This window comes from Lissotriton helveticus, chromosome 11 (genome assembly GCF_964261635.1).
Source record: "Lissotriton helveticus chromosome 11, aLisHel1.1, whole genome shotgun sequence".
NCBI lineage: Eukaryota > Metazoa > Chordata > Amphibia > Caudata > Salamandridae > Lissotriton > Lissotriton helveticus.
In genome coordinates, this window is record NC_136072.1 from 511,120,707 (window position 1) to 511,192,795 (window position 72,089).

Genomic DNA, 72,089 nt, shown 5'->3' on the forward strand with positions numbered 1-72,089 from the left:
GTACACAGGAGGTTTAGATGGATCAGTTCGTTTCAGGATGGGTAACACAGGACTATTACACACATTTCCCCAAGTTTCTTCAATGACATCCTTTTCGATCAGGTCATAAACGATCGCTAATAGCGCTCGCTCACCATCAAGAGAAATACGATACTGAGGTATACGCGGTAATCGCACATTTGATTTCAACTGGACCACATAAGGTGGAATGTCCAACAGACCCACATCATTGGGGCCCGTGGCCCATAGTGACGCAGGAAGGGAACTCAGTTCCGGTGTGAACTTATCGATCGATAAGTACATAGGGGAGATTATTTTTTTACCTAATGTAAGCTCCACTCCCGCAGGAGAGCAATACAAAGTCGCATATAACCGTTTTAACAAATCCAAACCCAAAAGATTCTCGCCACAACCAGTGGATAGAATCAATGGAGCCTCCAGCTCACGAGGACCAATTGTAAGGGACAAAGGGCTGGAGACAGGATTGCTAACAGGGGCGCCAGAGAATCCAATGGAAACATTCGTTAAGCCAGACAAAGGTGCGCCAGGGAGTTTTGAATGCATGATGGAACTTTTTGCTGCACCAGTGTCCAACAGAAAAGGCTCAACTACGCCAGATGTAGCAACTGCGACGTAAGGCCCTCTCTGATCAACCGGAACTGACACTACTCCCTCTCTTTGTCGGTGGCTGTCCTAGTAACGATCACCTGCTTCAATCTCATGGTCAACGTAATAATCGTCCACATGGTACTGTGCCGATCTATCGGACCTCACATTCCGCTGGTCAAAACAATTATTCGCAACCAACGAAGTAGGAGAGCGCTCATTCTGACTTTGAGAGTTACCACGACCTCTACCTCGAAATGCCTGTTGGGGACCACCACGTCCCCCTCGAGCCAAAACATGATTATAGCGATCACGCAAAGCGGGACAATTAAATTTGATATGTCCCTCTCCTCTACAATATGCACACTGATTATATCCAAGCATAGATCTAAAGTCAGAGGAGTCAGAGCGTGACTGCATCCTGGAAGACTGTGCCTGTGGCCGATACTGTTGTTGCAAATCATTTTGATTCGAACGCGGAGGATACGCTTGTTGCAACAAAACCTTCGTTTTAAGCTCCTTCGTTTTCTTATCTGAACGATCACTTTCTTCTTTTTCCCTATTTTCGTAGTATTGAGCCGTCGCTAGTATTTGAGCAGTGGTTGAAACGGCCCATGCACTTTCTGAATTTTTCAATTTGTTACATAGTTCAGGCAACAAATTTAACACAAACTTATCAACAAATAGCCGCTGGCCTCCCTCCGTACTCATGTCCTGACCACTATGATCAATGAATGCTTCCTCAAATCTAGTAAAGAAATCGGAGACACTCTCGTCTTTCTTTTGCTTACAAGCCGACAATTTGTCCCAATTCACCCTCATCGCTGGCATAAGCGTTTTCATGAGCGTAATGATTCTTTGGGGCAAATCCGTAATTAACTGCTCGGGCTTAGCCCCACCAATTTGTCTACCATCAGCCGCTAATAGCGTAGCCCAATCACCACCCAACTCGGCTAAATGATTCTCTTGGCGGGTTTTTGCCCAAATCGGTTGCGGTACAATATTACCAAACAACATGTCGATGTCAGCAAGGTTCATAATAGAAGCATCCACCAGTTGGGATAACTCCTTATAATAACCTGCCGGATTTTTACGTGGATCAGGCAAGGATTGCTTCACCTGTAAGACTTCTGATCGCTTCCATGGGAGGTGTATCCAAACCCTTTGGAAATACGGCAGAATCACAGGATTAGCATTTGCATCCCCTGGCATCCAAACTGGCGGAACCTCTCTCATGGGATATTGACCGGAGTTCGCTTTTGGAGTATCGGAATCGTCATCAAACGACACTCGAGAAGGCACTGTGGACCTAAAGGCTAATAATCGCTCTAATGCACGTCGTACATCTGCACCTACGATCATACCATTAAAAAAACGACTCTGAAGTTCGGTCATCTCGGGCGGTACATCATCTAAGTCATCATTATCCCACTCTTCTCTCAAGGAGTTGCACATTTCTTCAAACACGAATCTCTGTGTTGGCTCATTAAACTGAGAAAATGTATCGAAAACTATACGTGGAGTGTATTTAGCAGGGTGTCTAATCCATCTACGCGCCATAGTTTCTAACGTTGCTCTCTCCCTTCCACCAGGGATTTGACTTCGTCTCTGGGGAGTTTCAGAGACATCGGATTGAAGTAACGATCCAGAAAGTGGGGAGTAGAGGGTAGCAACAGAGTTAGGGATACGATTACGAACAGAAGGAGAAGAGGAAAAAAGAACAGGAGCAACAACATTAGAAGTGGTTGTAGGAGCAGTGGGGGTAGCAGGAACAATGGACTGAGAAGGTACAGGCAAAGAAACAGTAGGAAGAGGAGCAGGTAGAGGAGCAAGAACAGGACCAACAACAGGCTGTCCAGCAGCCGCCAAAACAACAGGAGGGGGAACAGGAGGAACTACAGGAGCTGTAGCACCCTGTGCATAAGGAGGTGGTGATTTCATTAAATATGCTAACAAAGAATCCTCTTTCGAGTCTTCTTCCTTTTTATCAAGATTTGACGATAACACCGGATAACATTTATCCGCCCACATGTGATGCAGTCTAACTGAAACTTCAGTTTCTTTATCTGCTTTATCTTGATGGTGACGTTCTGCATCTTGCATTATCGTAATGATACTACTTTCTTTCTTATCTTTCTTAAGCTGTTTGATTTCTTTCTGCCTGGCCTCTTTGCGCCATAACCGAAAGGAATCGAACATAGCCGGCCTAGATTTTCTTTTAAACAATTTCGCTTCGAGATTATCTAAAATTTTAGTGTCGAAACTTCCATGTGGTGGCCAACTAAGGTCACCGTCATTTTTCGTATAACGAATCCAATGTTCATTATATATAATAGGGCCCACACCATGTCGACTATAGAGCTCATATATCGGAGTTCCAACTGGAGGTATCGGACACGAGTCCTCCAACCGGGAGTCCATACTGTAACATTTAAAGAAACCAAGGAAACCACTATGGCCAGGCATCTTGCACGCTAACCTAGTATCAAACTTCAAGGGTTACCGAAGTACAAAATCTTCGTGAAATACAAAACCCTCGGTTTTTGGCAATTGCAACTGTCAAATAACAACTAAGAACCAACAACTAAGAACCACAAATGCAATGGAACCATGCAAACCAACTAAGCACCAACAACAAACTGGGAGCGACCCACAAATACTTAACTGAGAGCTCAATGGCGTCACCAGGAAGGCCCGTCTATCATCTCGCCGTACAAAGGACTACGCCAGGCGCCAAAACAGGTCGACAGTCAGAGCATCGGTCCGTCGCAACCGTCAGGAGGCGGGGAGCTTCGCAGCAAAAGTCTTCGGACCACTTATTTCGACAACAGGATCGATGAAGCGGGGTGCACCTTTCCTCGGAGATTTCACACGAAGTTCCTCACGATCGTCAGGTTTTGGACCGGTACCGCTGATGTCGCCCCACGTTGGGCGCCAATTGAAGGACTGGGTTCGTTAAGGCCCAGCGGTGCCAGGGAACAACACCTAAAACCTTTGTGGGTTACCTGCTCTGGCGTACAAGTGACAGAGACACGGGACACTTCCTTCGGCGTCAAAGATCAGCATTTATTACTGCAGGGATACAGAAATCGCAAGAAGTACAACATAGTGTAGGTTCTGAGAGTCTGCTTCAAATTGCAAAAGGGAATCGCTCCTTTTATACACATTTTTGTCATTGCTCGACATAACGGACAAAAGGTTACAACTCAGTTCCCACAGTAAACTTCAAAAGGATTGCATTCATGTTTTCAGAAGCCCGGAACATGATTACAGTAACATTTGCCGGTTCCCAACTGTAAAAGCACATCATCTCGCCATAAGGTACATTCCACTCTAGTTGTAAAATAGGCGAAAGAAAGAGACAGGAACAGGTGCAAGAAAGACAGACAACCGTAACAGAAGAGTGTGGGGGCAATATCGGAAGCGTGATCACAGGATCAAAGGACTCAAACCTAACATGTGTAAAGCTGAAACAATAGACCAACACGGCAGAATAAGCCTCAAGCTGAGCCATCTGCCTTTGCCGTGTCATTCCCCCGGTCGTAAAGACGACCCCAAAGAATCTTCATCTTCCGCCAGAGCTTGGGAATCCCAGGGTCATGAAGCGGACATTGTCCCTTCGCTGGCTACGTGAGGGCAAGAAACAAAATGGATGCCGTATCTAAAATGGAACCCGAGGGTTCAGATGGAAAAACCCGTAAATGAGATGAACCCTTCTGGGTAGTGTAGCGAAAACGCGTACACCTACTAATCTCATCATTTACGGTTCATAGATACCAAACTCGTCCATATCCGAGCATGCCCAAAACGTCATAATGATTCTCACGGAACCTCACCAGGGGTGGTCCTCCATTGAGCACTAGCCCTTATACCTTAGTGACCTTCTCCTTCTTTCTTTCTCCCCCTAGGAACAGCCTAGTCATCTCTCTTGTTGTCTTGATATCTGGGGCTACGACTGCGGCCGGACCTTCCATTCTCTTTTCTCTGAATGGTAATCAAAGCCCTACTGGATCACAGTTGATCCTTGACCTCCCCTACCCTTTGTTACACATCTTTTTGTTTTCACTCATTGGCGCTGCTCTCAAAAGATGAGGATTATTTTACTGTAAAGCAACATTGTTTCTTTCTTATGTGTAATTTCTGAAATGATGCTTTAACACATAATCATGCAGTATACCCCAAATCACTCCACTCCAATCCACCCCGCCTCATGCCACACCAATCCATCCCACTCAATCCAATCCACCCCAGACCAATCCAATCCACCCCACTCCAATTGAAACCACTCACCCTAATCCAACCCACTCTAATCCACGTCACATCAATCCTCCCAACCCACCTCACTCCAACTTGCCCCACTCCAATCTAAAACAATCTGTCCAATCCAGTCCAAAACAATCTGCCCCACTCTAATCTTCCACACTCAAATCCAAAACAACCTGACCACTGCAAAACACACTGCCCCACTCCAGTCCAAAAAAACTTGCCCCACTCCTATCCAAAACAACCTGCCCCAGTCCAATCTACTGCACTCCAATCTAAAACAATCTGCCCCACCTCAATCTACCCCACTCCAATCTGTCCCATTCCAATCCAAAACAATCTGTTCCACTCCAATCCTCAAAAATGTGCCCCACTACAATCTGCCCCTCTCACGCCAAAACAATCTGCCCCACTCACTCCAAAACAATCTGCCCCTCTCCAATCCCCAAAAATCTACCCCACTCCAATTTGCCCCACTTCAATCCGCCCCACTCTGATTCGCCCCACTCCATTCCAATCCAACCCACCTAACCCCAATCCACCCACTCCATCCCAATTCACCCCACTCCAATCTACCACAATCCACCCCAATCCAATCCAATCCACTCACACAATCCAGTCCACCACAAATGCAATCCACCCCACTCCAATCCAATCCACACCACACCAATCGAATACAGTCCAATCGAGCCCAATCCAATCTTCCCCACTCCAATCCAATCCACCTCACCACAATCAATGTGACTTGAGGATAAGATCAATAAGGCAGATAATAAATCAACTGAGATCTTCAAGATTGTAAAAAAAATCCTCAGTCCTTTAGCATGTCATCATAGTGAAGGTCCCTCGACCAAATCATGTGAACCACTTGCTTCTTTTTTTAAGAATAAAATTACAGAAATCCAAAGATTCAAATGAATCTAATGATCTAATAAGGTTTAATAAAGGTCGCTGGTCCTTTGGAGTGAAAAGGGCCAAAAAAGGCCTTGGTTTCTTATTCCTGATGAAAGGAATTCTGGTAAAAATCATCAATACGAACGAGAATATGGCGCAACAGGAATACAAAGCCCAAAAATACTCAAAAGAAAATAGCATGAACTTGTCTAATTCCTTGAGCAACTTTTCTACATCCCACTTTTTCACTCCTAAGAGTCAAAAATTGACAAACCCGTCAAATCTATCAGAGTTTAAACTTATAACAGACCCAAGACCAGATTATGGTTGGTTATACTGGCATCATTATTAACACAGTTCCTATAGCACTAAGTTTATCTCTAGAGGGGACTCAAACTAACAAGTTACAGGTGACTAAATGTATTAAGGGGGTTGAGACAAAACTGGCGAATAGGAAACGTGGGACTAAAATAGCAAGTGTGATTAATAGTAATGCCAATATCAATGGCAATTTAAATGGCAAAGAAAGTGGCAGTGTGTTAAGAGAGTCCATATCTGGTGCTGTAGCGGGTTGTGGGCTACTTTCTCTACAACCTCAAATGCAACAAGTGCAATTGAGAAGCAACTATGATATCTTACCAATTGCTATGTTATGTGAAAGTGATGAAAATAATTATGAGATTGAAGGCAAAAAAACGAATAGATGCAGCTTGTTGAGTGGAGGGTCAAAGTGCGTGATGGATGTGATGATGATGATGATGTTGGCAGGGGTGTTTGGGTTGGGGGATATGATGTGGGAAGAGGGAATGTACAAGCACTTCATCCACCCTGGCTATCCTTCTCCCCAGAACAGAAAGGTGTCCTTTCCAGGGACTAGGCGCAACCCTAGATACTCCCACCCATAACATTTTGCCAGAAGGTCTAGGGAATGTTCCCCATTTGGACACCTCTGCTCAGAATTCCTTCGAAAATGCTGCAGAATTTTCTATCCTGAATCTGCTTATGCTAATGCACTCCAACTTCCATGTCATGTTGGAAGCCCTAGTTTTATCACAAACACAGCAGGCCAGGCGGATTCCACTTTTTGAGAGTAATAAAATAATTTGGATTTCAATTCAATGGACTTGGCAAAGAGCCTGGTAAATATCAGCCTGATTCATGTAGGTAAATTGCACTCGCAAAGGGCCAGATTCTGAGAATCTGGCCCTTTGCGAGTGCGATTTTTGCATTTGGTATTCATGATACCAAATGCAAAAATCGCTATGTAAGAATTCGCATATTTGCGTGGAATGGCATTTAAGGAATCTCTAATAGAGATTCCTCAAATGCTATTCATGACACAAAACAAAATAGCGATTTTGGACTTTTGGGGCCGCTATTTACCGACAGGTCAGACCTGTCGGTAAATAGCAAAAACTCAGAAAAATGCTTTTAAAAGCATTTTTCAAAGTTGCATGTAGCACACGCACATGTCCTTTGGACATGTGTGTGCGCAACACCTGCCCAAAAGTGCATTTTAGGGGTGCTACAGGGCGTCCTTTGGACACCCCTGGCACCCTTAAAATCGCTATCTTAGTTGCGAGTAGCAATTTGCTACTCGCAAATCCCCATTCATTCCTATGGGCCTCTTGGCCCATAGGAATGAATGGGGAGTATTTGCGAGTAGCAAATTGCTACTCGCAAATAAAGAACATGTAGGAATCGCTATTTAAGTAGCAATTCCTACATGAATGCCGTTTTGCGTGTCCTCAATAGCGAATCGCTATGATTCGCTATTAGGGACACGCAAAACGGCATGTACATGAATCAGGCTGTAAATTCCAAGTGGGTATTCAAGTGACCCTAAGTCGAAGTCTATGCCAATCAATTAGGCTCAATCTGAAAGGGTCTACATCTGCCTGGGGCCTGCCCTAATTTACCATTATGATGAGCTGAACAAGAGAAGAAGGGTCCCTTCACCTGTAAGCCTACTAATAGGTAGGAGGAGGACCAGAAGACCATAAATTGGGAAATCTCGAGGTAAAATCATAAAGGGCAGGAAATAAAATACTCTTTTATAGCAAATCACAAATTGGAAAGGGATAGTTGTTAGTCAGCCGAAACAAGAGATTACTGAGACAAAAAAGAAGACATTGTGGTTGACCACTTCCCTGGGTAACTATAGTACAGAAGATGTAGAGGAGATGCACTCTGGCCCAGCGTGTAAGTCAAGGGGAGGTGGAAGGGGTAGGAAGGCACAAAAGAAAAAAGGATCTAATCCACCAACCCTAATCTCTAAGGGTGGTTTAACCACATCCATGAATTTAAAATTAATAAAAAGGGGAAACAGAAAATCTAAGTCACCTCCTTCAAACCAATCCAAGCTGCTTGTAACGTTTATACTAGTAACAGCATTGTGCGAAATAACGTTTGAGGATTTGTTTTTGGTAGGGTTTCGCATGGTTAGTGAAGGTGAACTAACAAAAGTTTTTTTTTTTCAAAAGTAAAATTAGCTAAAATAATTAAAGCAAAAGTTGATTTAATAGAGCATGGTATGGTGTGATGATTTGTGATGATCCAGTGCATGGGAGAAATTCAAATGTAAATCCTGAATGTGTTAGAAGAAATACTGATAAAATTGTCACCTCGTCAATTACACCCCTGTTAAGAAATCATGGGAGATTGGTGCCCACACATATTGAACTACCGCATCTGCCAAGGTATTATATTGGTAAGGAGAATCAGAGGCGTCACCGAAAGGTGAGATGCTCAAATTGGATCATAACTGTAACATTCACCAATAATTACGTGGAGGAAAGAAGAGGTTTGCACAAGTGCAATTATGGCAAAAGGTACAATATTAGCAATAGAGGGACTGAGTGGTAATATGATTAGGTCCGTAGGCAACCCGCAGTGAGTTAAATCTTGGTTTGCAATATCCAGGGTAATAGTTCATTTGAGAACTCAGTCGGCCCAAAATGTATTCTAGAGGATTATTCCATATTAATGTTGCAAGAAACGTGGCTGCGGGGGTGCCTCTCAGTGAAAGGCATTGTTGTCATTAGTAGGGATGCTGTATCATCCTCCACGGTTGGTCTGGCTTTAGGAGGGCAATCAACACTGGTCTCAGTGCTTAGTGCAGAAAAAAGTCACCCTACTAGAGACATCTTGTACCTGTTTGCTAGCTTGCTTAATCCAACTTGCCAATACCCAAGGTTTTGATTAATTATTTTTAATTAATCAAATAAAAGTATATTTTGACTTGACTTAACTTGGTAATTATTAGTTTGTTTCACTGTGTATAATCCACTAAATTCTAAGGGGTTTGGGAATGAACTCTCTAAATTTAATCAGGATTTGCAAACCCTTTATTGCGATTCTACAGTCTCAGTTGGTTTTCGCTAAAGATTTCAACTTCAAAGTGCCACTGCCTCTTTTCAATGATTGTTTACAAGATGTCTTGTCATACTATGAGATTCAACTGGTGTAGTCTCTGAGTGTGAAATTCACTAAAAGAAGTTGGAATTAGTCCCAGTGCATCATGGTTTGATTAATTTAATTGTACATTTTGTAAATGGCAGTCCCTCCGCTGCTACATTTTAACATGGTAAGAATAAAGCACCAATTGTTAATATCTTTGGTTCAATAGAACATTTTGGTGTAGCAGCACATTTTTATGTTATTAATTTGGTTGGTGAGTGATCACTATCCTGTAAAATTGGCATTTATTCAATTGTTTGATTTTATCCAGGATCCTGTACTTGTCTTACGACTGTCTCCCAACATAGGATAAGGGTGTTGATTACAAGACCAAATTGCAGGAGCTTTTCAAAGATTGTTATCAATGACGATGTAGCAGCATTCAATGGGGACTGGCTTGAATGTTATGGACGATTTATACACAAAGTACAAGCTCTTTTGATAAAAGATCGCCCTAAAAAAGACCATTAGAGAAGCTGCGATGTGGGTGGTTTGATTTTGAGGGTAATAAATGAGAAGGGAAGAAAATAGATTGAGGTGGAAAACACTCATCATTAAAGAGGTGAATGCTGTGGAGATCTTCAGGCACTGTAGAAACGTATATCATGCAGTTCGTTCTAAAAATAAGATGATGTTTTATGAGAGAAATTGGAACACAATGCATGGTGCTATTCTTATGGGTGATATTAAACTCTTTTGGCATTTGGTAAATAAAGAACATGTAATGTTACCCTCTAGTTTAGAAGCACAGGTTTCAGAATCAAATTGCATCACATTTATCTCAGAGCGCTATAAAAAAAAAAGATTATCATGGTGAAATTGAACCTGTTAACTATAAAACAGTTCAGTCTAATCTGTTGCAGCTACAGGAGACAGGGTTAATCCCAGATATAATTTCAAATTTGAAATTCTCATGGGATGGAGGCCTAAATGGGTAACTAGCTGTTTTTTATAAGCCAAATCTGTTATGATGGGCAAATCTTTTAAGTACTTTTTTGGCTGGGTTACCAAGACTGGGTGGATCCCCTCTTATGACCAGGTACAATAAGTAAGCCAGTACATAAATAGGGTTCCCGGAGTAATCCAGGAAATTACTGTTTGATTTCCTTATTGGATGTTGCATCTAAAATTTACACTCAAACTCTTTGTAAACTTCTTGAGTCTTGGGCTCTTGGCAGTAGTAGAATTCCAAAAGAGAAGGGAGGCTTTCAATCAAAGTACTCCACAACTGATTACTGCTTTACGCTTTAGGCTGCCAGCAGGACAATAAGCACAGTGGATCGCAGGATCCAATAAGAAAATCTTTCCAGTTGAATATCCAAAAGGATTTGCTAACTTTGATTCGGAAACTCCATGAAAATTAATGGGTAAAAATGTACTTATACGGGCTGGGAAATCTGACAGAAAAAAATCCTGGGAACAATGAGTTATGACAAAGTTGTGTCAGCTCTCTTACTTTTTAGCCTTTTTATTCCTGATCTCTCAGACGTTTTAGGAGCAGTGAATTTGTTTTCTCTAAAGATTGGAAGGGTGCATACCCATTGTCTTATGCATGCAGACAAATTAGATGTAATGGATTTGACACCTATTGGCAGGAAAATGAAGGTACAAGCTTTAAATGCCTATTACGAGACTAATTATTTGGTTGTAAATGTTGATAAAACCAAAACTATGATGTACTCAAATAGGCCAAAGAGATATTCATGGTTCTTGAACTCTTCACCACAAGAACAGGTAGAACAATTTAAATATCTAGGAATTACCTTTTCTTGGAAATTGAAATGGGAAAATCACCTCATGAAGGTGAGAACTGTTCTACGTAGCACAAAAAATGCCTTGAAGAGTTTTGTCTAGAGGTATGGAGGTTTATCCATTGACCCACTTATGAAGGGCATAGCTTGGAAGTTGATTCCCCAGGCGCTTTACGGGGCACAATTACTGGCTTTAGATTATCAGATTGATTGGGATTCCTTGGAGATTCTTTGTTTAAAGACCCTCTATATGCTCCTTAAAAATTAAATTTTGATCTTTGACAACAACAAAAAAAAAAATTTTGCAGGCAATGATGTTGAAGCTCAATCTTGACTCATAGTCTGTGATCGCCAGATCATGTACTTTGCATTTTGTGCACAGCCCAAGGCATGATAATTCTACAGATAAACTATTGTATATGATGATGCAGAACATAATGCTGTCAGCAAGTTAATCTCTGCAAAATTGTATAAAGCCAGTGACTTTATACAATTTTGAGGAGGTTTTGCAGCTTCTACTAGTCACCCAGCCTATAATCTCATCCTGCAGGAACAAAGGATAAAGCATTAACCTTTAATGTGTGAAAGAGACACGCTCTAGTGGCTGAACCGCACAGCGACCAAATTGTGTGATCCGAGACAAATACTTATTATAACTTAACTTCATTCACCAAGCAAGCATTCACTTGTTCATTGTCATGTATGACACCACCTTCAAATATGTGAGCCTCAGATGCACAGGATATAAAAACCGCTCTTGTGTTTGATGTAAAAAACTACAGGGGTGTTCCAGGTTTCTATATTAAAAATCTGCATTATATATGGGGTACACCTGAAAAAGGACTTTCCTGATAGTTCACTAAAAACATCGTCATTGGGGTCAGGGCAGCAATGTTCACAGTTCATGTTCATGTTTAGAAACTCTTACTTAGTAAATACTTTGCAGTGGAAAAATATAATATGATGTACTAAGATGAAACGCTTCAGTGTGTTAAAAAAAGACATATTTTTGAATTGCATATTATTTTAACATGCTTGTTGCATAATTTTCTGAAAGATATTGAGGCTTGAGCATGGCCACTTAGAGCCTGAGCCGACCCTTGGCTCTGTTCTAGCTTGTCTTGAATTACTAGTTTGTTGGCTTGCCCACTTCTAATAAATGACTACTAGGGAATCTGGTGAAAACCTCCCCACCTGCCATCTGGACATGTGTGATGGGGGGCAGTGGCGTAGTGTGGGGGGAGGGCGGGGGGCAAGATCTTAGGGGCACAAAAATTTAAAAGAAAAGTGGAATGATAGTTGCCTGCCCCAGGTACTGGCAACCCACACTATGCCCCTGTGTGGGCGATGCTGTCCCATCCCACCAGTAGTGGCTGACCAGCCAGTCCTTGCCCTATAGATGAATCTAATGCTGAGATAGACACATTGAGCACAGCCTGCCTGCTAGCAGGACTACACCATCAGCAGCTAAGTCAAGCAGAGCTGGCCTTACGGGGGAGCAGGCTTATGAGACAGAACTGCAACTAGACCAGAAGTTAAGTCCAAGAGCAGGCTTCTTCCCTGGCAAGCTTAAGGCTCAGCCTACCTACAATAAGCACAGTATGGTGCACTACAGTCTGCAGCCCATAAAGTGGCTAATAGCAAGAAACTGCAGAGGAAAATGATGTGAATGAGAGAATGGTGATAGAGACACTCCAAATACCACTACCGCTTTGACGAGCCTAGAATTGTTCAATTCAGTCTAATACTTTCAGAATTTAATTTTTTTAATTCTAATGGACATTGTTTTTACTCATTTATCTGATTCTGCTAATAAGCAGTGGCAAAACCAATAGGTCGAGCTCGTTGCTGTGTGATATCTGGATACCGTGACTGAAAAATCAGAGACACTCAAAAACTGGTCATTGCTTTTATTGACTTCCGAGAAAGTGTTACTCGAAGTATCACACATTTGACGATGGACTGTCACTCATAGATATACTTAAATTAAAGAATTGTCACACATAAGCATTCTAAAAACTTGGCAGCAATGCAGGTACGTGCCGTGACATCAGGGCCCAGATGCCAGAGAGGCCCACTGAAACACGATAAGTGTTGTTGTATTTACTACCCATACATGACTCGGGGGAGGGGGTTGCATTTTCTTTGCACGAGGGACTTTTGCACACTAGCTATGTCACTGCTCGACCTTTGCAAAAAAAAAAAAAATTTGAAAATAAGTTAATGGAGTTCTACAGTGTGCTTCCGCCAATTAGCCACCAAACATCCCGTAGGCTTTCTGATGGGAGTCCTACTCCTAGCCATATTTTGCAATCATAAACTTTAATCCCTTCTAGTCAGCGTCCTATTCTGTTTCTAATTCCTCCTATAAAATGACGATCTTTTTGGCAGGGGTCTACCAACAGAGAACATTATGCCTCTATCAAATTAAATGTCATTTTTGCACAAAGCTGTTCTCTGTTTCATGCTTTTGTGCCCGTATTTTGGGCCGTAATAGGCAGGTTCGATCATCCCAATTGTCCCTCGCTTGCTCCTCAGAGATTCAATTCGATGAACACGAGCAGGGTTTGTCGCTGCTGCGGACAGATTGCACGTGGAGCACGCATTCATGCCCGCTCCCTCAGTGCTCAATTCATCTCCGGCTTATAAACATGACGCCGCCATTATCTTCTTGTCCACCGGCACGAGCTCTCCATTTCCGAAAAAAATGAGTTTTCAACAAGGATTGCTTTTGTGTGAGACCACAGTTCGCACGAGGAAACCAAATGTACAATGACTGAAAGCTTAAATGGAGCTAACTGCGTGTGTGTGCCTGAAGGTTCTTTGTTGTATACCTATGTGTTAACATACGAGCACAAGCAGAGAACCGGATGTACTGACATACACACAAATGAATCCCTATTCACATTACACTGGTCACCTCAAGGTGCACCAGTGTTAATTGGGCGCACATCACCAGGAGAGTGACTGTCATCCCATACTAGCTTTTCATACGACAGATCTGTCAAATTAACTAGTGCTGTTAACCACATAAGAGCACACTATTCACTCGGGCATCAGACAATATCACAAGCTGACCTTAAAATTCCTGCTCATAGTTGACTGCCGTCCACTGTTGTTGGGCATTAGGGCTTGATAGGTTTTGCAACCTTCCCAAGACATGCCAGGTGGTGTCAGAAGACCTTGTTTGTATTCTTGGGCTGGATAGGAGTGTGTTAGGTGCAAAGAACTGCCACTTTCTCCACTCCGTTTCTCTAGCCTCCTCCCTCAATGGGTGCTCAGGCTGTAGGCCAGTGTGGTTTCAAAGCCCTGCCACCAACTCAAGGGCCAATATCCTCAAATGCTCTCTACAGGTTCAAACGGGGAATATGTTTCCAAGGTTGATAAGTTCGGTACTTATGATCAGTAGTTTTATCTGTCTTGTTACAGAGCCGTAGGAAAAACTTTCAATTGGCAGAAGGGGTGGGTTGCATTGAAGGCTACAGCGTGTCCCCCCGCTGGTTCAGTGACGTTTCACTAATGGTGTTCCCATTCCTCAATATAATTTCAACAGGGGAAATTACATTCCTAAAGCTGGGTTGTATGACTTTACAATGCATGCCTTTTCCATGCGTGTATTTACCACACAGTTTTTACAACACATATACCACTACCACGCAAGCCTTTACCACATGTCTTTCCCACAGACATACATAAAAAATACATTAAAGGAACCTTTACATCGCAACTTATTTTTAAAAAAATTAAAAAATTGTTACATACCACACAACAATACAACTCATCGCAAGTCAAAGCAATACCTCTCACCCTATGTACATTTTACCAAGTTCATATTACTGCACAACACAAAGCAAAACAACACACCAGTATACAAATTCCATAAACATTATTATATATCAAAACAAATCAACGCAAAATAATGCAACCCTAGACGAATATTTGCAGCAAAAAATATGACAGAAACAAGTCACAACACTGTGCAAAGGTTTTCTACACTAGTTACACAGTATGTATACTTAACAAAATCTGACGTCTTTAATTTCTACATCAGCAAACACCCTGTCCTCAACCAAGATTTCTGACAAATATTGTGAAGTAGGTTAAAAACACGAAACATTTCACCACAAAAATAATTTTAACTTTAGTCATGATTTACTTCAGAAAAAAATGCGTTTTCAACCCTGCATTGTAGACTAAAAGTATACCCTCAAAAACATATCAAAACAGGCGTCCACCATTTTGTAGACCTGTGGTACACTGTTTTTGACGATACCGCATGCACCAGAGTGAACAAGAGAGTGGATCAGTCAAAGCATTGTCATTTACCTATCCAAGTAAAAATAACTTAGGGCCCAATTACCAGTTTGGCTGTCTCACCGCTATACCAAGGTGGTCCTAAGCAGACTGCTGAGGCGGTGGGCGGAAGAGTATCACGATGCATGCAGCCTGGACCGCCAACCACATTGAAGGAATATGTCCACATGTTGCACGGCGGACTGCAATTTTGGCGGTGCGTACTCCTTCACCATCAGGGGCGCAAAAACACAGCTGTAATGGTGTTCCCCCTGCGGCATTTGCCCGCGATGGTAGGCCGTCAAGGTACGCTGTCAGCAAACCACCAGACAGTGCCCACTGGATGGACACAAAAACAACACAGCTGATATCCATTGTCCAAGTGGACACACCTGCAAATTATGCTTTAAAACACACTCCATCCCAGGCCTTGATTCTTTGCTTCTCCACTGCATCACAGCAAGATAGAGACTGCACTTTTTTGGTGAGATGAGGCAGGCTTCTTCCCTATCTTCTTTAACACTCTCCACACACTTTTGTTGCATTTTTCTAATATCCCTTTGTGTTTTTTTGTTGTCAATGTCACTCACTTTAATTTAGAGTTATGCTACGTAAAAAAACATGTTTTTCACAGTCTTAGTTTTCAGTCATGGTGGATAAAATCATAAGAGTAGAGCCACAATTGTTTGGAGCCTAGTCCAACATACTCCTTTTAGTAGGAAAAGAGAAATGTGGGACAGGATATAAGACAGAGTGAATGCTGTAGCTACCACCCTGCAAACCAAGGAGGATGGATTGATCTGAGGGGGGGGGGGTGCGTTACCTGGCATCCACACAATACCTGGAAGCCCAAAAGACTGGTGAATGTCTTCCCAGTGCCAATTTACAACTGTTTCCCTGGGAGGAGAAGGTCTTGGACCTCCCGAATTCTGAGGGTTTGACAGGAATAGCTGGGGAAGTGGAGTCTAGTGATTTAAACCTCACTACCTGTTCTTGTATACTCTCATCTCAGTGTTTGCTATTATTTACTATTTACTTTTTTACTAATATACTATTTTACTTGTTTACTATTTATTATTTACTTTTATATCATGCAATACTCCGAGTATCTGAGATGTTTGTCAGTGTCAATATGTATTGTTTAATGTAGGATCACATGTATCAATCTTTATTACATGCCACATGTTGGAATGGTGTCTATTAGAAATGGGGGTCTCTAGATGGCAGAGGTAAGTACCTTTTTTCCAAATAGGGACCCTTACTTCTAGTCCGGGAAAGGGGGATACACACTGTTGATAACCCCTGCTCACCCCCTTGGTAGCTTGGCACAAGCAGGCAGGCTTATCCCCAATACAATGTGTACAGTATTTGTAGAAACACTCACAGTAAGATAGTGAACCACCACAAATGGAAACTACACAAGTTATTTATAAAAATGTAAATCACTTATATAGATTAGGCAGGTCAAAACGACATACAAATCACATACACTATTAATCTTGTCTAAAAAATGTCCTCTTATGAAAAAGGAAGTTCACTTCAATAATGTTCTTATGGCGAAAGGTTCACAGTTGTAATGTTCTTAGGGCCAAGGATCACTGTTAAGCTTAAAACAGCAAGCGCTGCCGAGGAGCACTCCGTCATCTTGTGCTCATGGGAGCAGAGTTCCATTAAGTGGGGTCGTAGGGGGGACGCAGTCAGAGCACAGAGGAGCACTCCGCCATCTTGTGCTCATGAGAGCAGAGTTCCATTAGGAGGGGTCAGAGGGGGGACGCAGTCAGAGTACAGAGGAGCACTCCGCCATCTTGTGCTCAGCAAGTGTGCATCTGACCCGGAGAGTTTAAGGCCGGTGGGGGGACAGGTCATCGGAGCCCCCCACCGTCAATACCAGAACAACTGGGGGAACACCAGTGTGACTAGCAGTGCCACCGCTCATCGTCTGCCATCCAGCTGTGCGTGACAGCAGACAGTGGAGACCCCATACATCCAGCGCTGCGCTCACCCCTCAAGAAGCACATCGTTAGCTGCCAACTCCGCTCCGATCTCCCGGCCCCAGCGTAGGGAAGATCGCTACACAGACGGTGCCCTTAACAACAAAATTGCCCCAGTTTTAGCATTGAATGTGCTAGGTTTGCGATTGCTCAGTTTGAAAAACACCCTCTTCAAAAGCGACAGCGGGCACCAGTTACAAAAAGGACGCTGTCCTTGAATATTGCCCCCTCTGTAGCACTCAACATGTCACACGGGTCTACTCCGCCTGAGCTCAGAGCCTTCCCCCTTCATCATGCACGAGTGCGCGCTAGACGATTTGCCTTGTTTAGTGCCCCAAGACACAGCCAGTCGGTTATGCGATCGGGAATACCGGCTTCGGCTGCAGGCTCTGGTTGTGGATCAGAGCTGGGGTTTACCTGAAGGCAGGACAGTCAGCGAGGCGATCCTACGGGTGGCAACTTCTTTGGCTGCGCTCCCCGGCCTCAGACGCAGCTTCATTCTTGTGGTAGAGCATGGGGTCCTGGTTGCTAAGAGACGCCTCGTGGTTCCTTTGACCACAGCGCGGCTCCGTTAGGACGAGCCTCTTCGTTGCTGGGAGACCCGCACCGCTGGGACCAGTCCCAGTGAGGCTCAGTAGTGACGTAGGCGGGTAAATGCTTCGCCGGTCCAGATTTCCGGCGCTGCGTCCCCTGTGGCCCCGCACCCATTCGTCCATTCCCCCCTCCCAGCTGCTCCTCCCTCCCACCTCCCCTTACTATGGCAGCTGCTGCGGGGCTGTGAGAGCAACCCTTGACCCTGTTGTAGGGAGGTCGCCCCCACGCCGCGTAGCTCCACCCGACTGTGACATGTCCAGGACCCAGCTGCTGCTGAGTTCGAGGCCCACCTCCACCCGCAGGCTACCACCTGCGCCTCATCCCTGGTGGCCAATGGTAGGCCTTAGGTTTGTCTTTTCTTCCCGCTTTATTGTGCGCTTCTGATTTTTGTGCCCTGTGCTTTGTATCTGCTGCATTGTATTCTCTGCTTGTTTAGCCTTGCCTTGCTTGTTATTTGTATTTCTTGCCTTGTATTCCTCCTTGTCTCGCCTTGCCTATGCTTGTTTTGTGCCTTCCACCCCCAAGCCCGTCTCGATTCCCCCCGCTGCATCCCCTGCGGCCCCGCCCGATTCGTCAATTGCCCCTTCCTAGCTGCTCCTCCCTCCTACCTCCCCTTATTATGGCGCACCTAAGGCAAGCCCGTCTGCGTCACCCGAGCCTGGACCGCGCCCAGCGCTAGAACCCCTGGTCCCCGCAGACGCTACGACGTCCGACTGAGCTACGATGCCAGCACCCTCCATGCACTCAACACCGGCCGAGGACACACCTGCTACCGGGCCAGCCCGAAGTGCACCCAAGGTCCCTTCACCTGCCAGAGCTGCAGCTTCACCTGCATCTGGCCAGCCAAACCGCCAACCAAGGAACCCAACTACCTCAAATGCATCCTCCTCAACACCCGCTCCGCTCGCAAACACGCCGTTGAACTCTGGGACCTTCTCGACTCCACCACCCCAGACGTCGCCTTCCTAACAGAGATCTGGTTGAACCCCGCCTCAGCCCCCGACATCCCATAGCCATCCTGGAAGGTTACAAGATCACCCACATAGACTGTACCAATGGAGTAGGAGGAGGAATCGCCATCATCCACAGGAACACCCTCAGAGTCTTGACCACCTTCAGCACTGCCGAACATATGCACTTCCAGATCCACACCGACCCCAACACCACCCTCAGAGGAACCCTCATCTACAGACCCCCCAGACCTCGACCACAGTTCAGCGACTCCATCGCAGACTTCATCAGCACGTACGCCCTCACCTCCATGGACTACATCCTCTGAGGAGACCTGAACTTCCACCTCGAGGACAACAATGATGCCAACTACACCACCCTGATCGCCAACCTCGCCAACCTCTGACTCAAACAACTCGTGACAACACCCACCCACGCCACGGGCCACACGCTCGACCCAATCTTCACCACAAGCCCCCACGTCTCCTTCAACCACACCCCCGAAACCCACTGGCGGTCACACTCAGCGGGGATTCTTGTCTGGATGCCCCAAGATTCCAGAATGGACTTCGGGCGGTTGCCAGCTGGATGAACTCCAACTGCCTCCAGTTGAACGCAGAAAAAACGGAAATCATGATCATCGGCAAGCAAGCGGAACTCTGGGGTGATATGTGGTGGCCCTCAGAGCTTGGTCCCACCCCGACTCCGGTCTTGGAGATAAAAAATCTCGGGGTGTAGTTAGATCCGGCCCTCAGCTTTGTCTGCCACACAAAGAGAACTGCTGCATGCTGTTTCGGTATCCTGCGAGGCATAAGACCTGTGCTAAAATTCTTTGACGCCTCGACCAGGCAACTCGTGGTGCAGGCGACGGTGATTTCTCGGCTTGAATATGCCAGCTCCCTCCTGGTAGGGATAAACCAGGCCGAAATCACCCGTCTTCAACGTGTGCAGAACGCGGCCGCTCGGGCAGTGGTGGGCCTTCCCAGGTTCTGTTCCACTGCCAATACTCTGCGCTCTCTCCATTGGCTGCCGATTAAACAGAGGATCCAATTTAAAGTACTCTGTATGTCATACAAGATCCTCAAGGGCTCCTCTGCCCAGATTCTTTTGAATCTCCTGTCTCCCTATGTCCCGGCCCGCTCTCTACGTTCGTCGGACCTCGAACTTGCAGTAGTCCCCAGGTTTAAGCTTAGCCGTGCTGGCGGCCGCTCATTTCGAGTACGTGCGGCGGCCTTGTGGAATTCCCTTCCTTCAAGGATTCGTGCCCATGATGATCTTTTTTTATTTCGTAGGGCCGTCAAGACCTTCCTATTTCTTAAATCGCTGTATTTTTAGTTTCCTATTTCTTAGCTGTGTTATGTTGTTACCTTGTCTGCGCCAGGATGCTCCTTTGCTGGAGCAGCTGTGCGCGTAATAAATGCACATAACATAACATAACTGGTCCAACCACCACTGCATCCACTTCACTTTCAGGAAGCCCACCACGCACCACTGCACTCAATAGATACCTTGATGCTGCTGGAGCAAAATCACCGAAGGTCAACTAACCACCACTCTCACCCAGAACCCACCCGCCGACTCCACCAATCCCGACATCGCCACCCACAACCTCAGACAATGGATCGACGACTGCGCCAACACCCTCGCCCCGCTCAAATCACCCTCCAACAGCCACATAAGCAAGAAAGCCACCTGATTCACCTAAGACCTCCAGGCCTCCAAACGAACATGCCAAAAATTGGAGAAGAAGTGACTCCACGAACGATCAACGGACAGCCACACAGACCACAAAAACACCACCTGCAGACACCATCAACTCATCAGAGCCGCCAAGAGGGCCTTCTTCAAGGACCGCCTAGCTAACAACGCACACAACAGCAAAGAGCTCTTCAACATCGCGAACGAACTCTCCAACCCCAGCTCCAACACCAACGGCATCTCGCCTTCGCAAGACCTGTGCTACTCACTGGCCACCTTCTTCCACCGCAAGATCATCGACATCCACAACAGCTTCAGAGCCACAACAACCCCAAAAAACACCACCCCCACGACCACCACCTGCACCAACCACCTGCTCTCCTGGACCAGCGTCAACGACGAGGACACCATCATGAACACCATCCACTCCTGATCCCCGTTAGACCTATGCCCTCACCTCATCTTCAACAAAGCCAGCACAGCCATCATACCCCATCTCCGAAAAATAATCAACATCTCATTTGAGACAGCAAGCTTCCCGGAAAGCTGGAAGCACGCCGAGATCAACGCCTTACTCAAGAAACCCAAGGCGGACCCCAAAGACCTCAAAAACTTCCGACCCATCTCCCTGTTCCCGTTCCCGGCAAAGGTCACAGAGAAAATCGTCAACAAGCAACTGACCCGCTACCTCGAGGAGAAGCAACATCCTGGACCCATCCCAGTCTGGTTTCCGCAGCAACCATAGCACCGAAACCGCCTTATCGCCGCCACGATTACATTAGGACCCTGCTCGACAACGGAGAAACAGCGACCCTCATCCTCCTGGACCTGTCAGCCACCTTCGACACGGTCTGCCACCACACACTACGAACACGCCTACACGATGTCAGAATCCAAGAAAAGGCCCTGGATTGAACCACATCCTTCCTCTCCAGCAGAACCCAGAGCATCCGCCTCCACCCTTCCTCTCCAAGGCCACCAAGATCATCTGCGGCATACCCCAGGGCTCCTCCCTTAGCCCAACGCTGCTCAACATCTACATGGCACTCCTTGCCCACGTCACCCGACAGCACAACCTCAACATCATCGCCTACACCGACGATACCCAGCTGATCCTCTCCTTCACTAAAGACCCTCACAGCACCAAAACCATCCTCCACGAAGGAATGAAGGACGTCACTGAATGGATGAAGAACAGCCGACTGAAGCTGAACTCAGACAAGATGGATGTCCTCATCCTCGGCCCCCTCTCCTCAGCCTGGGACGACTCTTGGTGGCCGACAACACTGGGAACAGCACCGACACCCACGGACCACACACGCAACCTAGGGGTCATCCTCGACTCCACTCTCTCCCTGACTAAGCAGGTCAACGCTGTCTCCTCATCCTGCTTCAACACCCTCCGAATGCTCCGCAGACTCTTCAATTGGATCCCCCCCGAAATGAGAAAAACAGTCACCCAGGCCCTCGTCACCAGCAGGCTGGACTACGGAAACGCCCTCTGTGCAGGAACGTCGGCCAAGCTCCTGAGACGGCTGCAACACATCCAGAATGCCTCCGCACACCTGATCCTGGACATCCCCCACCTCAGCCACATCACACTCCACCTGAGAGACCTGCACTGGCCCCCGTCAACCAGAGGGTAACCTTCAAGCTCCTCCTCCACGCGCACAAAGCTCTTCACAACACCAGCCCAGCATACCTCAACAGACGACTCAGCTTCTACACCCCCACCCACCAGCTCCGCTTCACCGGCCCCACCCTCGCCACAGTCCCACGCAACTGAAGAATGACCACCGGTGGCAGATCCTTCCCCCACCTCGCCGCCAAGACCTGGAACACCCTCCCCACCAACCTACGGCAGACCCAAGACCTACTGGCTTTCAGAAGACTCCTCAAGACCTGGCTCTTCAATCAGTAGCAGCACCCCTCCTCCCTCCAGCGCCTTGAGACCCTCACGGGTATGTAGTGCGCTTTATAAGTGTCTTGATTGATTGATTGAACTATAACATCTCTAAAACCTCTGTTTTTTCAGTGAATATATATATTTATACATATATATATATATATATATATATATATATATATATATATATATATATATATATATATATATATATATATATATATATATATATATATATATAAAACCAAGATTTGCGAGCAATCTGCTCGCAGCGCCTTCCCCAGCCACTTAATGGCAGCGGTCCGCGATGAGGCCGGCAGCCTCTCACATATGCACCCAAACCGTCGCACAGTAAAGCAGGACAGCAAACACGGACACCTGGTCTGCTGCGATTATCCTCCGTTTATTCAGGTCAGAGAATGGCAATCAACACTCAACGCGTTTCAGGATCACTCCCTTGTTCACGAGTGCCTGTCATCGCGCTGTTTTCTTTTTTATATAACCACGTGATTTACAAAATAACCATAAGTGAAAAAAGACTGACATTTAACGTTACTATGACAAACTCAACGTTTCTCAACATATCCAAACACGTTCATTCTTAATTCATGAAACCTGTTCTGCCTTTGCTCTTTTTAAATAACGTAATAAATGTTTAAATGATCTATAAACAACTCAACCTCAATAGCATTTTTTGTGCTGGTTGTACTTAAATTTCTACCAGTCATTTCATGACAATATCAAACCCATGTGGGTAAAAATATTTTAACAAATTAAGTCTCATGTTGGTGAAAATATTTTTGGAACATATAAGCATTTTGAGTCATAAATGATCACCTATGATACATTTCAGAATAAAGCCCAAGTGGGCAGGAGCTTGATGATTGGCTTAGGATATTCTCCAAATCAAGAACAATTTCGATCTTCCGTCAGTCATCTAAAAAAATAAAATAAATTAAATTAACTATAAAATTATATATTGTGTTTTTAAAAGAAAAACAACCACGATAAACAATAACACAGACATTAATACAGAAAACATATAAACTCATAAAATGTTAATAATTGTTCTACAAACTAAGAACAGCAAAATTCCAGAATTAAATTCAGTTTAAACAAGAGTCTTTATAAACTCATCCCAGGTGAACGGCTAATTCCTCATCAAGGTTGTGGCCTAATGGGGTCATTGTTTTATATTGAATGTTAAATGTTAAGATAATTAAAAATTAGAATCCAGAAATGTAGATATGTTTCCCAAAACATAATATATTTTCAAAACAAAAAATGATTTCCATAAACAATGAACGCTTCAAATAATCACTTAAAAAGGTACAAAAAAACTATACTTATTAAAAAATAAACCACTGCAAAACAACCACCAAGAAAGTGCAATGGTAGTAAAAACATTGAATAAATCACAATGACATTAAAAAGGAAATAAATAATTTAATCAAGTAAATATTGTAAATATTTCATAGCATCATTTTTCAATCAAAATAACAAATGATTCAATAAAAAATGCACAACTAATAATCTAACTAATCAATTGAATTGAAAAAGTAAAACTTGTAATAATTAAATAATGTAACAATTACATAATTTACATAATGGTTAAAATAAACATATATTTTTAAAAATATTCCCATTCTGCTCCCCCACAAACCTAATCACCTGTCAAAAATTTAAAAAAATATTATAAATTAAAAAACAAGACTTTAAATATATGTCCAAAAAAAGAAAACAAATGTTAAAAATATTCAACAACCCAAGCGTCAGTGCTCTTTCCAAATACCTTGCTTTCTCTTTTTAAACATTCACCTCTCATTTCCTCATCCCTTTGTATCTTTTTTGATAATTCTATAAAGCTATATACTGGTGCCATATTTGCCAATCATTCTGTCCCATGTTGATAATACCTTTTAATTGTATGTCTACTTGATTGCCTTCCCCTTCTATATCCATGTCATTTTCTTTTCATATTCGCCCATCACTCCATGTCAAATCACTTTAGGCCCCTGTTTCCTATCCCTCTAACACCAATCTCTTTGTTTTGCTAAAGCTATCACTCAATTTCTATCCTAGTTCACTTTTTATTCCTTTTCTATCACTCTCTCATTTTATTTTCCTATTACTTATCCTGTCAAGAACAGCTTTATATCCCTAGTACCTGTCACACCATCTCTATCATCATTAACTTTCTTCCTATTTTCCTATTGCTCTTTCATGATTTGTTTTTTTTGTCTATCTTTTATCACTATAATTATGGATTGTTCCCTATTTTCCCACACCCTTTCCTTTTCTCTTTTTTGATCACACTTTCAAAAAACTTCCTTCTCTCATCAATTGTTTCTTTCCCATTTTCCTATCAATTAATCATTAGTGCCTCTTCTTAGGAGGCAGAGGAAAGCCTGGGGAAGGGTCCAGTAAAGTAGGCTTTGGAGTCTCTGAGACCCCTCTGAGAGAGTCCACTGCACTTAGGGAGCCTCTCGCAACAGAGATGGGGAAATGATACCACTCCCCCTGGGTTCACAGCTTCTGGACTTTGGGCGCAGCTCTGACTCGTCTAGCGGTTTGTGTCCCTGTCACCCTCCCCCTCCTCTTGCCATGCCGTGTCTCTAACACTCCCATTCTCTTTCCCTCCTCCACTCTCTGTCTACTTCCCCTACTTTTACACCCCCACTCCCCAGAATATATCCCCTTGCTAGCTTTTTCCCCTACCTAAATGTTCATTTTTGTTTGTCTCACCCTTACTTGTAACTAAAATTGCCATGCTCTAATAACTGTGTAACATTTGTAAAGCTGTAACCGGCAATGTATTGTCTGATACCCATGTGAAGCGCTCTGATATCTCCAGGTCTAGCCAGCGCTATATAAAACCTTTAAAATAAATAAAATAAATAAAAACTAGAAAAATGTGCTCAGAGTAATACAAAAAAGCAAATATTTACAAAGTAAGAGGCTACTATGACAATCTGGCATACTTAGGCCTTCTACAAAAATAATGGCCTGCCTTGCCACTCTATTGTTATAGGATTTCTTTCCCTGATTTTCTGATCTTGTCATTAAACACTTTCTTTCCCTCTCCAAAACCAATGTCTCTTCTATTACTTTCTTTTCCTGGCACCCTTGCCCCATATTTTCCAACATTGATTGCTTATGCCCCCTAGCTTTCCTTCATCATTACTTTCATTCCACACACCCCTCTATGTAGCTGTCCATTTCTTTATGTTTTCTGTACTTCTATTTGTAACTCTTTTTATTTCCTCAAGGCATACCCTCTTTATGTTTATTTCCAAAGGTATGTTATTTTCTTTTCTCTCTAGTTTTACTTTTACTCTACTCTATTTTTTTTCACTGTGTATTCTCCTCATGACTGTAACTATCATTAGTGCAGCAAGTGTTATGACACTGGGGAACAGGGGAGTGAGGGGCCCATTTAAACCCAATCATGCATGTCTTTTATCATGCAACTGGGTGTCGGGCATCTTCCTTGGTTGTATTAGGGCATGTGCCACCATTCTGTCTAATTCTGTCTGAAACACAGTCAGCTCGGTGCTGCCTAAAATCAATATGCAAATACAGACTTTTTGGGTCTCATCTATTAGACAGCTTTTAGCTGTAGGTTGGCGAAAGCCTCTTGTAGGGTATACCAAAAACTTACAATGTGCCTTAAAGCCCACCCACTGTTCACAATTGGGTGGCTTTATTGTCACTTTCATTTGCTTGCCTCCTATTTGATGGCTTACTTTCCTCTTGTTGTGTTGATCCTGCCAATTAAGCACAGCCTATTTACCATAATTTGATGACTTGTATGCTTACTCTTCTCACATTTGAGGAACTACGGGCATATTTACAAGCCCCTATCGCCACCACAACGTCACTTTTAAAGACATTGTGGATCCAATACTGGCTTTGCCTTATTTACAAGGCAGTGTTAAGCCACTTAACATTTCTTAACACTGCCTTCCAAATAAGGTACCCTTTCACGCTATACTTGCGTGAAAGGGAAGGGCAATGGGTGTTGCTGTGGGCGTTCCACCGTAACCCCCATTGATTTTGACGATGCCCCATATTTGTAAGGGTGGCATAAATAGAGGGCAGTGCCAAAATGAAAACCAGGGAACACCTGGACTTACCCTAGCGAAACGAGGAGAAAGGTTTACTGTCTCCTCGTTTATGCTGTTTCAATGCGTGCTGAATTGTGCAGCACACATGGAAACAGCAAAATGCCTTTGATTGTATATGTGCAGAAAGGTGTCAATTCCTGCACATAAACAATCATTAAACAAATTATGTTTTGCAACTTCTATGTGTTCTTCCGGGCCGCGATGCAGTTAGACTAGGTAGTCTGTGGGGAGCCGTCTGCATGAATATATGCGACGTGAAGAAAACCCGCCATCGCGTATGCCTATGTGGAGTGTCATTCGGCCTCCCTTTGTATAAGACCCCAGTTATTTACTGGTTGTGTCTAAAACGGTTACTCAACCGTGATTTTTGCGGTAATCCGTTACCTATTTAAAAAAAAAATTCACACTAACATCCTCACGGCAGGGTGCACCTTAGTGTGTGCACACCACCGGAGGATCACACTAGTTGGTCCTGATGAAAGCTGAGCGACTCGGGCTCCTAAAAGCAGAAACATGTCGACCTGAATGTATTGTTTTTTCACTGTGGACTAGGTATCTCTGCTAGATGAGATTGATCCTATGGTTCCACACAATTGTTTTTAAGCAGTGCCGATTGGACTATTAATAAAGTGGTTGACAGTCCCAATTATGCACTTTTTATCCAATTTTTTTGCACTCACTTAGCACAATTTGGCTTCTGTTTCTACACCCTCAACACACACAAGAACCAGCTCCGCTGTAAACAGGCGTTGTAGCACACTGGAAAGACGCTAGGTCTTTTCAGTGGGAACCCAGTGATGAAGCATGTCACCACTAGGTTGGTGAGTGAGGGTTCTTAACAAAATTCAATGTTTGTGTGTTTAGTTCTGTCGCCTTTTCCCTCCCTACCACTATAAACCTTCCTGTATTGTTGGTTTGGTCTCTCACTCTTCTTTTGTTTACAAATAATTACTAGGGGTATGAGAGTGAATGAGTATACCCTTACTCTTCCCTTGTTAAAACACGCGCTGTATTAAGCAGCATACATAGAAGTTTCAAATCGCCATTTCAGATTGTTTATGTGCAAGAAGGGAAATCGTCCTGCACCTAGACAATCACTCCCCTCAACACAGACATCCTTGCACTATGGTGCAAGTGTGCCTGCGTTGGCGCAAGGCTGCTAAATTTAGCAGCAGCGAATGGGAAACGCAGGCCTGCACCATATTCTTGTAAATATGGCGAAGCCCTGCATTTCTAAAGGGACGGAACGTGTCGTTAACCTTCTTGGCTTAATGACATGCTTTGCCACTTTCGTTATAAATATGCCCCTACTTGTGTTTTCTTATTTCAGCACTCCATGATAGGGCAGGTGTTTTTAAGTCTCTGGGGCTTATTTACAAGCTCCTATCACCATCCTAACATCACTTTCAGTGAACCTGGCTTAACGCTGCCTTATAAATAAGGTCCCCTTTCATGCTATACTTAGCGTGAAAGGGCAGGGCAATGGGTGTTGCTGTGGCCATTCCACTGCTACACCCATTGATGCTGATGCTGCCCCCTATTTACAAGGGAGGCATAAATAGGAGGCAGCACCAGAATTAAGACCAGGGAAAACCTGGTCTTACCCTGGCGCAACGAGAAGAAATGTTTAATTTCGTTTTTGCTGTTTTCATGTGTGCTGCATTGTGCAGCACACATGAAAACATCAAATGGCCAATGATTGTTTATGTACAGGAAGGTCCTCCTTCCTGTACATAACCAATCGTTTTTTGAAATTGCTGTGTGCCAACTTCTATGTGTACCGCATTAAGCAGCACACTTAGGAGCCGATTCCACCCTTCCAACCGAATCTGAACCTGTCGGCCGGATTCCTTTCTGACCGAGCCATTCCGATGGGCTCGGTCGGAATGGAATTCAACTTGGATTTCCAGATGGCTGGCGATAGGCTCGGAGAGTCCGTCTGCCATCCGGAAATTCTTCAGTACTCCCCCGGTCGCCTATTTACGATCAAGGGAGTACAATGGCAGTTTTTCAATGCCTTTTTGTGCCGGTGTTTCTGGCACGAAAAGGCAGTTGGAAACTGTCTCTGGGGGCCCCCATGGCTGTGAGGTCGCTAAACGGCGGCCTGGGGGCACCTATTTTGCCCCTCCGTTGATTCCGCCACCCGGTGGCAGGCACCTTGGGGTGCCGGCCGCAGGGTGCAGGGATGAATTGCACCCCTGCATTTCACAATGGAGGCATGCATTCCGCTTGGAATGCATGCTCCCATTGTAAAGTCTACGAGTGCGACCGAACAGGGTTCGGTCGCATCGTACTTGCAGGGCCATAACCGACCACAGCAGATCGGTCGGTTACGGCGCCTGACCAATGTCATCCGACATCGGAAGCGGCCCCATAGAAGTTACAAAATGTAATTTGAATATTGTTTATGTGCAGGAAGGGGGACCTTCCTGCACAGAACCAATCTTCCCCTGCACGCTGACACCCTTGCACTATAGTGCAAGGGTGGATGTGTTGGCACTAGGCAGCTAAGTGTAGTGCCAGTGCAGGGTGAAACGCAGGGCTGCACCATAGTCTTGTAAATATGGTGCAGCCCTGCCTTTCTGAAGTGGCGGAGTGAGCCATTAAGCCAGCAAGGTTAATGCCTCCCTCTGCCACTTGTCTTGTACACATGCCCCTCTCCCTCTTGTGCAAACTACCTCCCTAGTGTGCTCGGTGTTGCTCTTTCATTCCCCTCCCAGGTTCTACTTTGCTTTCCCCATCCATCCCTGCATTGTCTTATTCTTTTTGCCTTCATTGGCCCAGCCTTAAGCGTGGCCTTAAAGTCTTCCTTGTCCCACTCCTCAATGCTTTCTTCAACCTGTTCCCCTACCTACGCCTCCGTTGTTTCCCATACCTCTCGTGGTCCGTAACTGTTTTATTTTTTACTAGCTGTACCCAGTCTAGTTAAATGGAAGAGAATGAAAACAGTAAGCACACGTTTCTAATATGTTTAATTTCACAATGCTTGTGGGCACCAACATGTTTTTGTGACTATTGTCACGTTGTGTATATATAAACACATGCTAATGTTGCAAAGTGAACCAACTCCTCCCCGCTCCCTCCACCGACTTCCCGGTCTACCATCCTGACACCAACTGTTCATCCTAATATATGTAGACTATTATCTCTATGCGTCCTTTCTTAATGTTACAAAGTGAACCAACTCCTCCCCCCTCCCTCCACCAACTTCCCGGTCTGCCATCCTGACACCAACTGTCCATCCTAATATATGTAGACTATTGTCTCTATGCGTCCCTTGTAGTTGTTGCGCTGCAACCAAATTGATAGGGTCTGTTCAGCCTTTTGATTAAAAACACGCGCGTATTGGACACGCGCATATTCAAATCCAACGTTGTGTATATATAAACATGCGCTTATGTTGAAAAGTGAACCAACTCCTCCCCCTCCCTCCACCGACTTCCCGTACTGGCATCCTGACACCAACTGTCCATCCTGATTTATGTAGACTATTGTCTCTATGCGTCCTTTCTTAATGTTGCAAAGTGAACCAACTCCTACCCCCTCCCTCCACCCACTTCCCGGTCTGCCATCCTGACACCGACTGTCCATCCTAATACATGTAGACTATTGTCTCTATGCTTCCCTTGTAATTTTTGTGCAGCAACCAAATCAATAGGGTCTGTTTGGCCTTTCGATTAAAAACATGCGTGTATTGGACACATGCGTATTCTAATCCCATGTTGTGTATATATTAACACGTGCTTAATGGAATCCAACGTTGTGTCAAAATTTCAAATCAATCGGTGAAGAACTTTCGGAGATTTAAGATTTCGAACAAAGGAACATTGACATTTTTATGTGTCTGTTCGGGCTTTAATTTAAAAGCACGCGCGTATTCGACACACGCGAATTGGAATCCAATGTTGTTTATATAAAAACACCCCCCCTATTCGAATCCAACGTTGTGTCAAAATTTCAAAGCAATCGGTGGAGAACTTTTGGAGATTTGCGATTTTGATCAAACGAACATTTACATTTTCATTTATATAGATTTTGGAGCTTCCAATATCTGCTGGATATCTCTGCATTGTAAGTGCAAGTAAAATAGTTTTTTTTTTAAAGTGCCAATACAATTACCATTTGCTCTCTTGGATTAGTGAATAAATGTAAGAAAAAAACACTTGCGTCATTCCCTAAGCGCACACACTTTATGGAGAGACTTGTGCACGCAAACATTATCACACATGCCTGTGCCTAGGAAATCATGTGACTTTCAGGATAGGCAACGTCATTGCACCGGTTTATTTTTTCATCTTTTTTCTTTTCCTGCATCGGCGAAAAAATATGTTTATTTTTGTTGATGCCGCCCAGCAACAGGAAAACGCATCTGTAAAGCCAATATATCAAAAAGGCGAGACCTGTTGGATGTGACACTGCTTGTTTCTCTCTGCCAATTCCTCCTCTGAAATATTCTTCCTTCCTCCTCATCAGGCATTCCGGTGGCTGCTGCGGCTTGTGCTGAGTGCCAGCGAATTCCCCGAGTTTGTAAACATCGTTTTATAAATTACATTCCCTGGCAACTGTTATAAATGTTTGATATTTCAGTATTTCACTTTTCAACCGCCTTTAATTAGGTTCCTGGTTCCACTGATAAATACACATTAAATTATTCAATTAAAACATTAGGTAATATGCTTCTTCACATAGACAGGCACATTAAAAATAAATTAAATATGACAAGCTAGTACATTATCGTTGAGTCGGATCTTTCTGTCTGGTTGGTTAAGGTGGGTTGAGATTGTACAAATAAGATAATTGCTATAACACTCTGAATTCACTTCAATGGAGTTCTTAACTCTTCCATACCTGGTGTTTCCACACTTGGTGGTGGGAACATTACAACGTACTCGTAGCAGCCAGCTTTCTCTGCATCGTTCCAGGCAAATAACTTAATTCTGTCTTCTGCACCCTTCCCTTAACGGAGATGGGTATTAAAGTGTACTTGCGCTCATGAATTAGCAAGGTTAGCAGCAGACATAACAACCAAGTTTATTATGGCAGGAAGTAGTTGAGTTTCCTGACTGGCAGGGCTCAACATACTTTCATCTTCTAATGCTGATAAAGGCAGATTGTGGGTCATATATGCTCAAAACAAAGAGTGACCAGTATGGGACCAAGCGCCCAGTACTCACCAAGGCTAGCCCGAGATGACCAGTAAGGGTAGGGGTAGTGTAATTGGTTTCCTCCATTGTGCCTGCACGGCCCATGACCAATGTTCTTATATGAACAAGGCAGGCAAAGGCCCTTCTCTAGAGAGCTTACCAAAGTTGTAGCATCTAATAGACTGAATCAGCACACTCTACTGCCTGAAGGAAGCTTCCAAATGGGTTCTGGCTAGAGACGAGAGTGGAGTCATTGGGAGGGGGACAGGTTGATTGCATTTGGAAGGTAATTAAACTTGTGGGGGCATATATAAAAGTGTTTTTCATAAGACTCACAGGCCAGAGAGCTGGGCTAAAGCTAATAATTGTAAACTGCCCGTTGGTTCCACGATGCAGTCCTAAACACAGCAATGGAAGCAGGGTAAGTCTCCTTCCACAACATTGTCTCTTTTCTCATACTGAAATGTCATTCACTACTAGTAATGAAGGTGGAAGTTATCCTGGGAGGAAATTCTAGAAGATCAGGAGCATAGGTAAACTAGAAAGAAAAAGGAGCGCTGGCATCCAGAAAAAGTATTGGGCACACATGAAGGGGTTTGGAGAGCTGGGTAGCACAACACAAGTTAATCCGTTCCTACGCTGTCAGGGCATCAACTTTTCAAGTGCTTCAGTTCTCACCCTCGCATGTGGGGGGTAAGCCTTTAGCTCGGCTGTGAGCTTTGACCCAATTGATGCTCATCTGCCTTTGAGAGCTTTCAAGAAGCCTGAGAAGTGAGTGAACCTCTGCTCAGATATTTGGCTTCCATTGGCCTAGCAGGATTAGGTGAAATGTGGACCTTTTTATGGTTGTGTAGTTTCTATTAAGGTTTGCAACATTGCTTTCTCTTCCACATCCTTTCTCCTTCATGGGGTGCATTTGTATACAAATTAGTGATTGTAAGCGAAACAAATTTGAAATTCCTGATGATCTCTTAGATCATTTGTAGGATCTGGCTGTGCTTCTGGTATAGAGACTCCTGCCAAAATTGTTTCAGACATGCAGAAGCTGCTTCTCTTCATGGACTACTGCTGAAGGTGCAATGGCGACTAAATACTATCTGTATGGGATGCAAATGCAACCCTTACAACAAAATGTCAGAGAGAGGGTCAGAGGAGGGCAGGATAAATGCAAAAACAACAAGATGATGGATGGAATGCTTGAATGAATCTCAGCCACTGGCGGTCGCTCAGGGTCGCATCCCAATCCATCCTTTTTTGCCCACTTTGCCATCTCAGTTTGGACCCACCCATATGAAAATCAGTCTTGACCCTGCTCCTCATGGGAAAAGTCTGTCCCAAACTACCAGGCCAGGTCCTCCCTAACCTGGAACACAAGCAATGTAGGACAGTTTTTGCCCTAGTTAGGACTCTTCAGCCAGGTATAGATTGGCTCCAGAGAACCATGCCTGGGTATACCCAGTGCACTCAGGGCAGCAAATGCAAAAACACCAAGGTGACGGATGGAATGATTCAATTAAACTCAGCAACTGGTGATCGCTTGTGGACACATCCCAATCCTTTCATTTTGCCCACCATAACACCTCGGTTTGTGCAAGCCCAATACAAATCAGTCTTTACCCTGCTCCTCATGGGAACAGTCCAGCCTGAACTCCCAGGCCAGGACCTCCCCGAAAAGGAACACAAGCAACCTAGGCCCAGTTTTGTGCTAGTTAGGGCCCTTCAGCAAGGTATAGCTTGGTTACAGTGGCACAGTAAGTCAAGCTATCCTGGCTGATGAGGGGCTATACCCTAAAACTGGTCCAATGAGGACCTGGCTTGGCATGTCAGGCTGGACTGTTCCTATGGGGAGCAGGGCCAAGACTGATTTGAATATGACTGGGTCCAAACAGGAATGGCATGGTGAGCAAAAAAACTATGGATTTAGGCCCAGATATCTGACATGGGGTGAGTGTTTGACATTTTTCAGCATTCCATCCATCATCTGTTTTCTTTGCAGGATGATCAATGCAGCAAAAGGGCAAGGCGAGTCCATGGGTGATGAGAGGGAGAGTTTATTCTGCTGGTAAATCCTTCTGTTTCAATTGTTGATAGCTGGGATATTGGAAACAAGATTGGCTACATCTACACCAGGGCTCCTGTGATCAGTGCAAACAACCTGATTTCCTTCCTACTCCGCCTCCGAATGCGCATCTAACATTTTAGGACAGCCAGAGGGAGGCAGCTCATCTGTAGCCACTTCGATCTTCATAGACTAGAAAGAGCCATATGTGCAATGTGCCATCAAATGTAAACACAACACTTGTCATATTTATAATGATGCTTGCCGATATGCTTTGGAAACCTCTTAGTTTCCCTCTCTTCCTTTCTCAGGCTAATTGATTTATGCGTTCAGCCTTTCAAACACTCAAGTTTCTCAATCCATTTCTAATCCCATGTCTATCTTGTTGAGTAAGATTACAAACTGACTGTTGAAATTGGCCCTTTCTGCAGGTCATCCTCAAACTTTTTGCCTTTTGCCTCCTATTTTTCTGACCCTGTTTTCGTTGGCTATAGGATTCTGGGCAGTTAACCACTGCTGAACCATGCTAAAAGGGCATATGCTGTCTGTATAAATTATGATATGATTGGTTATCAATGATTGACATATTTGATTTACTGGTAAGTCCCCAGTAAAGTGCACCTTGTGTGCTAGGGCCTGTACATCAACTGCTACTAGTGGGCTTGCAGCACTGGTTGTGCGACCCAAAAGAGTAGCCCCTGGAAATATGTCTCAGACCTACCACTGGTACGGGCGTTGCTGAAAAAACCTAACCTGGACCCCGATGACCATTCCAACTATCGCCCCATTTCACTCCTCCCTTGGGTTGGCAAGGTGTTGGAAAAATACATAAATGCCCAGCTGGTCCAGTTCATTGAAAATCACTCCCTACTGGATGTCTCCCAGACAGGTTTCAGGCCGAAACATGGCACCGAAACTGCCTTACTAGTGGTCGCCGAGGAATCCCGAAGGGTTCTGGATCAGGGAGGATCAGTGGCAGTGATCCTCCTTGATCTAAGCGCCGCCTTCGATACGGTCAGCTATGCCACCTTGCTGAACCGTCTCCGGGACATCGGAGTCTCAGGCGACGCTCTAAGGTGGTTCGACTCCTTCCTGTCCGATAGATCATTTCAGATCTTCGATGGCGACATAATATCAACCAGCAGGCCTCTCAGATGTGGAGTACCACAGGGCTCTTCTTTGAGCCCTGTGCTATTCAATGTCTACATGAGACCACTGGCTGGGATCGTCGAACCGTACGGCATCAAAATTGTGTCGTACGCCGACGACACTCAGCTAGTGGTATCATTGGCCCGAGAGAACATCAGTCAACTCCATGGATGCCTGCGGAGCTGCCTGGAAGATGTTAAGGAGTGGATGACCAGCTCCTCCCTTAAACTGAATGGAGACAAAACGGAGCTCTTGCTGCTGGGCCCAGCCTCGCCGATACCTTTCATTTCCCTATGGCCCCAAGCCCTGGGCACTCCCCGTACCCCCAAGGAAAGCGTCAAGAGCCTGGGAGTGTGGCTGGACAGGAAGCTTTCCTTTTCCACCCAGGCTACTAAGCTGTCCGCCACCTGCTTTGGCATCCTTAAAACTTTAAGGAAAGTTCTTCCACTTCTTCCTCTAGAAGCCAAGAAAGTGGCAGTACAAGGCCTCATCCAGTCCCGCCTGGACTCAAACAATGCCCTATATGTAGGGGCTCCCGAGATGACTCTCCGGAAACTCCAGGTGGTGCAGAACTGCGCAGCACGCACCCTGCTACTGATTCCACGAGCCCAGTCAGCCAGACCTGCATTAAAAAGCCTTCACTGGCTACCAGTCAAGCACAGGGTGACATTCAAGGCGCTGTGCATTGCGCACCGGTCCTTTTGGAAAACAGGACCCGCAATTAACAGCAACCTTGTAATCCCCTACCACCCAAACAGGAACCTCCGCTCCACTGAGGCTTTCCTGGCAGTGGTTCCCAGAGTGAAGAGAGCCAGATCCGGGGGTAGGCTGTTCTCACTGAACACAGCTAAACTTTGGAACACCCTCCCCCTCTCACTCCGTTCCAACCCGGACCTGCTCTCATTCCGTAAAAAGTTGAAGACTTTATTATTTGCCAAAGCCTCCGAGCACTAATCTGTCACCCAGCAGGTCTCTCCAATTTGTATCTCAGCGCTTGGACGCCCTTGGGCAGCAACCGCGCTCAATAAATCTATTTCTATTCTATTCTATTCTATTCTACTGTTGTGCCTGCATGCACAGTTTGTAACTGCCATGCTGTCCTGGCAAGTGCACCCAATTGCCAGGCCCAAACCTTCCCTTTCCATACATGTAAGGCATCCCTAAGGTAGGCCCAAGGTACCCCCATGGGCAGGGTGCCGTGTATGTGAAAGGTAGTACATGTACTAGAGTGTGTGACATTTCCTGATAGTGAAATACTGTGTATTTCACTTTTCACTGTTGAAAGGCTATCTGTCCCATTGGCTTATCATTGGGGTTGTACTGTAACATTTTTACATGTGTAGCCTTCCATAGGGACAAGATATAAAAATGGAGCTTAGGCTCTTTGAACTCAGAATTCATTAATGCACCTTTTGATAAAGGTGGTTTCTAAATTCTGTGTTTGAAATTGCACTTTTAGAAAATTGTCATTTTTTTATTTACCGTTTTGTGTGCCTCTGGCTGTTTGTTTATTCAGTGTCTGGTGTCTTGAGTGACAAGACCTGCGATGTGCATTCACTCTAGACAGTCACTGGAGGGGTTGAGGTGTGTCCTGCTTTGCCTGGGTGACTCATCGCAAGGCTGAATAGACTTGGTCTGCATTTAGAGAGATGGAAGTTTCGCTTTCACCTGAATAGGCTGTCTCCTTTTTCAAAATGATGTCTCCGCCCCCTGTGGTCATGCTGCACTAGGGAGGACAGGACTGGTTTGGATTGGGTTCAGAGACCCTTACAACAAAGACAACAGTGCCAATTTGGGGCATTAGTACTACACCTAAACCCTTAGGATTTTAGATGACTTCAAGGAACAAGTGGAACCTGCGAAGAAGAAGAGCGGAAGGACCCTGTGAGGAGTGCTGCCTTTTCTGTGTGAGGGGTGGGTTGGCCTGCAGTTGCTGCTTCTGTCTGTGGTGGAGGAAAGGGGCTGACTCTTCTTGCTCTGCTGTGGTATCCTGCTTGAGAAGAAATCTCTAAGGGCCTGTGGGTGCTGGCCTCCTGTTCTGGGAAACTCAGGGACATCAAAGTTTCCAGGGAGATTGACAACGCTCATTTTATTTGCAAGTGATTGACAAAGCTCATTTTATCTACAAGTGATGTATGTGCAAAGCAAGGATTAATTTATGTGATTTGTGGGATAATGTGTTTTGGTATACAATAGAAAGGATATTTTTTATGTACCCTTGTGTGGTGTCGCTTTTTGTGGTATGCCTAGTGTGTCACTAGTGTGTGTGTGTGCGTGTGTTGTGCAAACACTTTACACACTTTCTCTGGGATAGGTCTGACTGCTTGGCCAAGCGACCATGGGGATGAGCAGGGGTTTTCTTGGGTGCGTAACTCCCTTACCCTGGTTAGAGTGATGGATTCTGCCTGGCTTAGGAAACCACATTTCTCACACCGATAAGCTTTCCTTCTAAGCCTCACCTCTCTGGTGGACCTGTTGGGGAGGGACATTCTTTATAAACTGTGTATTTCACCTAGTGCTGCAAGGCTGCATTTTGACTGTAGACCCTGTCACAAACAGATTGAGCCCAATGAAGGATATTTCTCACATAACACAGTTCCCTTTAGGACCTAAAGCAAGAATCCACCCAGTTGTCGCTGCTTTTTTAAGTAAAAGGTTTTGCTCACCAGTGCTAGTTATCCCCATTCTACCATTTTTAAACCAAGTAAAGAAACAGAATGTTTTTTGTAGCATTTGCAAGGCATACATCCTGTTCCATTACCGAGTTTTCCCATTATGGCAAACCCTGTTATAATTCTGTCAAATGTCATGCCTAGCGTTCTGATTGTTGTTTTATGTTCTGTTTTCCTCTCTACTCTTGTTTGCCCTGAAAGTCAGTTCCTTTTCATGCTCTCTTTGGGCAACTCTCAAATGATGTGAACAGAAGAGTACAGAGTCACATTAGATCTTTTTACAAGAACCTAAGGAAGATGTAAACACCCTGGGTTTCACAGGTAGCTCTGCTCTGTTTTAGTATGTTGATTTGATTTTGCTAGTTGCCCTGGATTCCTTAAACCAATGAAAACATGATTCCTTGCTTCTGGTCACTGAATTAGTGAAAACGAGGGCATGAAAACTTCAGTGCAAGGTTGAATTTTTGTTTAACCCTTTTTTCATAATTTAGGGCATGACAGTAGTGCTGGAATAAGACATCTGCCTGATGATAGCATCAAAACTGGCTGTAAGCTTCCCTGACCTGTCAGTTTTTTATCTACGCGCTTTTTTGGAAAGGCAAGGTTATTGTCGTCAATGGAATTTGGTCTATGCTAATATCATGAAACCGTTACAAGACTTTGTGAACAAGGATACAACTGAGCTATTGCCGGGTCCATGAAACAAATACGTTTTTTTTTGTGTCTGACAAATCACTGTCTCTGCCCCCACTTTGGGTCGCCTCATCACATAAAACCGTTCAACTTGACATGGTAGGAATGGATTTGCCGTTGGGATTTTGGGGGCAGCACCACAGTGATAAAAAGAAGCCTATTGCTTATTATTCCTCTGATGTTAATGCAGTGATGACAGAACTGCCTCTAAGCCTGGGCTCTGTTTCAGCAGCTGCCCATCTTGCTGATTTATCTGAAATTATTTCTCTACCCTTTGCAGGACCTCTTGGTGGTTACCTCCCCCCCTCCCCTTCCCTCGCCCAGTGCAGTTAACCACTAAAACATAACTTAAACCAGTGTTCCTATTTGAAAATATGAAACATTGGGAAATATGTATCAACTAATTTTGGGTTCGCAAATGGGCCGATTTGCAGAATCAGCCAGTTTGCGAACGCAAAAAAGGGTTTTTACATGTCTCAAGCCATATTTTGAGATTCGGCAACCTGTTAAAGAATCGCAAAATGGGTTTGTGATTCGGTATTTGGAAGGGACGTGTTTAGGGCGTCCCTTCCAAATAGCGAATCCTAATGGTATGCATAAATGTTTTGTGACCGTGAATGCAGTCGAAAAACATTAGCGTTTTACCGCATACTTCAAGTTGGTGGGAACCCATTCGTAAATGGGAAGGGGTCCTCCAGTGACCTCTTCCCCTTTGGGAATGGCTGTAAAACTATTTTTTAAGGGCATGTGGTGGTCCACTGCATGCTCTTAAAAAATGAAAAGAAAGCTTTTCATTTTTTTTTTTTTAAACTCAAGCCATTGTTATTTAAGGAAACAAGCTGCATTTAAAAAAAGATTGCTTTATTTAAAAGCAATCAAGGACATGGTGGTCTGCTGACCTCAGCAGGCCACCAGCCCTGTGATTTTAGCGATTCCCAGGGAGTCGCAAATTTCGATTTACCCCATTAATATTAATGAAGTAGGTCGATTTGCAACCCACTTGGAAATAGTGGTCACCTAATTGTGAATGTCAGAAAATCGCAATTAGGTCATTACAATTTCCAAATTTGATACATGTGGCCCCATTGTTACTGTGTGCTTCTCACATTACCTTGGTAAGATTCCCTGTGCTGAATCTAGCTGTAGTACCTTGTGCTTCCCTCAATGGGAAGGAACCTCAGGACTGCCTTCTCACCACTGCCCACCTTATGATGCCCTGCATTTATCTTACTGCCTTGCCGAACTGTTAGATTGTATTTTACATACATTGATGACAATGCCTATACAACCCAATGCCCTTACCATACATGCCTTTACCACACATCTACCTTTACCAAGCATGCCTATACAATGCAAAGCAAGTAGTATTTGGTAAGGTATGTGAACCCCCCTCTTTTTAAGCAAATAAACAAATAAACATATTTTCTTTTTGTTTTCTCTATTGGGTGTGGGGGGAGACCCAACTATCCCTTTTTAAAATTATTTTATTCCCCCTTTTTTAACCTTACTAACCTATACCTCTATCCACCCCTAAACTTTAAAAAATACCCTTACCACCTATACCACTAACCACCCCAATCCCTAAAAATACCCTTATCAACCTATACCTCAACCCACCACTACATCCTGAAAATTACCCTTACCACCCTTTACCCCAACCCACTCCATAACCCTTAAAACAACGGCGCATGGCCAGCGGAGCTTGCCGAGTAGACACGCCAACGCGGAACTCCGTCTAGAGGAAATAAAACTCCTACATTAATCCTGGCAGCAGTGGCAGCATAGCCCCAAAAATCGTGAAGATTTCCCATCCGGACCCTGGTGAGTCAAAAAACATGGAGTTTCGTTCCCGAGATTACCGGGGTGCTTAATGAACTCCAAGACAGATAACCAGGGAGTGCCTGACCCCGTGATGACGATGCCTGACTTTGCGGCGAGGCAAGATTAATCCTGAGGGAGACGGACCAAGCACAGCAGTTTAGACTGCAAAAGCCCCCTGCAGGAGACGGCGGGGCCCGCGAGAACCGATAGCAAGCTGACGCAGAGGGGTACGGCCGAGATACTGTGGAGCGGCCAGGAGGCCGAAAACTCCAGGTAGGCCTGTCTGAGGCACCGGACATCCCCTGTAAGAAAGTGCAACCCCTGGCAGACTTTGAGGGGGGGCATTGCAGGACTGCTTCCGTGATCCCGACAGCTGATCTCTGTGTCTCCGGCAGGACTACAAACGTGGCATTTAACCGCTGGTGGAATGAAATAGTGGGGGTCTACACAACTGCTACATCAGGGAATGGCCTACCCCGCAATTAAACTGCCAGGCCCGGAGGTGGGATGTGAGTGAGCCGGTTAAATTAAGGGAAGCCTTGGAGGCAGTGAGTCCAGGGAAAACCTGACCCTGGCAGGGCCTAAAAGATGGAAACTTAGGCCCGTAGGGGACCCATAAACTGCAATCAGCCCACTGGAAACCCGTCTTATTTCCCCAGATGCAAGAGCATTGTCTGAGGGACGGCAATAAAGGGGTGAATTGGAGAAGTGCCCAGATTGAAGACTGGAGGACCGGGTGGCTGTGAAAAGAGATTAGAGTCCCCTGGGAAGAAATGCAGTCACAAACGAAACAAGGCCAAAAAGCAGAGCTAGAGTGAGCCTTGGGAACAGTGTACAGATCATTCAGGGCCAAGATCCCTTCACTCCCGCCGGAGGCCAGCATCGATAGTTTGGGGGCCCATCACACTTCAAAAGGGATAAAGGGCATGGAGATACAACATCCCAGAGGCAACAAACCACTGCTAGGACATAGAAACTGGCCTGCACACGCCAACGGTGAGTAGAAGGACCGTACACAGTTCCCTTTGCATACTGGAGGTACAAGGCCACTGAGGAGGAATCTGGTAGCAGCCGGCAAGCGAGAACAACAGACTTTGGAAGTGAGTGGCGCAAGCATGCCACTGGTTTATAGTAGAAAGGAACAAGGCCTCCAACGCAAGTCAGTAACAGTATTCACATCCAGCACCTCCTGCAGATGACATTAAGACGTGGCCCCAGCATGGGCAAGGACAAGTCAACAAGGGGAGGACAAACCAATACAATTGTACAATACACAGTAACAGGACCCGGCCTGACGGAGCAACCGAGTCGAGAATCGAATGATCTGACCACTTCCGACAAGATGGCACAAGACAAACTGACATTCTGAATGCCATCAGAGACTCCCAAGTTGCCCTGGAATAAAAAATGGATACCGTGGTGATGGATTTAAATCACCTGCGCCTCGATCTTTGGAAAGTGGCTGACAGGGTCACAAATACAGAAGAAGAGGTTAGGACATTATGAGAAGAGGTCAATCGTCTTCGTACAACTGTTTTGGCGCTCCAGACCCACACCATATGACTAGAAGATAGAATGGAGGATGCCGAAGGGCGTTCCAGATGAAACAACCTCAGGTTTGTAGGATTTCCTGAAACAGCAGAGGGTTCTGCGGCGGATATCTTCTTAAAAGAGTGGATTACCACGGCCATGGGAAACATCAGACTCTCAAAAATGTTTGCGGTTGAAAGAGCTCACCGTGCCCCCTGTACCCCCCCCCCCTCAAGTCCGGGCACCCACTTCGGGCATTGGTAGCTCGACTATTTAACCACAGAGACAGGGACATCATTTTTCAATACACCCGGACAAAAGGCCCGCCAAAATACGAATACCGGACAATCCAAATATTCCTGGATTATACCAGGAAAGCGCAGGAGCTACGGAACGGCAATCTTGGAGTAAAAAGGTGTCTTTGAGAACATAATATTAAATACAGCCTGCTATTTCCTGCTAAACTGCATATACAGTAGAAGGAAAAGGTCAATTTCTACGCCACGCCACTGTATGTGGTGGACTGGAAGGAATCCATAGGCCTGGCAGGTCCCGACCAGAATCAGGGATGGCGAGAGCAGCGGTTGCGCCATTGACTCCAAAGAGGAGAACAAAAGGAAAGCTTAGAACAAATACTCCCAACACAGGAGGCACCGGGGTCTGGACAAATCCTGGTCAACTTGGATGGTACACTCCGAACTGAAACATCGACTATTCAGCTCCAAAATCAGTTTTACCTTCTCTGCCTGGTGCAAGAAACTCAATCTCAGTCAGAGGAGGCCGTAGCGGAATAAAAATAAAAAGTTGGATGAGCTCACTCTGCAAGATAGATAAAAGGTCAGGGAGGTGGACAAGCACTGATCATGGACCGTGAGTAACAGATACCCTGGGGATTGACTCTAACTAGTAGATGGACTACGACTTGCTTCTTAACTATATGACAGGGGGTTGGGAACGAGTGGGTGGAACATGAAGATTATACTCCTTATGGGACACTATGCTGTGTGACTCCGCCACTGAGATTTCTTAGGACTCCCTAGCCGCCTTCACTGTGTGAATGATCTTGCGAGTCTTCAGGTCCAGTTGGGTCCCATGGGCTTGGGTGACTGGGCCTCAGGGTTGATATTTTTCTAGATAGACACATCGACATTGACGTTGAACAAGTTTGGTGTGGATCCAGTTGGGGTAGGATCACAGTGATTGAGTATAAGGGGTAAGGGTTGGAGGAGGGCAAGTGTGGTGGGGTGGAGCCCCAGGTCCTTAAGCTACGGTTGTTACCAGAGGGATGGGAAGCTACTGCATATGGGGGGGGAGGAAATGTTGGGAAATTGCAGTGTTGGGAATATGTTTAAAACCAGCAGAAAAACTATGAGTTCTGTTACACGTTGGGAAAGATATGTGATTGCTATTTGGTGGTGCCGAGGGCGACATGGCCCTTCAGTAAAAGTGACTTGGCCACCTTGGGTTCATTTGACGTCAAGATGGTTCAAAGATGTGCCTATAAGTTCGTAACCTGGAATGTTTTAGGTCTGAATAATGTTGTAAAATGTAATCGCATATTCACCTATATGAAACGATATGGGGTTTCAATAGCATTCTTACAAGAAACGCACCTCTGGGGGGACTGCCTCAAGTAGGTACAGAGAAGCTGGAGGGGTCAGATATTGGTGATGTCTTACTCGGGGTTCTCGAGGGGTGTATTGGTAGGGGTGGCACCATGGGTCCCCTTTAAACTGACTCGGGCCAAGCCATCTAATGGTAGATATGTGGTGGTCGAAGGCGCATTAGATGGTCATGATATGTGCCTGATTAACATTTATGTGCCCAGCACAGATGACGGTGACTTTCTGGGGTCAACCCTCGGTCAGGTCCACCTTAGCCCAGGCACAGAATTACTGATTGCGTGAGACTTCAACTGTGCATTAATGGTGTCCTATATAGACTTCCACAGAAATTGGACACTAAGCCCAAAGTAAGGGAGGCCATGCGAGAGATGCAATCCAACCACGGATTGGTGGATATCTGGAGACACAGACACCAGTGTCATACACCAGTGACCAACACTTACAGTAGGCTAGACTATTTCTTTATATAGGCGGAATTAATACACAGGGTAGATGCAGCACAATACTTGACCCAATACCTGTCCGATCACTCCGTCTTCCTGATAAATTATACTCTGAATAGGCCCTGTTAAAAAATCCCGCTTTGGAGGATTAAGGTCGAAGCTCTGTCGGACCCGGTGTATAAAGATAATTTGGACACTGAACTAAGAGGCTACTTCAACACCAACTGGAAGACGGTAAATACTAGGGCGACGGAGTGGGGCACGATGAAAGTGGTACTTAGAGGGGTCTGAATGACAACAGAGATTGGAGTCAGAAAAGTGTTAGAAAGGGACCTGCAGGAACAAGAATGTAAATTAGCAACCCTAGAAGCATCAAATCCCACAAACATAGAGGGTCTCCAGGGCTGGACTGAACAGAGACAAAAAGTAGGAGAGTTATGGGACAGGCTGGATAAGTTTGACCATACTAAAGGTAGGAAGCAGTGGTACACAGAGGTGAGAAGGCTGGACGTCTGTTGGACCGACTTATAAAAATGGAAATGCAGTCTAAGCCTAACTTAGACATCTGGGACTCTGGAAGTCAGACGATAAATACATACAGCACGAAATAAATGCAGTATTTGTGGAGCACCGGAAAAAAGTTTACATGGAACCCCAGCAAGAGGTTCGCGCCCCAGGACGGAACCGTACTTGGAGGGGATTACCCTGCCTAGTCTGGATCAGGAAGCCCAGGATATTCTGGGTCCCCCGATGATAAAAATGGAATTAATAACAGCGATCAAACAGATGAAAACCTTCAAGTCACCAGGCCCTGACGGCCTGTCGGCTGAATTTTATAAACAATTTCCAGGAATACTTGTAGACAGGTTACTCAAGACCATAAATGAAGCGCAAGAGAAGAAAGAACTACCCAAATCATTACCGGAGGCTCTTATTGTGCTCATTCCTAAACCAGGGAAATACCCAATGCTTCCAAGCTTGGTTAGACCCATATCCATGTTAAACGTGGATATGAAACTCATTAGTCACGTTTTGGCGTCCAGACTGCTCCCCTATATGTCCCAGATTATACATGAAGACCAATCAGGCTTCATTCCCCGCAGGAACACCCTAAGAAATATCTGCCGCTTGGCACATGTCATCCAGACATTGGAAGGTGGAGAGGGCGCCCTTGCCATTTTGGATATCGAACAAGCGTTCGACTCGGTCGGGTGGGACAATATGTGGCAAGTATTAGGAAAAATAGGTCTAGGACAGAAATACATTGAAAGGGTTAGACTACTATTCACAATCCCAATGGCAAGGGACAGTACCAGTCGCTACGTGTCAGAAAATATAGAGCTCCAATGAGGGACATGACAGGGATGTCCACTGTCCCCATTGATATTTGCAAAAGCAATGGAGCTGCTAGCCTGCCACCTAAGAGGGACGCTCAAGGGACATGGGATACAAATCGGACCAACAGAACATTTAGTTTCCCTGTACGCGAATGACACCCAGGTATTTCTCAACCACCCGAGGCAGTCTCTGCCAGTATTGCTCACAGCACTGGATAACTTTGCGCTGGCGTCGGGATTGAAAATTAATAAGTCTTAATCTCATTTATACCAGATCATCCTACCAGTAGGAGATGACATATCACAACTCCTACAGCTGGAGCTTCCATGGGAGTTGGAATCGGTCCGATACCTGGGAATTCAAATTGCAAGGGATAAAGACTGGTTCTATGAGCTGAACATGGATCGAGTCATAAGGTGTCTACACAGAAGTGTCAACTTCTGGAACACCCTGAAACTATCCCTGATGGGTAAAATAGCCTTAGTAAAAATGGTGGTGCTGCAGAGATGCATGTATATTATGTATGGGTCCTCTTATGAAATTTCCCGTAGTGCTTTCAAAGAAATAGATGCGTTGTTTACATCTCTGTTATGGGACAGGAAATGATGCAGGGTGAGCCTTGAGGTACTGAAACTTCAAAGGGGACAGAGGGGGGACGAAACTCTCAGACCTAGAACTATACTATCTGGCATTACAGTTACAGCACGCAATACATTGGCATGACAGGGTGTCCTCTTGGGAGAGGAGCCTGACGGATGGCACTTATGGGATTCATAAAGGGGGTGGTGTGGGACAGAGTATCTGAGTTAATCAGAACACTCCTACCCAGTCAACAGATCAGGGCTTGATCCATCACCGTTTTTTTAGCTCACTGCACCATCCCAGTTCAGAACCTGGCTATATGCAAATTAGTCTGTCCCTGGCCCAGTGCATCATGGGAACAGGGCAGACCAAACTACCAAGCCAATTCTTTACTGGAAAGGAAACAAGCTTCCGGGGACCGGTTTCTGGCATTACAGCCGTCTTCGGCCCGGCTTGCTTGAATCCTGATGGTGCAGTGAGCAAGGGACTCACATCTGAGCATACCCTTCCACGCTTGTGGTGGCCAAAACGATTCATAAAGGGGGTGGTGATGGACAGAGTATCTGAGTTAATCAGAACACTCCTACCGAGTCAACAGATCAGGGCTTGATCCATCACCGTTCTTTAGCTCACTGCACCATCCCAGTTCAGAACCTGGCTATATGCAAATTAGTCTGTCCCTGGCCCAGTGCATCATGGGAACAGGGCAGACCAAACTACCAAGCCAATTCTTTACTGGAAAGGAAACAAGCTTCCGGGGACCGGTTTCTGGCATTACAGCCGTCTTCGGCCCAGCTTGCTTGAATCCTGATGGTGCAGTGAGCAAGGTACTCACATCTGAGCATACCCTTCCACGCTTGTGGTGGCCAAAACGATTCATAAAGGGGGTGGTGATGGACAGAGTATCTGAGTTAATCAGAACACTCCTACCCAGTCAACAGATCAGGGCTTGATCCATCACCGTTTTTTAGCTCACTGCACCATCCCAGTTCAGAACCTGGCTATATGCAAATTAGTCTGTCCCTGGCCGAGTGCATCATGGGAACAGGGCAGACCAAACTACCAAGCCAATTCTTTACTAGAAAGGAAACAAGCTTCCGGGGACCGGTTTCTGGCATTACAGCCGTCTTCGGCCCGGCTTGCTTGAATCCTGATGGTGCAGTGAGCAAGGGACTCACATCTGAGCATACCCTTCCACGCTTCTGGTGGCCAAAACGATTCATAAAGGGGGTGGTGATGGACAGAGTATCTGAGTTAATCAGAACACTCCTACCCAGTCAACAGATCAGGGCTTGATCCATCACCGTTTTTTAGCTCACTGCACCATCCCAGTTCAGAACCTGGCTATATGCAAATTAGTCTGTCCCTGGCCCAGTGCATCATGGGAACAGGGCAGACCAAACTACCAAGCCAATTCTTTACTGGAAAGGAAACAAGCTTCCGGGGACCGGTTTCTGGCATTACAGCCGTCTTCGGCCCAGCTTGCTTGAATCCTGATGGTGCAGTGAACAAGGGACTCACATCTGAGCATACCCTTCCACGCTTGTGGTGGCCAAAACGATTCATAAAGGGGGTGGTGATGGACAGAGTATCTGAGTTAATCAGAACACTCCTACCCAGTCAACAGATCAGGGCTTGATCCATCACCGTTTTTTAGCTCACTGCACCATCCCAGTTCAGAACCTGGCTATATGCAAATTAGTCTGTCCCTGGCCCAGTGCATCATGGGAACAGGGCAGACCAAACTATTACTATTAGCCTAGGGAATGATGGTACAGGAACTGACACCCACTCCCCAGACATCGCAAGTAGACACAGGGGAGGGAGAGCAACGAGACACACAGACCTCACATAGCCAGGAAGGACAAACCATTGGTACTCAACAAGACTCCTAGGTATTGAATTTCAGCTTTTAGGGGGATTATTTTTCAAAGACAACGTATAATAGTAAATGACATATTTAACCCTGTAGGATGGAATCTGGTGGAGGGAGGGGGTTGAGGGGTGTTTATTTTCAAGTTATTATCTGTAAGTTTAGAGTGTAACAAGAATGGAATTCCTATTATGAGAAGAAAAACGAGTATAACACTACAGAGAACGTGATGTGTAAAAAAGTACTGTGTAGTGTTTGTTTTCTATTGTATAACACGATGAAACAATAGAAAAATCCAAATAAAAAAACTTAAAACACCCTTACCTCCCTATAACATTACCCATCCTTAAACTCTAATTCATGCATATATACCCACACACATAGTTGCTTTAAATATACTTACATTTGTTGTAAAGGCATATGTGGCAAAGGTATATGCGTGGTAAAGGCATTATGTTGAAAGGTAATGTGTGGTACATGATGCTTGGTAAAAGCATTGCATGGTTGTAAAGAGGCTGTTTCCTGATCATATGTCATTTCACCTCATTGCTCAGCAAACAGTGTGCATTTTTCAAGCCTAAAATACCGTACAGGGCACCAAAACGAAACTAGTCGCTGATCCTGCCTCTTGGGGACCATTCATCTATATCCAGATTCAGTTCATCGCATTGCCTGATAGTGCTCAAATGTTTATATTGTAGTCTTGGTCTGTAGGTTCACTGGATGGGTGGAGGCGTATTCCTGTACCCATGCTGACACTATCACTGAAGCCAAGAGACTTATGCAAGACTTTGAACACAGGTTTGACATTTCAGTCAAACTGGAAGTTACAAGGGGACTTGTGCTTTCCATAGTTGTAGTATTGTGCAAATCTTTAGGGATCCGACAGCATTTCCACTGTGCTTATCCCCTCCACTCTTCAGGGAAAGTTGAATGAGTTAATGAAACAATGAAAAATAGAATGGATAAATATGTGCAGAAATAGGACTTAAATTGCCATTTGTTTTACCTTTAGCTATAATGTTGTTAAAGCTATTTCGAACTAAAAGGCTAAATTGAGCATGTATGAATTTACCATATGCAGACCAATTATTCCCCCCCCCCTCCAGTGTGTTCCAGCGTTTCCTGATTTGCACCTATTTGATGACATAACTTCAGAACACTGCGAACAACTCATTTCCTGTCTCAAACGGTTTTGGTCAAGCTATACTGCCCAAAAGCTGTGCTGAAGTATGCCATGACCTGCAGACTAGTGATAGGATTCACACAATGATTCACCAGTTAAAGTCATGACTTCAGTCTGGTCAGTGAGGCACGTTCCAGGTCTTGGAACAGACGGATTGGCAGTAAGGGAAAGAAAAGTTGCACCACTTTGCTATACACACTATCCTAATAGATCACTCAATTACAGTTGCCCACCTCTTTGGTCCACTGCCACAAGACCATAAACATTTAGTACACAAAAAAGCACTTAGAGAGGCAACAAAGTACAGCGGTATTGTGGCTGTTGTGTTTGATAATCTTGCATCGAGAATGTCTCATGGATTTATTAAAGAGACCATCTTTTCACATCATTGAAGGACAGTCTTACCTTTCGTGCTTTGTTGCCTCTCTTTGTGCTTTTTTACTTTCCAAGTCTTGTCCATAATCAACACCACTGTCAAGTGCTGAGGGCTATCAGTGTGAATCCACGTAATTTTGGCAACCTGGGTCCATGCAAAACACTTTTAACCCCTTGCATGCGCTGCGAATTGTCGCGGTTTGCGGGCGATTTAGAGAGTGGGCGGGATCATGACGGCCCACAGCCGTCATCAGCACACGCCCACCGTGACGCATGACGGCCGGGGGCCGTCATCAGCATGGAAGGGGTTAAAAAACTGCAGAGCCAAGAGGAACAGGATCTTTAAAGATTACAATGATAACATCACTGAGAATGACGTCACAGAAATTACGCTCAATTACGTATGCACAGAAAATCACATCACTTGACATCTGACCCAGATAACACTGTAAGAAATATTGTGACATAACAGACAGCTTTTTGAGTACTGAGGCCAACCATGGCCAATAGCACACTGTACTACCATCAGAGATACCAGTGTAAAGTTAACACTAGCAGCTGCTAGACAGCAGGCATTTCAAGGAACTGCATGGATTTTACAGTTATTTTGGTAGCACACATCTCGTTCGGGGAGCTGTTCATAATCTCTTAAAAGGTTTAATTCACAGCTTCCCCGAATTCAGTAGATTAGTCAGAGAAATTTGCAAACTGTAGTTTTTTCTGTGGAAGCGGTAGGCTGTGGTACATTTCAGGAGGGTTGGCAAATAGACACTGCCACTCATAACAACACCACACAAAACCAAAAACTGGCAGATAAATTAAACAGCAATTTTCTAAAAAACGCAAAGATTCTTTTGTTTGTCAGTGGTTGTTTTTCCAGAAAGCTTTTGAAACCTCCAGCACTTGAATGTGAAATAATATAAGCAAAAGTGCTGCATTTACATTGACCAGATTCCATATTCGAAGTGCGAATCCATTTTTTTACCCAAGAAGAGCTGACATTGTTTGCGAAAATGTTTGAAAGAAGAGAAGCGAATGGAATTGGAGTGGCTTTATTTTCAAAAGATTGTGTAAAAAAATTGGATACCACATATAAGGGGATGGAGAATAGAGATGGGGGCAGCAGTGAATACAATTTCTAGTTAGCCATACACTCCCCTTCAGATTGTGTAAATTGTTCAGTCTTTCCAGCAGGGAGTTTTCTGCATTGTATTATTTGCTGATTTCTCGCTCAAACTTTCTGGGGTAACAAAGCATGACATAACACATGCCCCTACAGCCCCTGAGGTGCAGGGAGGGCAATCCTCCAGAAGACTCCCAACACGCCAAAGAGGGCCACATTCAGCCCAAGGTTAATGAATATCTGGGACATATAGAAGGCTCAGGGGCCCCTCATCGCATTTCATGGTGGGTCCCATCATTTTGTGTTACAACACTGTTACCAAAGGAACCCCACGCTTTTTCTTATTTCTCTGTAACAGCATTTAATAACGCTACTTGATCTCTGTGTTAACCATGACCGTTGCAAAACTCCTACTGCATTTGGAAGTTGTTGGCTTTTAAGCTAAGTTCACATCTGAGTCCAACGCCGACCTACTTGTACTCCGAGGAGCTTATTTATAAGCCCCTTGCGCCGACGGTGCAGAAAAAAGTGACTTACTGGCAGTGCATGAGGCTTGTAAATAAACCCCTGACAGTTTAGAAGAACCGGCTCAGGCAAAGACTCATATCACAAGCAACAAGTATACAGCCAAACTAACCCAGAACCACTTCCAGCAGTGTAGATAATGTTTTCCGAGAGGGCATGACATTTCTGTATAAAGTCTCACATCAAGTCTCACCTTCGGAGAGCAGGCTTCCAAAGTTGAAGTTGATTGAAAAAGGAAACTCTCTGAATTTTGTAACATAAAAATGCATAGCTTTAATTCTGAGAACAAGTGGTGTCAGGTAATTTTAGTAGGGAGGGAGGTGGGGGGGCCACACATGTACACATACACACTCACTACACCCATGCATTCACAAACATGCACTCACATACCCATTCACAACACTCACAAATACACATACATACATAGATACAGATACACATGCATGAACCAAACATTACAAAAAATAAAACTTACCTTTGCTGCAGCTCTCTGGAATGCTAGCCACGGAGGCCCCAGGAGGAATGGGACTGCTACCTTCCATGAAGGAAGGCAGAAGTTCTTCACTCATCACAGAGTGGGATTGGGGGGTCAGTGAGACCGCTGATCCCACTCTGTGATGAGGTGATTGACACTTGGACATAAGCACTTCAGGGCTCAAAACTGAATCACCCAGGTCCGAGGCTATCAGTGACATCAGTGGTGTCATCAGTGATGTCATTTGAGATGTCATTAGTGATGTCACTGACCATGTCATTAGTGATGTAATATGTGAGGTCATTTGCAGTGCATTGCAGGGTGTAAGTTATAGTTAGCTCAGGTAACTATAACTGCTGAATTTCACTGTTTTTTTGTGAAATCTGAGCAAAACTATAACCTCCCAGTAACCTTTGTTTTATTCAGTGAGCTTCTAAGTTCTATTTGCTAACTATAACGGCCCTGTAAACGTAGTTTTTTTTTAAGTGAATTTCTAAGCTTTTTCAAAATCTATTTCTTAACTCTAACGTCCCTTTAGCCTTTGTCTTTTTTAAATGAATTTCCATTGTTTCAACTAGTAGAGCAGAGTGGTGGACAAAGGGGGCTGGGCCTCCGACTGGCTCTCAGAAATCCTGCTGTGTCGGACTTTCTGGAGGTAACAGGAGGGCTTGTTGGCCCGCAAGAACCCTCAGCATCCAAGGGATATCGATAGCATCCCCCATGAACAGTACACCGAGAGCCGCATTTGCAGAGTGGTGGAGAAAGGGGGCATGGCCTCCGTACAACTCTCAGCACTTCCATTGTGTGGGACATACTGGAGGTAACAGAAGGTCTTGTTGGCCCCAAAGGAACCTCAGCAGCCAAGAGGACGTCATTCCCCTCACCAGCAGTGTGCTCAGAGGTATGTTTGCAGAGTGGTGGAGAAAGGGGCGTGGCCTCTGTACACCTTTCGGCAATCCCACTGTGTGGGGCTTACTGGAGGTAATAGGAGGTCTTGTTGGTCCCCAAGGACCTTCAGCAGCCAAGGGGACTTCATCCCCAACCAGCAGCGAGCCAGATGGAGTGATTGCAGAGTGGTGCAGAAAGGAGGCGGGGCCTCCGGTATTGTGCTGGTAGCCTTTTCATATTCCTTTTTTTTATTATAGGGGAAGAAGGGTCATATGGCCCACCTTCTCTGGGTTGATTTTGGCCCCTTGGACCCCATCTCCTGGGGCGCTGCCCCCACTTTAATTTTAAACATTTAACCTATGGAGGTAGAGGATATTTTGCAATCTAGTGGTTTCCTTTTAGTGCCTCTACTTGTGGCTAGGGGATGAAGGCATGGGGGTGGAGGTCAGGAGAGGGAGTGAGAAAGGTATGAGGGGAGACACCACAAATGCCAAAGATGGCCACAGAACAGTCTGAACCACAAGGACATCAGTGTGTGCCCCCCGCAGGACTAAGGGTACTCAGTGAGGCTACTGAGTCTCTCCTGAGCATGGCTAGCATACAAAAGCAGCCACTTGTTGACCTTCTTCAACAAACCAAGGTCTGAAAACAAAAATGTAAGAAAACAATCCACATCGGGGCAGGTGGAAAGTGTGCTTGCCAGAAAAAGTCACAACTCAACTCACCTGGAACTGTGATATTTCCAATCATTATTGCAAAGCAAGTGCATATAATGTATGAAATATTTCCAATCATACACAGAAAAAATATATAAAAATTAAAGTCCCCTCTCCGTCACAAGCCAGTCGAATAATGTAAATGGGGAGCCCAGTAGTCATCATTGCTAGATGAATCTGCTATCCCCCCAAACACCTACAATGCTGCCATTAGGGGCCTGTGTGGCAGACGTCACACAGGATGCCTCTCCAAAACTCCAGAGTAGTTTGACTAATGAAGGGTATCTTTATTTAAGGCAACTTAGAAACATGTTATCAGAAAGCATTAGATTTGGCATTTGTGAGGTCTATTTGAATCAGGTGCTTTGAATAGTGTTATCAAAAAGCAATAATGCTGAAGTACCAAGGAAAACATGTAGGGGATGCTACAGTCACACAGAAGACATGAGACATTGTCCTTGTACACTCTTTTTTAACAACTTTATTCTGAGAATGAAAAGGTATAAGGTTTAAAAGTATAACATACAACATCATTATACACCCTTTACCACTCGCTTACCCCATATGTTGTCTTTTCCTCTCTGGTGCTTGCCTTCCTTCTCTCACATTTGTCTAACTGTCCATCCGTCCTTTATCACTCTGCTCTTTCTGTCTCATTTTCGCTTTCTCTCTCTCTGACTCTTTCTCCCCATCTCTCTCTTCCTCTGTATTTCTTATCTCGCTCTTGCTTTGTCATTTTACTTCTCTCTGGTGGTCTAATTATAATTACCCTGAAAAATGTAGTGCCCCTGTTGATACCGCCATCAGACATATGTACAAATGAAACGGAGGCCCCTTGAATAAATGTATTGTCTGCACTGCTGGGAATGTGGTGGCCTGTATTACATCACCTCATCTAACACCAATTTTTCTCTCTTTTGACGTCTTGTTTACCCTATCTCCCCCACACTTTGGGGCTTATTCATCAGCCCCTGCGTCACTTTTGCGCAGCCATTGCGTCACTTTTTGTGACCCAGCAGCGGCATAAATAATGTACCATGTTGTGCCATATCTATGAAGTGACGCTACTAGGCAGATGCGTCACTTCGTAAACCCCTGCGCTACATTATACCTTTGTCAAGTATATTGTATGCAGGGTGGGCGTTCCCCCGCAAGAAATGATTTCACTTCGCCACTTCTAGGACGCCAATGCGTCAAAACTTTACGCCTGCCTCATGGTAGGCATAAGGCTTACGCAGGGCCGTTCACATGGGGCTTGCCCCATATGAAAGGACACATAGCTGGAGTTGCGTCTATTTTCAGACATATGCCAGCAATGCCCCACTTTTGCGCCGACAGAATTGTCAGTAATACTGACGTATCTGTCATTCCTTGCAACACGGTGCGTCATACAGTAAATATGACACAGCCGTCATGCCGCAAGGAGGGCGCTTTGAGAAGGGTTGCATCGCTGCTTTCACACAGCGATGCGTCACTTCTCATAAATGAGGCCCTTTCCACTGTCGCTCTCTCTTTTTTTTCTTCTCTCTTTCTTTCCCAGTATAATCGTTGGAAACAGAGCCTCCTGGGATGGGCTGCTTCAAACATCACCATGTCTGCCAGCGATGGGGGTACTTAGCTATTCGTCCTGTATCCTGTGACTGCTCAACTGCCCAGAAATCACTGTGCAAGACAGAGCGGCTCTAAATAGGTATGCCATTTACCGGCTTTATAAAGAAAACAAGTGTTGCATTCATCACCTCCATGCACAAAAGATTACCTCAAGCAGAGGCGCTGCACCCCATGAGGCGGTGGAGAATACTATGGGCCCTGCATGAAGAGAAGGTTATTGATTTAAACGTTCTGCCCTTCGTCCTGTGATCCATTGTCTAAAATTGTTACACCGCATTACTGCAGGGCACCTGCCACCTGGAGAGCAGTGTACAATACAGTTTACTAAATAGTGATTGTCTGATGCAGCCCGAACCTGCGAAAACAAACAGACTACAAAAATATGTCTGCTTACATTTTACCCCAGCAAAAACAGCCATGCTGTTAAATCCTTGGTGAATCCTTTCTGAGAGATTTTTTTCTGTAAAAAGAATGTAAGTTTGCAAACTCCAAAGAAATAAAGTTAAGAGATAACTATTTCTTTTTCTCCGGGTGTATGGGGCCTGTTGGCTCTACATTGCTGAAGCTCCTGTTATCTAAGCAGTGGGGAAGCTAGCGGCGCGAGGCTCTGCAGATAGAGACATTCTATCAAGGCTGTCACTTCCACTATTCCGAAATCTGTCTCTCCTGTAATTTTACCAAGTGCCTCGGACCCTTCAGTACTTAAACGTGCCCTCAAGTTGACAGAGGGCAGAGGAAACCAGATATGAGCGAGATCTGTACTTGTTAAGAAGGGCTGGATGGAGAATGAACTCTGGATAGGCTGGAGAGGTACAGGAATTAAGGGGCATATTATCAAGAACGGCGTTAAAAGTTATTGCCGCTTTAGCGGCAGAAAACTGCTGCTAAAGTGGCGATAATATGCCCTTGAGAATTCCAATAGAAGTCCATGTTCTGGTGTGAACATGGGCTTCTATTGGAATTTTCTAGGGCATATTATCAAGCCCATTATCGCCGCTTTATCTGCAGTTTTCTGCCGCTAAACCGGTGATCATTTTAACGCTATTCTTGATAATATGCCCCTAACTCTTTTTGGAGAAACACGTTGATAGGGAGGCACCATTTAAGAAGCGTTCCTCGATTGAGAGTATGTGGCTTCTTCCTTCAGACTGAACACGGAGATTCCAAGATGACGGACTTCAACAGTTTTTGACTCGGAGGTCGCCTACTACAGAGGGTGAAAAGGCAACATAAGAATAAAGGATTGTCTTTGCTAGATACCTAGGGTCAGATTTAGGAGCTCCTTGCGCCGCCGATGCAACACGTCGCATTATGCACCGGTGGCTCAGTCTGCTAAGTGATATTTACAAGAACAGGTAAAGTCACCCTGTGTGACTTAACCTGTGCTTGTAAATATCTCCCCTGTTCACGCAACCCTATATGTGTTAGGGGTGTGACATGGGTGTTGCTGTGGGTGTTCCTACGCAACACCAATGTCCACTGATGCATTTCCAGATTTATGAGAAATCGTAATTCTGGACATGTGTCAGAATGCTACGTCACCCTAGGGGTGCAAGGAAAACATTTCTCCTTGTTTTTTCCTCTGTCAATGCGTGCTGCATTCTACAGCACACATTGGAAGAGGAAATCACCTCAATTGATTGTTTTTGTGCAGGAAGGTGCCTCTTCCTGCACAAAACCATCTCCCGACATAAGCATCCTTGGTGCAAGGGTGCTTGTGCCGGCACATGGCAGCAGTTTGTGCACCAGCTCAAGGAGAAGCACAGAGATGCAAAATATTGTTGCTTCGAAACTAACGCTGCACGGCGCAGCACAATGACTTGCGGCACCGCACTGTGTTAGTTTCTTGTAGATCTGCCCCTAGTGGATTACTTAGATGGTTGTAGTGCTGCTTCTAACAAATAACACTGCAAGGGTATTTGTTCGGCCTTACCCGTTTGACTTTTTCAGACCCACTCTTGTTGTTTGCAGTTGGCAATTTGAGTTCAATGGAATTGCTCCATGTTTTCTCACATTCAATACCTGAACACCAGGCCTTGCTGGCTAGAGAGTGCTCCCAAAGTGAACCCCAATCCGTGGTGAGCTGGATTATACAGAGAATGGAAGGTTGCTGGCTGCTGACCCTATTGCAGGAGCAAATGCCTTATTACCTGCACCAATGAAGGAAAGAAGGCCTAACTGCCCTTCCCTGTAAAATCCCCACTGTCCCCCCTAACTGAAGTCTTGGCTTTCCCCATGGTGTTTTTTCTGGGTGTCACATGAGCTAGATTTTACATTTGTGTTTTGTGACTAAGAAACAATTTGCAGAGTCTTATTGAGGACAGGGTGAATGCCTGAACAAAAGAGGGGTTACCCTGCAAATTGTCTTTGATCTTCTTGAGGGCATGAGACCCCATAGGTGTCTGATGATCTAGGGAAAGAACAGATATTTTCCTACTAGACCCATCCACATTTGTCTAGCAACAAATACCTAAGCCCACCTATTCTTTGCATTTTCATGAGTGTTGCCTTGGGCCAGAGAGGCCCCAGCTGATAAGGTCCGATTCCAATGTAAATTCCATTCAGAATAAATTCAAATTCCTTGATCATTTAGAGGCCACATATACAAACCTTTTTGCAGGTCGCAAATGGGCCGATTTGCAGAATCGGACCATGTGTGAATGCAAAAAGGCTTTTTGCATGTACAAATACCAAATAGCATTTCTGCGACTTGTTACCGAATCACAATTTGGGTTTTGAGATTCAGTTTTAGAAAGGGGCATTTTAAGGGTGTCCATTCCTAAAAGCGACTCTATGTGCCATGTACGAATGTTTTGCAACTGTAATGCGTTCAGAAAAGATTTGCATTTTATCTCCAAATTCAATTTAATAGTCACCTAAAACGTTTTTTAAGAGCAGGCAGTGGTGACCACTGCCTACTCCTAAAAAATAAAACTGAAACATTTAATTTTTCTTTTTGAAATGCATCACATTTTCCTTTAAGCCAGTAGACAGTTCTTCGGCCCCCCTCTACCTATCATTGGAGATTAGAGGAGCGCTGCCGTAAAAATCTCAAGGTGATCTGAGCGATGACTCTTCCTCATGAACACACCCTCTCAGCACAACCTTTAAATGTATTATAATTTCTTCGTTGACCCCGTTATATTGTAGTGGTCCACTATTCTGTTGATTTGCTAGCTATCCAGAGTTCCGAACTGTGTGAATGCTGAGAGGTGTGTTATGGGACTAACTATCCGTTTCTGTGGTAAAGGTTCACCTGCCCCTATCATCTAGGCTGGTCCACCATAAGTGATGAGTCTCTGACCTGGAGCTTCTAGGGTCCTTATGTAACAATATATTCCATTTTGATAGACCGAACCAATAACGCTGTGCCAGTGCTATTCCTTATAGGCTGCCAGGTACACTCATTTGTTTTATTTGTTTTTGCTTGTTTCTTTGGTGTTTGAGGTACTTGCGAACAATAGGTTTACAAACGGTAAGAGTTACTGACTATTAATAATATAACTTTCTAGGTGGGAGGATTGTGAACCCTCATCATCATGTGTTTCTGAAAACTGCTTAGCTCTTTCATTGGTTTAGGAGCTGAATTATTGTGGTATTATGCTTTTTGCTGCTATATTGTAGCAATATCTGTGATCAGTCAGTGGTCACTAACAGCATACAAAGCGAATAGCTAGTGGGCCTGGTTTTCCTACCTGTCTCCTCTGGTCCTGAACTGGTTAACGCTATCGCAGAGGGCTATGCGCTGGCCAGAATGGATAGAGTTGGTCGTAGGGGAGGAGGACTGGGTATCCTCTATAAGATCTCTGCCACTTGCCGCACTAAAACTCTTTCCTCCCCCTTAGATCCCTTTCAGGCCATATTCTTTTCTTTAATCTCCTCCCCCTCGGTTTCCTTTTCTGGCCTCCTGATTTACAGGCCCCCGGGCCCCAGATCTGGTTTTAGTCACAACCTGCTTAATATTTTAGAGCCCTATTTTGGTAGGTCTCATCTGACGGTCATGGGTTATTTCAACTTCCTTTTGGAAGATGCAGGCTCTAGTGACACCTGTTCCCTGGTGGACTCCCTAGCCGCATGTGGTCTCCTGCAACTGGTGAGTAGCCCCACTCATCAAGCCGGTCACACACTGGATGTTTTTTTTTCCAATGATCCCAGACTAACAATGGGTCCCCCCCATTCCTCTTGTGTGGTCAGACCATCTGGCTGTCCCCTTGGAACTAAAATCCCCTTCTTCTTCCACGTTGCCGTGTTACTTTAGGAGAAGGGAACCTAAGCGGAACTATAGGAGAATTTCCAATGGTACCCTGGCCCCTCTTATGGCCAACACCCTTGGGAGAGGTCAATGCCGCTGCGTTGGATCTCTCTAACGCCATTGCAAGAGCGGTGGATCTTCTGGCCCCTGCCTCTTAAGGCTACTCTGCCAGAAAGAGACCCTCGGCCCCCTGGTTCTCAGAGACACTTAGGCTTTTAAGGCAGGACTGCAGGAAACAGGAGAGGCTCTGGCGAACAAGCTGGGATCCCAGAGAAAGAGAAAAGCACAAAACCTTGCTTAAAGAGTACAAAATGAAGATAATTCAGGAAAAGCAGGCCCATTTCTCCAACTTAACGGCCTCCCTTACTTCCCCAAGCGAATTGTTCAAGATTGTTTATTCCCTTTGTACCTTGCAAACACCTGACCCTGTAATAGGGTCCCAAGAGTTGTGCGATAAGATCTTGCTGTTCTTTCACTCAAAAATAGCTGACATTTATACCTCTCTGGAATCACAAAGGGACCTAATGGGCTCCCCCCCTCTCCTGACTCTATCTTCCATTGACTGTCGGCCAAAGGATTCCCATAATAGTTTGGCCAATTTCCCTCTTCTTACTTCCCAGCAGCTAGATCAGCTTCTGAACAGAATTAAACCTGGATCTCCTTTGGGCCCTTGCCCCCTTAGGATCCTGAAGGACTGTAGGGAAGTTTTGTTGCCCTACCACCTTGAAGTGATGATTCATGCTATAACTGAAGGCATTTTTCCGGCTACTTGGAAAAAGGCAGTGCTCAAGCCTCTGCTGAAAAAGCCAACACTAGATCCGGAGATATTAAAACTTTTGCCCAATATCACTCTTGCCGGCCCCAGCAAAGATGCTTGAGACACATCTCAATCAACATCTAACTGCCTTTCTCGATTCCTCTGGCCTTCAGGATCCGTCACAACACGGTTTCCAGAAGCACCACAGCACTGAGTCGGCTCTCACTGTGGTCGTTAATAACATTCGCTCAAAGGGCGATCGGGGCCAGACTACTCTACTGGTCCTGCTCGACCTGACAGCAGCTTTCGATACCCTATCTTAACAGCTCGTCTTAGGGAGACAGGGGTGGAGGGCCCAGCGCTGAGCCTGCTGACCTCTTTTTTCAATCAGAGGGAGCAGAGAGTCAAGTTGGGAGAGTTCCTGTCCCCCACTAAACCTGTGCAGTGTGGGGTACCACAGGGGTCGGAGTTAAGCCCCACTCTTTTTAACATATATGTGGCCCACTTGCCAGGTTATTAAGATCTTTTGGGATGGAGGTGGTATCATACGCCGATGATACCCAAATTATGGCTTCTCTCTTCCACTCGGTGAGTACCTCCGCTCTCAGCTTCAGGAACTGCATGGAGGCAGTTTCACAGTGGATGATTCTGAACTCACTGAAGCTGAACGGAGAGTAAACCGAAGTCTTGATCTTCGGTGGAGACCAGGATGTCTGGTCAAGCGACTGGTGGCCCCCATTCCTTGGAGTGTATCCTCAGCCCACGAAATCCGCTCGGAACCTGGGCGTGATGATTGACACCTCGCTTGCTATGGCTCAGCAGGTAAATAGAACGGTCTCCACCTGCTGGGGTGTTATTAGGACTTTGAGGAAAATTACGCACTATCTTTCCTTGAAAGCCCGTAAACAGGCCGTGGTGGCCTTAGTTACATCCCGGTTAGATTACTGCAATGCGCTCTACTTGGGCATCAACACAGGCCGGTACAACGCTTGCAGACTGTTCAAAACACGGCAGCTAGGTTTATCCTTGATGTCCCCAGTCGCTCTTCTGCCACCTTAGCTAGGAAGAGTTTGCACTGGCTCCCGATTCTGGCCAGGATCTCTTTTAAGATCCTGTGCCTTGTCTATGGGGCAATATTTGGAGAAAGTCCTGAAGGTATACGTTCTCTGCTGGTTCCATACACTCCCAGCAAAACCCTACGCTCCTCCAGAAAGAATCTCCTGACTGTTCCCCGGGTTCATAGAGTCAGGTGGGGAGGAAGGGCCTTCTTTGTTCTGGCCCCTAAGTTGTGGAACACCCTCCCCCCAGAATTAAAAGCACAACCTTCTATAGGACCCTTCAGGAAGGTATTAAAAACCTGGCTTTTTGCAGAGGCGTATCTGTAAGCTGATTCTCGGCTCCCATATCATGTTTTCATTTCTGTTAGGCGCCTTGATGCCCATGGGTTAAGTCTGCGCAATATAAGCCTGCCTTCATTCATTCAAGGCTTTATACTGTTGTTTCATTGTCTTTTATTTATTGTTTTTGTTAAGTATTTTGATTTATACTCAAGTTATTATTTAAGAGTTTTAATTGACCTAGCTTCGCTCTATACCCCTCTCCTTAAGCGGGACCTTCATTGCTCATCCACGTATACTCTGTGAGTGAAGGAAGATTAGTGAGACCAATTTCCATTGCAGACTACTAGCGTCGTCAGTTTTTGAATGCATGATGAAACCTGGGATCGTGGACCGGATGAAATGTCTGACATTTGGCATAGCAAACCTATGGAAATTTACATGATCAACAAATATATTGTAATTCTGATTCATACAGACCTTGGTGTCGACAACACCAATTCTGCAGGTAATTCCTCATTTTTCACAGGAAAAAATTCAAAATAGGAGATATTTAGCCACCTAGTGTAGAAGGGACTCTGTGGTATTGGAATTTACCAGGTGCAATAAATAAAGTGTACTTTCATCCGCCACTTGAATCAGGGTGAAAGTCTTTTCCTTACATCTGGGAGGTTATTAATGCTTTCAGATAGCAGGTCTCCTTGCTGCTGCTAATTTTTAAGTGGCTTACAATGTCGAAACATTGGCTAGTGCTCTCATTCATGTTTAAAATAGATATGATTCAGGATAAAATGTGGTTCCTAATGCAGAACTATAGAAATTATGACAACTCCTTAGGGTCGACATGTAATCTCAGTGTAGTACCCCAGTGGAGGGTGTATATCACCCCATGGATGAAGGGTACATCCAGATGCAGCGGGTTCATGGTAGGCCAAATGCCAGTGACTCCCTTGACAGATATGCTACTACAGGGTGCACTAGGACCATACAACCCTAAAATGGTATGCACCCTACATTTGGGTACTACACAGAGATATCAGGGATACATCCACACGCAGTATCACTAATTTGTACACAACAATAATATGTGTATATGAGAATGAATGTTGGACGAGAGTCGTAGGACTGACATATCTCAGTCCCAAGGATGGCCACAGACCCCATAAGGGCCACAAGAAAAGCTGAAAATTGTGAACTTAAGGGACTAGGGAGTCAATATGCACATGTATTCCCACATTCACTGTTCAGCCTGAAATAAACTGACAAGAAGGGGTTTACTGAAAGGGATTTCTAATCTCTCATATAGATCCCCCATCTCACCACAATTGAGCTTAATATGTCCTCCCTAATGCTCTTGAAGCCAATGAGTGCGCCCATCAGTACCTCAGCCAAACTGAAGCATGACATCATTGTACATGTGTGGGGGTTTGTCTAAAATATTTCTTGGCACACATACATGAATGGGCAGGCTCTTTGACATAGGTAATCTCATTAGAGCCAGCCTTCTGACCATTTCCAGGTAACTCGTGTTTTATAATAGGGAGATCATTACACTGAGATGCCCACCCTCTCACTTCACTTCCTTTGTTTTTTGAGTATTTAATTAAAAAGCCAGATTGCGCCTGTGATGACATGATTTTAGTTCTATATCTATTTTGCTAACTTCTTTCATACTATATGTTCCTCTGCATCAAACATATTTGATCTACAGGTCAAAGGACCCATAATGTAATTCCAAGATTATTTTACCTCTTGTCAATGAAGGACTCAGAGAACTTGACATCCCACCTGCCTTAGCCACATTCTCCAAACCCTTTGAGATAGATAAGACTTATTGTAAAAATCATTGTACAACTCAGCTTTAAAGTACTTCTGTTTGAGCATGGCATGGCGATCAGGACTCCATGCACCGCCCATTGGTCCTGGATTTTGTGCAACAATCTTAGTTCACCAAGATTTTTAATGGTTAGGATAAAAATCAGAAAAGACTTTCAAACACTGACATCTTGCCTTGAGTTCTGGGATATCAATATGGGCTATTTCATCTGAGGACCATGCAAATGTCTCTCAATGAATTAAGGAAATCAGCTGACGACATAGCCTTTCTTGACAGGAAGCATATTGTATGCATGGATGTTTGATTGTTTGATTGTTGATTTTTGGGGTATCAAATAGAATGTGAAGAATTATCTTAATTGTATTGAAAAAGGAAAAGGTATTTAAAACCTTTGGAGATGCCTGTGTGTGTGTGGACGAATGCATGATTATGTATAGAAAAGCTCAATTGTTTGAGGGAAATTATGTTATAATGTGTTAGTAGGCTGGCTGGGATTGCGAAATATGTACTGGAGTATTATCGTATTAAATGTTATTTAAATGGACTGTTATTTGGAGGTTTGCTATCAGCGGGCCAGAATGTGACGTATTGTATCACTCCGCTTATCAAAGTACTAACTTAGCTACCACTGCAAAGAATTGACCATGACTAAACTATTGTTATGTGGTGGAAATAGACATACCTAGATGTTAGTTATAGACTTTAGTGAGTAAATAATTAGGCAGCAACGTTGGGTTTCATTTAGAAGGAAATCCACCATATTACCCTTGCCTTAAAATGTTTTGGTAACAAGCATAAGGCATTCTGGAACAAAGGCTTGGATTAAATGCCGTATGTGACCGACACTTAGCAACATCAAAACGTGACTATTTGATCTTTCTGCCAGAAGAAATTCAAGTTGCAAAGAAAGAGAAGATAACTAATAGATTATTGACACAGACTCGCCAAAACTTTAATCAAACCTCTTGTAGCACAGTTAAATTAATACACTTCGGAAAACATCTAAAAAATCAAATTTTCACTAGGGCAGCACGAAAACTGAGAATAGATTCAATGACTCGTGACACTCAACCATTGGGCTCTAATTGTTTTTTGTTCCCAATAGTCGATCGACCGTACTCAAAGCACACTGTCACAAAGCTAAATTCCAACCTAAATACCCAGGACACTATATACTCAACATTTAATTCAGAAAGCCAAGTTGACTATTTCAAAATGTGTGATCCAGCTATTCGACCTCAGACTTAGGTACTCCTTAAACTTGGTAGATTTGTTTCCTCCGTTTGAGAAAAAATCATCACCACCACCCCGCCATTCATGGTGGAAAGAGGTAATTGCCGTCAATTACAGGAATGGCCTGGCCAAGACAGGGCAATGTGGAGGCTGTAGTGCACATCAGCCTGGCAGGGCAAGCACTGCCAAGTTTAAGCCCTGGTATACCCTGCAGTGGCGGCTGGCAGAGATCGCGGGTGGCTCAGTGGAGGGCAGGGAGGAGCGAGGGAAAAGAAAACAACATATAAACTTACCTCCTCGCCACGTCTCACTGCATCTCTCTACCTTCGTCTCTCTGCATCTGTTCCAGCACAGGAACAGAGCACCCAGGATCCCGTAAGCCAAGCACAATGCTGCAATACAGCGTTGTGATTGGTCTGAGTGCTGTGGTTCGTCGCTCAGGCAGGGACTTGGAGCCTGGGCATGTTCTCCACCCAGACTGTAATGCAGCCTGGTTGGAGAACATGCAAAGTGTGGGTGACTGTTTGGCTGGCCCAAGACAGCCGGACAAACATTCATATGCACTTACAGAATGACCACCACTCCTCCCCTTGCTCTGAGAGCAGAGCAGCCCTGCCTGCTCCGTAAAGCAGCCGTAGCGGGAACAAGAAAAAAATATAACAACAAGTCATTATCATTTAATTTTTCCTTTATTCATACTGCTGAAAAGCAGTGGGGCGACACTCCTCTGCCTTAGTGGCGGAGTGGCCACTGATAGCCTGGCTGCCCTGTAGGGGTTTGATGGGAGTCCAAATCATGCATAGCCTCTTCATCCACGGCATTTCCTCCACACTACTGAGCATGTACGGGATGAATCAGGATTCCCCAAGGTCCATTGTCCCATTACACAAGAGTGATCACTAGGATTGCCTTCCTTGAGGCACACAAGCACCACCAGACAAAAAAGGGATCTGCGGGATACCTAAGTGGGTACTGCATGCAAGGACCGCACAGCCACACGTCATCCATGCCACACTATGATAAAGTTGGGTGTCAGTTGCCCACACCCATTGCTAGTGCTTGGCGGTTTTCTGGTGGAGAAACTTCCATCAGATTTGGGGTATCCTTGCTATGTAATAGGGAACTGGGAGATTATACCTTTGCAGAGAGAGCCTTCTGCATCCCTCAACCAGACTTAAAGGGAGCTAATTACATCTTTCTACTCCACCATTAAGAGCGAAGAATTGCTAGTGCAAGTATGCTGTTTCGCCTTCTCTCGTACTGCACTTGGTTTATTTTTCTAAGTGTTTCAATTGTTTTTAAATTGTGCTGCTAATCAGATCTTAAAATAATTCTGCTGCTAGACTGTTTTTAAAAACTGTTGCAATACTGTTTTAAAATTGAAAAGTGAATGCTCATATTTCTGCACTCACCACGCACCATTGAGAGTCCCGGTTGGACAATCTAGGCCGCAATTTTGCTTTGGAAGCGCTTTAGTTGTTGGGGCATTTTCCTATGATAATGCGCACTGTGTGGATGCGCTGTGGGTGCTCTGCTGGCCTTCTGAAGGTGCGCCTAAGGCAAGCCTGTCGGCGCCTGTCAGCATCCCGGAAGCGGCCAGTGCCAGCCACGCCACCGATTTCCAGCTGGAGTTGCCAGATGGTCGCATGACCTTTAGTCGTGCTAAACTGCTGACTATTGGCCTGTCATAGGGGTAAGTGTCGGATACATTGGATGGTTTTGGATAACCTTCACAGTAGGTGCAAAGAGTGCGACTTCAGCTTCTGCACCGAATTGGTAGCTAGGGCCCTCCCTAATCTTGCTCCTACAGCTACCCAGAAGGGCCATTGTATACAAGCTGCCTTAATTAATGCCCACTATATGGTAAAACATGCCCCGGACATTTTTTTACTTCTCTCTGAAGATCAGCTGAACTTATTATTTATAACCGAGACATGGCTCAATGAGTTCTCTGCCCCAGTTATGGAATTGGCAATCCCAGTGTGGTATATAATAGCAAGGGCTGACCGTAAAGTAGGTAGAGGAGGAGGTGCAGCAGTAGTGTTTAGGGATACATGGGTTTTCACGCGTGGAGATACTCAGGGCTTTGGGGATGGGGAGGCACTACACTTCTCCTTCATCATATCCCCTCATTTCACGCTGGGGGCTCTTAGGTATATCGGCCTCCAGGCCCCTCTGGTGCTTTTTTGAAGGCATTAGATGAAGTTATTGTGCTGAGGGATTCGCACGTCTCGAACTTCTTACTGCTTGCGGATTTTAACATTCATTTGGACTGTGTAGAGGCTAGTGGCATGAGGGAATTTTGCGATTAGTTGAATCTGACCCAACTGTCCCAATGGATTAGTTCCTCGTCTCATAGTGGGGGGCACACCTTAGACCTAGTCTGCTTTAATTTCCCTCTATGTGTTCAGGAACCTCTCCCAGTTTCTTAGTACAATCACTTTTTAATCCACTTTTCATGGACTATTCAGGTGCCTTACTCCGCCATGAGATCTCTCCAAGGCTGACCATCTCAAAGAATAGATTCAGAAAAGGGGGTGGTGATGAACAGAGTGTCTGAATTAAGCAGACCACTCTTACCCAGTCCAAAGATCAGGGCTTGATCCATCACCGTTATTTAGCTCACTGCCCCATCCCAGCTCAGAACCTGGCTATATGCAAATTAGTCTGTCCCTGGCCCAGTGCATCATGGGAACAGGGCAGACCAAACTACCAAGCCAATTCTTCACCAGAAAGAAGACAAGCTTCCGGGGACCGGTTTCTGGCATTTCAGCTGTCGTCAGCCCGGCTTGCTTGAATCCTGATGGAGCAGTGAGCAAGGGACTCATGTCTGAGTATACCCTGCCATACCTATAGTGGCCAAAAACGATTCAGAAAAGGGGGTGGTGATGAACAGAGTGTCTGAATTAAGCAGACCACTCTTACCAAGTCCAAAGATCAGGGCTTGATCCATCACCGTTATTTAGCTCACTGCCCCATCCCAGCTCAGAACCTGGCTATATGCAAATTAGTCTGTCCCTGGCCCAGTGCATCATGGGAACAGGGCAGACCAAACTACCAAGCCAATTCTTCACCAGAAAGGAGACAAGCTTCCGGGGACCGGTTTCTGGCATTTCAGCCGTCGTCGGCCCGGCTTGCTTGAATCCTGATGGAGCAGTGAGCAAGGGACTCATGTCTGAGTATACCCTGCCACACCTATAGTGGCCAAAAACGATTCAGAAAAGGGGGTGGTGATGAACAGAGTGTTTGAATTAAGCAGACCACTCTTACCCAGTCCAAAGATCAGGGCTTGATCCATCACCGTTATTTAGCTCACTGCCCCATCCCAGCTCAGAACCTGGCTATATGCAAATTAGTCTGTCCCTGGCCCAGTGCATCATGGGAGCAGGGCAGACCAAACTACCAAGCCAATTCTTCACCAGAAAGGAGACAAGCTTCCGGGGACCGGTTTCTGGCATTTCAGCCGTCGTCGGCCCAGCTTGCTTGAATCCTGATGGAGCAGTGAGCAAGGGACTCATGTCTGAGTATACCCTGCCACACCTACAGTGGCCAAAAACGATTCAGAAAAGGGGGTGGTGATGAACAGAGTGTCTGAATTAAGCAGACCACTCTTACCCAGTCCAAAGATCAGGGCTTGATCCATCACCGTTATTTAGCTCACTGCCCCATCCCAGCTCAGAACCTGGCTATATGCAAATTAGTCTGTCCCTGGCCCAGTGCATCATGGGAACAGGGCAGACCAAACTACCAAGCCAATTCTTCACCAGAAAGGAGACAAGCTTCCGGGGACCGGTTTCTGGCATTTCAGCGGTCGTCGGCCCGGCTTGCTTGAATCCTGATGGAGCAGTGAGCAAGGGACTCATGTCTGAGTATACCCTGCCACACCTATAGTGGCCAAAAACGATTCAGAAAAGGTGGTGGTGATGAACAGAGTGTCTGAATTAAGCAGGCCACTCTTACCCAGTCCAAAGATCAGGGCTTGATCCATCACCGTTATTTAGCTCACTGCCCCATCCCAGCTCAGAACCTGGCTATATGCAAATTAGTCTGTCCCTGGCCCAGTGCATCATGGGAACAGGGCAGACCAAACTACCAAGCCAATTCTTCACCAGAAAGGAGACAAGCTTCCAGGGACCGGTTTCTGGCATTTCAGCCGTCGTCGGCCCGGCTTGCTTGAATCCTGATGGAGCAGTGAGCAAGGGACTCATGTCTGAGTATACCCTGCCACACCTATGGTGGCCAAAAACGATTCAGAAAAGGGGGTGGTGATGAACAGAGTTTCTGAATTAAGCAGACCACTCTTACCCAGTCCAAAGATCAGGGCTTGATCCATCACCGTTATTTAGCTCACTGCCCCATCCCAGCTCAGAACCTGGCTATATGCAAATTAGTCTGTCCCTGGCCCAGTGAATCATGGGAACAGGGCAGACCAAACTACCAAGCCAATTCTTCACCAGAAAGGAGACAAGCTTCCGGGGACCGGTTTCTGGCATTTCAGCCGTCGTCGGCCCGGCTTGCTTGAATCCTGATGGAGCAGTGAGCAAGGGACTCATGTCTGAGTATACCCTGCCACACCTATAGTGGCCAAAAACGATTCAGAAAAGGGGGTGGTGATGAACAGAGTGTCTGAATTAAGCAGACCACTCTTACCCAGTCCAAAGATCAGGGCTTGATCCATCACCGTTATTTAGCTCACTGCCCCATCCCAGCTCAGAACCTGGATATATGAAAATTAGTCTGTCCCTGGCCCAGTGCATCATGGGAACAGGGCAGACCAAACTACCAAGCCAATTCTTCACCAGAAAGGAGACAAGCTTCCGGGGACCGGTTTCTGGCATTTCAGCCGTCGTCGGCCCGGCTTGCTTGAATCCTGATGGAGCAGTGAGCAAGGGACTCATGTCTGAGTATACCCTGCCACACCTATAGTGGCCAAAAACGATTCAGAAAAGGGGGTGGTGATGAACAGAGTGTCTGAATTAAGCAGACCACTCTTACCCAGTCGAAAGATCAGGGCTTGATCCATCACCGTTATTTAGCTCACTGCCCCATCCCAGCTCAGAACCTGGCTATATGCAAATTAGTCTGTCCCTGGCCCAGTGCATCATGGGAACAGGGCAGGTTCTGAGCTGGGATGGTGCAGTGAGCTAAAAAACGGTGATGGATCAAGCCCTGATCTTTGGACTGGGTAAGAGTGGTCTGCTTAATTCAGACACTCTGTTCATCACCAACCACTTTTCTGAATCATTTTGTCCACCATAAGCGTGGAAGGGTATACTCAGATGTGAGTCCCTTGCTCATTGCACCATCAGGATTCAAGCAAGCCGGGCCGACGACGGCTGAAATGCCAGAAACCGGTCCCCGGAAGCTTGTTTCCTTCCCAGTATAAGAATTGGCTTGGTAGTTTGGTTTGCCCTGTTCCCATCATGCACTGGGACAGGAACAGACTAATTTGCATATAGCCAGGTTCTGAGCTGGGATGGTGCAGTGAGCTAAAAAAACGGTGATGGATCAAGCCCTGATCTTTGGACTGGGTAAGAGTGGTCTGCTTAATTCAGACACTCTGTTCATCACCACCCCCTTTTCTGAATCATTTTGTCCACCATAAGCGTGGAAGGGTATACTCAGATGTGAGTCCCTTGCTCATTGCACCATCAGGATTCAAGCAAGCCGGGCCGACGACGGCTGAAATGCCAGAAACCAGTCCCCGGAAGCTTGTTTCCTTCCCAGTATAAGAATTGGCTTGGTAGTTTGGTTTGCCCTGTTCCCATCATGCACTGGGACAGGAACAGACTAATTTGCATATAGCCAGGTTCTGAGCTGGGATGGTGCAGTGAGCTAAAAAACGGTGATGGATCAAGCCCTGATCTTTGGACTGGGTAAGAGTGGTCTGCTTAATTCAGACACTCTGTTCATCACCACCCCCTTTTCTGAATCATTTTGTCCACCATAAGCGTGGAAGGGTATACTCAGATGTGAGTCCCTTGCTCATTGCACCATCAGGATTCAAGCAAGTCGGGCCGACGACGGCTGAAATGCCAGAAACCGGTCCCCGGAAGCTTGTTTCCTTCCCAGTATAAGAATTGGCTTGGTAGTTTGGTTTGCCCTGTTCCCATCATGCACTGGGACAGGAACAGACTAATTTGCATATAGCCAGGTTCTGAGCTGGGATGGTGCAGTGAGCTAAAAAACGGTGATGGATCAAGCCCTGATCTTTGGACTGGGTAAGAGTGGTCTGCTTAATTCAGACACTCTGTTCATCACCACCCCCTTTTCTGAATCATTTTGTCCACCATAAGCGTGGAAGGGTATACTCAGATGTGAGTCCCTTGCTCATTGCACCATCAGGATTCAAGCAAGCCGGGCCGACGACGGCTGAAATGCCAGAAACCGGTCCCCGGAAGCTTGTTTCCTTCCCAGTATAAGAATTGGCTTGGTAGTTTGGTTTGCCCTGTTCCCATCATGCACTGGGACAGGAACAGACTAATTTGCATATAGCCAGGTTCTGAGCTGGGATGGTGCAGTGAGCTAAAAAACGGTGATGGATCAAGCCCTGATCTTTGGACGGGGTAAGAGTGGTCTGCTTAATTCAGACACTCTGTTCATCACCACCCCCTTTTCTGAATCATTTTGTCCACCATAAGCGTGGAAGGGTATACTCAGATGTGAGTCCCTTGCTCATTGCACCATCAGGATTCAAGCAAACCGGGCCGACGACGGATGAAATGCCAGAAACCGGTCCCCGGAAGCTTGTTTCCTTCCCAGTATAAGAATTGGCTTGGTAGTTTGGTTTGCCCTGTTCCCATCATGCACTGGGACAGGAACAGACTAATTTGCATATAGCCAGGTTCTGAGCTGGGATGGTGCAGTGAGCTAAAAAACGGTGATGGATCAAGCCCTGATCTTTGGACTGGGTAAGAGTGGTCTGCTTAATTCAGACACTCTGTTCATCACCACCCCCTTTTCTGAATCATTTTGTCCACCATAAGCGTGGAAGGGTATACTCAGATGTGAGTCCCTTGCTCATTGCACCATCAGGATTCAAGCAAGCCGGGCCGACGACGGCTGAAATGCCAGAAACCGGTCCCCGGAAGCTTGTTTCCTTCCCAGTATAAGAATTGGCTTGGTAGTTTGGTTTGCCCTGTTCCCATCATGCACTGGGACAGGAACAGACTAATTTGCATACAGCCAGGTTCTGAGCTGGGATGGTGCAGTGAGCTAAAAAATGGTGATGGATCAAGCCCTGATCTTTGGACTGGGTAAGAGTGGTCTGCTTAATTCAGACACTCTGTTCATCACCACCCCCTTTTCTGAATCATTTTTTCCACCATAAGCGTGGAAGGGTATACTCAGATGTGAGTCCCTTGCTCATTGCACCATCAGGATTCAAGCAAGCCGGGCCGACGACGGCTGAAATCTCAGAAACCGGTCCCCGGAAGCTTGTTTCCTTCCCAGTATAAGAATTGGCTTGGTAGTTTGGTTTGCCCTGTTCCCATCATGCACTGGGACAGGAACAGACTAATTTGCATATAGCCAGGTTCTGAGCTGGGATGGTGCAGTGAGCTAAAAAACGGTGATGGATCAAGCCCTGATCTTTGGACTGGGTAAGAGTGGTCTGCTTAATTCAGACACTCTGTTCATCACCACCCCCTTTTCTGAATCATTTTGTCCACCATAAGCGTGGAAGGGTATACTCAGATGTGAGTCCCTTGCTCATTGCACCATCAGGATTCAAGCAAGTCGGGCCGACGACGGCTGAAATGCCAGAAACCGGTCCCCGGAAGCTTGTTTCCTTCCCAGTATAAGAATTGGCTTGGTAGTTTGGTTTGCCCTGTTCCCATCATGCACTGGGACAGGAACAGACTAATTTGCATATAGCCAGGTTCTGAGCTGGGATGGTGCAGTGAGCTAAAAAACGGTGATGGATCAAGCCCTGATCTTTGGACTGGGTAAGAGTGGTCTGCTTAATTCAGACACTCTGTTCATCACCACCCCCTTTTCTGAATCATTTTGTCCACCATAAGCGTGGAAGGGTATACTCAGATGTGAGTCCCTTGCTCATTGCACCATCAGGATTCAAGCAAGCCGGGCCGACGACGGCTGAAATGCCAGAAACCGGTCCCCGGAAGCTTGTTTCCTTCCCAGTATAAGAATTGGCTTGGTAGTTTGGTTTGCCCTGTTCCCATCATGCACTGGGACAGGAACAGACTAATTTGCATATAGCCAGGTTCTGAGCTGGGATGGTGCAGTGAGCTAAAAAACGGTGATGGATCAAGCCCTGATCTTTGGACTGGGTAAGAGTGGTCTGCTTAATT